Below are 70,342 nucleotides of genomic sequence, written 5' to 3' on the forward strand. Positions count from 1 at the left end.
TCGCCGAAGTACAGCAAAAACCCGCAGTCAAGAACAACTATTTTCGGGGCTCAGGCTGATTTGGCTCTTATATATCGGGTATTTCAGGTGAGATCCGCCTGAAAGTGTTCTCAAGTGTTCCTAATTGTTTACTTCTAAACAAATGTAAGGGATTTACTATGATGAAACACATAATTTTGTACAATTTGTTGTACATTTGCTATACACAGCAAGTGAAATTACTAGCATTTATACAGAGATCTTAGTGCAATACCACAGTAAAGCTACAGACACTGTTTGTTCTATTAAACTGAAAAGGAAATAATTTTTATATATAAGATCAATTTTCAATTTTCAGGCTGAATGTGTTTTTATATATATGCGCCTTTTTTACCAAATTTCAGCCTGGGTGTTCTTAATCCACATGTTTTTGTATGCGGGTTTTTACTATATATCTTTTTGCAATAACTGCAAGTTATGCAATAGATTACGTTGGCGGAGGCGCACGAGAAGACGGTGATCAGAGATCTTAATGGATCGTTTGGGTCCCGATATTTTCTCAGCGTTGTGAATGAAAGGACAAGTTTTGTATCATGCGCGAGCGCATTTGAAGGTTCCGGGTTGATCATTAGTTTGGAATGAACTTCTGACCAAAAAATTGCTTAAGTTTTTGTCGCGTTTAAATGAAATGAGTGGAGGTTGCGAAAAGATAGTACCAGTGTCTGGATCCTTTTGAAGTAATTTAAAGTTTTTGAGAATAATGGACTTAACTGAGTGGTTGTTAGGGTGAAGCGTGGCCGGGGTTACCTAGTCGTAAAACGGCTAAACTAATTAGGGGTTAGGCGTAAAACATTGAAGAATTTTAACCATTAGCTGTCCAAGAAATTAACCCTAAAAAAGTTTGGTGACAACAATGGAAAGCTGTTCAAGTTATCCGTGAATAGGCCAAAATTTGTAACCGTTAGCCGTAAGAGCGAGCACACCATTAAAGCCATCATTACTATATTGATTTGGGTAATTCTTGAATGAGACACTTATTGAAAAATATTGCAACTAAGCGAAAATGCATGACTTTTTTTTTTCTGAAATGCCAAGTAGTTACAAGTAGCAAGGTGGTAGAAGAAGAAGCTCCTGATCCCGATTCAAGCACGAATTTAAGAAAGAGCCTCGCGTCACGTGTTCTTTGAACAGCTTTTCACAAGTCACAAGAAGAGAACTTCAAATCTCGCCTTAACTTGTCTTTCTGTAAAACTCACTCGTCTTGCACTAATATTGGTCTAAATCACGCGTTAAAACTATATCTCTTTTTTAGTCAAAAAAAAAAAATGATCGGAAAATTAAAATATGACTAGATTGTCTGGGTGTATAAATTTGAAAAACTCATTCATACTCTTACTTTATTTTTAAATATTTCAGATCACAGCCAATATTATTTTCGAAATTTTCCACAAGGAGGGTACCATGTTTTTCTGCCTTAAAGCGTTTGCCAGAGGTCATACATCCTAACTGCAATACCTTGTCACGTGAGGCTGTCTCCGTTAATTAGGACGCGGACATTTTAAATTTCGTACACTCGAGGATGCCTTCCCTTACCGCAGGACACTCTTAGGTTCGTGGCTGTATTTGAAAAACCCAATAATAACTGAAAGAAAAACCTAATAATAACTTGGATTTTCTCCAAGTTTTCATTTGCTTATTGGAGATTGTTCCATTTCTGATTCAGTCTTATTCTAAAAGGGTAAATTCATGAATTTAATGTGAATAAGCCTATGAGAAAATTAAAACAAGGCTATAAAGCGAAGACAGGCAAAGAAATCTGTTCTGTGTATCTGGATGTATCAGGATGAATAGCAAGAACTGATGATTTGTTAGAGGATACAAGACACCTTTTAGATTTCAATCAAGCACTTAGATTAGCTTACTGACAACTTGATTACGGACAATAGGGTTTGTATTCAATTAAATCATCTTCCGAATTTTTGAACCCTGAATACTCTTTATTTTTTGCAAATTTCAAATTTTGTTCCGGTTTCCCCAAAAGACTTTGGAGTATATTTATCTCTCCCATCTCTCCACCCTCTCCCCCTATCATTCTTTCTTTCTTTCCTTTTTTCTTGTTTTTTTCGTTTTTTTTTTTAAGGATCCAATTAACCAGACCGATTGTTAAACGTGCTAGTTTGTATTTCTGATAGGAAGCTGAAAAACTACAATCAAATTTTCGAATGCATCTTTCTCGCGAAATTAAGTTCCACGATTATAGGTACGGTAAATAAACGTTCTTTATCATGAAAACTCACATAATTCGTGTTCGCAATTATGTGATTTAACAATCACTTCTTTCAAGAGTTAAACGTTCTCTATAACACACTTGAAAATACCCTGAGAGTCTGGCCGCGCCGTACATCCTTTGACTTAAAGAATGAGAAGACAAAACATTTCCTGTCACTGTGATTAAATTTAGGAGCCATCATTCGTGAAGAAACAGATCGAAAGCAGATTCCCCAGCTGCATGTATTTGGTGCATTTTTAATTTTTTCGTTACAGATATAACACGTTTAACCCCATTAAGCTTTTTATAAAGAATTTTTGAGTAATATGCGAGGTCATGTTTGCTGGTGTTTGCAAATGGGCATGGTTGATGGGTGTCAGCTTTGGCCGTGTGACGGTTGACTTTGAAACTATTAACAGCATTTTTCTGTTGATAAAGCAGGGTGCGGGAATTTTGTCGTCTGGATCATTCCTGGCATATAAATAACAATGGAGTTTCGAAACTTATTTTCAAAAACTGTTTAGTGTGTTTGCATTTAAATTTCCTTAAGCATTCTTCACTCGGAGGAAGTGGGCTCACCCCGGAGAAAGAAGTTTCCCTTGCTTGGCTCAGCCCACTTCAGAATACATTCTTAGCATTCTCGTTGTGAAATATTCCCAGATTTCATTTTCGTTCTGTTACCATGTCAACAAGAGCTGATCGTCCTCAAGAGATCACATATCCTTTATCCAGCGTTTGATCGTGACCATAGCTAATCTAGATCATAGTCAATCTTGACTTAGGTATTGTGCCAATCGTTTCATCATGGCTTCATCAAGGAAAAATAATCTGTTAACTGATGTTCAAAGATCCATTTTGTCTCGGTATTTTGACCAAGGCATGACTGGAAAGGGTCAAGCCCACAACGATCTAATTGAACAGGCTAGTGCAGAAGCTAAAGGGGCTAACGAAACTGTAAAGGTAAGACTTCCATTGGTTAAAGTGCTTTTATAGATTCCATATATTTATATTAGATAGTAGCGTAAATATGGAATGTTGCTCGGATCCTTTTCTGTCATCTCGCTGGTAAGGCGTGTGTTTCGGACCCTTTTACTGGTGGTTGCCGCGAATGTCACGCACCGTAGTGAAATCTTCCAAGCGCTTTTACTATTAAATAAATTAGTTATACACTTTTAAATTCAATAAAAACCGATTCGATTTACAATTAGTTCTTTATTTGTTATTGAATATTTAGAATTGAAGCGAACGAAAGAAGAGAAATGCAGCGGCAAGTTCGACTTTAAGTGATCAAGATACCGCACCGTCAGCAAAAAGCGTATAAAGCATCCCCTACGTACGAGCTCTTACGTCATAGAATAACTTTTGTAAGGAGCTGTTCAACAAAGGTAAAAGTTTATGAAATATTCTTCTATGCTACATCTAATATTACGAACAAACAACAGAAGTTAAACACCCGTTTTGAACTTGATGTTTCTTTTCAAAGTGAACTTAATCCAAGCTATGCTTGATCGAGTAGGGTTGTTTGTCGTTCTTTAGTAATTGGATAATAGTTAAGAGCTAAACAAGAGCGTAATTAAACTAAACGCTCATGCGCACTTTGTATTTAAATTCTAGATCAGTGTCGAAACCTTTCTATGGTAGAAAGAAACTCGTTTGCTGCCAAAGAGTGGGAGAAACGCACTGATGAAGAAAAAAATTATATAAGAGTTCGCAGAATATAGCGGGCGAATTGAATCCCGAAGATATTGAAAGGACCGTCAAAAAGATAAGAGATCAAATAATTAAGCTGGTGAGTCATATTATTTTATTTTCAATTCCTCGGTGTTTGACGAGAATCAAAACATTATATTCCACATTGATTCCGTTGATTTATTTCAATCAGTTCTCAAAATACTTCAACAACACGGGTCGGGGGAAATGTGAAAAGTTAAATCTTCAAATCTCCACCTTAATAGATCCTGTAAGTAATTGAGTATATAAATTTTGCATAAAAAACGAACAAAGAGAAAAAAAACATTTTAATATGGTAAAAAACAAAGATTGAGTATAGAAAGTTGGAGAAGAGGAAGAAAGAAGAAGAAAAGAATAAAATAGTCGCAGAATTAAATCCTTAATCATTGAGTTGTAAAATTCTTTCCTGTCAGCTTAAATAAGCTTCTTGTTAACTCCATCATTTCATAATGCTAAAATATATTGGCCTGTTCATTTAAAAACTGTTGAACTGTCTCTTATAGGTAAACATTCTTGATGGATATAGCTGTTGCACTGCGGTACTACAAAAAGATCCTGATGGACAGTTGTTTGGTTTTGGATCTCCTGCAGGCCAGGAATTTTTGTCAAGGAATCCCGAGTTGATGTTTAAATTCAAAAGCCATTTTGGTGGTAAGCTTTTCACTATTTTTTTCGCAGTGTATTTCTACAAAATCTAACACCTCCATGTAAGTCACATGTAATAAAGTTTCACGAGTAAAGTGTAAGATGCTGAGGGTTGTCTCATATACTGGCTTCTGGAATATGGGAATGATCTGCTGAACAGGGTAGAGTTTTTCAAGCTTAAGCTTTGTGTCAAAAATAGTGTATCCTTTTGAACTCCATTTCCAACTTTTTCTACAGTTCCTGTCAAATAATTCAGGGTATACATATACCATTATAATGCTAAATAACCAACTATCCTCAATGACAGTGACCAACACCTAAGAATTAAACTCTTTCTGATCTTATAGGTTATTATCAAAAAATATTTTTCTTTCTCACAAGGGTAATTAATAGTTTAGGGATCCTGTGGAACACCCATATTCCCTAAACCAGTTGGAATACCCCCTCGGAGTAGTTAGTAACATCTAAATTATGTTTATTTACAGGTGCAGACAACAAATATGTTACATATGATGACATAACAGCATTATTCAACCAAAATACAGTAAGATTGCAATGATTATTGTATACATGCATTTGTGTGATTCCATGCACGTTTTTGTGATTACAACTTTTTGGATTCCAGCACACATCTCTTCACTAATAATTGTTACTTAAATCTCTGGGAGTGTGTAATCCCATATATTGGATATCGTAGAAAATATATGAGAGTACACACTCCCATATAATTAACTAATAATTATTAATTAAAAGGTGCGTGCTGGAATCCAAAAAGTTGTAATGGTTTCAAGCTCTATGTCAAATAACAGGGTATCGACTATTCAAATCCATTTCCAATTTTTTTCTGTCACATTCAGAGTATAGCTTTATATACTAATTAAGCACTTTTAAATCTCAGCCTTTACCAAAAAGATAATATGTGGCCTCCACCCTACAATTGTTAAATTATAAAAAATATTTCTATTCTGGCAGTTATTTAGCAATAACTCTTTTTATTTGTCATAAATACGATATATGAATTTGAGAATTTCAGGTTGACCATTTTGGGGTTCTGGCTGAACACCCGAACCCAAGTCCACATGGTGTATAGCCCGAAAGTTGATTATTATAAAGGCTACATTATTATTCACAGATGTTATAAAAGATATTGCTCTTAGGGTCTTGGGACCAACATCATTAAATACCACCTATATACTCAATGTTGTTATGGTTTCAGAATGTTTATATTAGCTTTTACATTATCACTAATATCATAATTCCCTTGCGAACTGAATTCCCAGTTTTCTGGGAATTCCTTGGAATTCCTAGGAATTCCTAGGAATTCTCAAAAATTCCCAACTATGGAAATAAGCTCTAATTTGAAAAGCTTGGAATTACTGGGAATTTCTGGGAAAGGAAGGTTTCAGTTTTGTGAGGACTTGGAATTCCTAGGAATTCTCAAACATTCCTAACTATGCAAATAAGCTCTGGTTTCAAAAGCTTGGAATTACTGGGAACTTCTGGGAAAGGAATGTTCCAGTTTTGTGAGGACTTGGAATTCTTAGGAATTCCTAGGAATTCTCAGCTATGCAAACTACCTTTAAGTTAACAAGAGTGGAATTCTTGGGAATTTCTGGGTATTGAATTTGAGGCAAATTAAATAACCCTGAAATCCAAATAATTCCAAGAACTTCTAAATACCTTGAATGTGAAGGTTTTAAGATAAGAAGTAATTTTAGAGGCTTAAAAATTTGGTTCAATAAAAGATGTGCTAAACAGAATGTACCAAGAGATGTAAATACCTGAACAATTTGTTTATCAAGGAATTTATTATTTAAAGTAAGTTTTAGTAAATCCTAACATTAACATGCATTTTTTCATAAAGCAGCAGTCAGTTATGTTAAGTACAAATTGTCAATTTAAATCCAATGCACTCATACCACAGATTTGCTTTCTAACCTCAATAGCTTCTTGGATTCCATAATCATAAAAAGTTTTCATTGCGATGCAAAATGACTCTCAATTGTCCGCAGATGTGCCAAAATCATAAAACATAAACATAATCATAAGCAGGGGTCAATGCTTCGGAATGCGCACATTCGTTTGTTGGCAAGAATTTTAACATACTCTAATCGCTTCCTTCTCTTGTACAAATGTTTCTTCGTTATGAGACGCACTCGACTGTTGGCAACGCTTTTAAGCTCAGTGGATTAATAAGCGTCAAAGATCTAGACTTAAAGGAATCGAGATGGCCGCGTTGGACGCTGTCGATGAATGCTTGTTATGGTCCAACTTCGTTGATTTGGGTATTGGTACATTATGATCATCTAGGTAGCTCTTATACTTCATAAGGTGGTATCCATCGGGTTATAATAATGAGGGTAAAACACGTTTGTAATCACATTCAAAGAACTTGCGATTGCCTTGTGTTGTTTCTCACCTTTGCCGTGAACACAACTCAAGTCAGGGTTTCGAGTCTTTGTTTCCTCGACATCTTTCGGCCACAAATCGTGCATTTGTAGTACGTTCGATTCTTCTCGATTATTTCTACATTGAGTGAGTTCATATCATTATTTGTATCATCTTCAAACCATTGATCTATTAATTGAAACCATCGTCAAGAAGCCGAACCCTGCGCATTCTCTTTAGACTGCAATCGGGCAAGCCAGCAGATTCTCTTTACAAGCCAATAACAATTCCCAAAATATCCACGTGATCATTCCCGTGGGTTGTCGACAAAGAAACCTTCAGTTGGCGCTCATCTTTGAATGCGCTTTTCATCCGTTGATCGCTCGTGCGTAAGTTATGTCTTTTCTCGACTGTTTTGCAAATACGACATCTCTAAAGATGGGTTTTACCGTCGTTCAATGGGAAAACGAGAATAACGCGAGTGTTAAATTGATGAAAAGCAAGTTGTCGGCGCCGTGAAGCTAAAAGAAGGGACAACAGTTATCGACTGGTCGGTAAAAGGGTCGAGCGGCTATTTATAAAGCTACTATGATTCTGAAAGTTTGTGGTGAGTACAAATTGCGATATTTGGTACGTGATAAAAACTGAGAATCGAATCGGTCACTTGTATGCCACAGCTTCTTCAGCTTACGCTTTACAATTAAATAAATCTATCAGTGCGCTAAAGGTTTCAGGATTATTTGAGTCGCGTTTTAAGCATACTGCGAGCCCAGCAGAAAAAGACAATTACAGCTGCTTAGTCTGCAGTTTGGGATAACTTCATTGCAATTAATCATTACAATTACAACAAGAATTTGATTAAAAAATCAATTATTTGACTGTAATTAAGCCTTTCACCCCGAAGAGTGTTCAGTCAAAATTGAGAAATCTCTCAATTTCAACTTGCAGAATCAGCAAAAACAAACAGCAGAGCAAGAAGATGCTGCTTGACAGCTTACATTTTAATTTTAACACACAAGACTTTTATTCAAAGAAGTTACAACAACATTAAATTAAGTCAAAGCTGACTGATACTATTTATTGCAATAAAAATAACCCAAGTTATTGCATTTCATGAAAAAGAATCAACAGATTTTATTCACAAGTTTTGTCAAACCAAATTTAATAATTCACTTGGACTATTTTAAATGAATAGCTGTAATTAAGGACAATTTTTACGAAGTTTTCAAGAAAAGAAAAAGAAATTTCTTCCTAATATTACTACATGTTCATGTTAATATATAATAGCAAATTTTTAACCGCCACCCAGTTAGCTCAATGGATAGTGCGCTGGACTGTTGTGTGGTAGGTCGAGGGTTTGAGCCCCGGCCGGACCAACACTCAAGGTTTTAAAATAATTGAGAAGAATTTTCTACCTTTCTAGAACATCAACAAATGGTTAGATATTCTAGTCTTCTCGGATAGGGACGAATATATGGAGGTCCCGTCTCCTGCAGGGTTTAGGGGAAGGAGACGTTAATTTCCCACATATGAGATAACTGTACGTGATGGATGTCCTATCCCCTGGGTTGGCCCGCAGTAATTGGCACAAGCTGTTGCGGTGTCCCTGCTGGTCGGCGAAGCTAATAAACTAAATAATTAACATGTAAACCTGACTTCAACATGTAAATAAATTTCATTGATAATGCATGTATTTATTTGATATTAGTTGGCTTGAAGTTTTCCTAAAATTCCCAGTAATTCTTAAACATTCCTGAAATTACTAAAAATTCCTCGGAATTTCCAGCAAGTTTTTAGATTCACAGTATTCCAGGGAAGTCATTCAGGTGCTCTGAGTTGGAATACCTAAGAATTCCTAGAAATTCTCAAGAATTCCTAGGAATTCCCAGGAATTCCTTGGAATTCCAAGTCCTGTTGGCTATAAACAAGGAATTTTTAGGAATTTCTAGGTTTTTTAGGGAATTCCTAAGAATTCCCAGGAATTACGCACCCACACCAAGCAAGATTAGAAAACCTTGGAATTCCTAGGAAATCCTAGGAATTCCATGTTCCAATTACCATGAAAATTCACACCTTAGTTCCTAGGAATTCCTAGGAATTCTTTAGAATTCCTAGGAATAGATTCTTAGGAATTCTTAGGAATAGATTCTTAGGAATTCCTAGGAATTCCTCCCTTTAATTCGCAAGGGTTGTTTAAGCTTGAGGCAAGCAAGAACTTCTTTGTACAAAGAACTTGCCACAGCCCACTTCCTTTGAATTCCTTGTTGCCTCTCAATAGATGCTTGCAACTTCTCAAGCCTAAATAACATATTGCAAACAAGGGCATCAGAAAGAAACATCACAACTGGCACTGAGTTCAAAATACTGAAGCATGCAATTACTTTTTAAGACACTTTTCCTTGACACAAAATTTGATTCCTTAAAAGAACCTTAAAAAGATTAAATACCATACACGAGTATGCAGTTGAAGAATTTAATGAATCTATATTAAATAATAATTTGTTTATACATCAGTGTCAAATGTTTTTGCATTTTACTGTTTTGATTTTGATTCACACTTAGTTCCTACCTATAAACATTTTTTGTTACATAAAGGTTTAGTGGATGAATGAGTTTTAGAGATTTTTTGTGAGATTTACAGTGCAAACCTCTGTAAGTGTTTTTTTATTGATTCAACTTCCTGAGCAGTAGTCTCAGAATTGGACTGCAAGTTAAGCCTAGAAATAATAGTGTCAAGTTTTATCATTGTTTATACTTTATCATAAGTACTTGTAACACAACACTAATGAGCTACAACATAATTTTATTGCAGTGATCACTTCTCTGAATAGGAGATAATTATTACTGATTGTTAAGCCTCCCATGGAAACTCAAACATGCCATGCACCATTCGACTTCAGTCATTTGTTTGAGTTTAGTACTGTATAGATTATCCTTGATTATCCAATGCGTAACTTGAATGATTTCAATTTCATTTGTGGGCTCTGGTATAAATGTGCCATATTTTACTGCTAAAATGTACTATGTTTTGTATTAAATAAGGGAAGTAAGGGAGAATGACTAACTTTATATTTATTAAAGTTGATAATTGAAACAATATTGGAAAATGTAATAATAATAGTGACAAAAATAATAACAATCATTATCATCATTATCAACATGAAAATTCCTTGTAACTTACATAAGATCGTTTGCAGTGCTAAGGCTTTCAACATACTTCTCATCCCATTCCAGTTCTATAGAAAATACAATAACTTTAGTAAATTATTATAGCTGCAACAATTTCATGCTGATTTGATGCACTAACATACAGTATATCTAGTTACTACAATTCAGATCTTTGTAGTAATGACTGTACCTATTTAACACAAACAATCTAAATTTTAGTAAAAAACCCATTTCAAAACACATGCCAATTTGAGATCAAATGGTTAAACTTAATGGCCACAGCTATATCACATGATAAAACATTTAAAAGATTGATAAAAGAATGAAATGTCCATAACAGTCGTGATCAAGAAGCCCAGAGAAAGAATTTTCAGTTTTGGGCTCAGCCCACTTCAAATTTCTTTCTCCGGGGTGAGCCCATTTCCTCCGATGTTTGGTTTTGAGTCTTTGTGTTCTGACTGAAATGATACACGGGCGATACGCTTTGATTACGAAAAGACAAAGAACCATAAAAGAGGCCAAAAACTGAACGCAATCAAACCTACGCAATTTTATTGGGGAAAAATGGATCTTTAAGAGAGTGTCTCTGTAAAAGCGGTCCGATCGATTTTGCTTGAGACACATGTTTTCCCTCATTTCTTGTGTGTTGTAAGACATTCATGTGCCTATAATAAAACCACAATCCGTTTGATCGGATCTCTTTATTTTTCAAAGTTTTACGGAAATGAAATTTCACTCGAGCGAAGGCCTGTCGTGACACTTTTCAAGACTTTAATTTGAGACAACTTTGGAGGACAATTAAAAAAAAAAACTACGGAACTCAGCAAAAAACAAATACCAGAGCCATGTATATTCACTCTATCTTATCCATCGAGGCGACTTTCGTGAACATCACATTTCAATCAAACAAACAGGAACACTTGAATGACACCTTATCGGGTTCGCTTAAGTCACACACGCAAAAACCAATAAAATTTAAGGTAAATTTATTGAAAAAGTGAGGCGTTATTAACTGATCCAATTAACATGGCTAGGAAGAACACGCCATAGAAAAGGTAACTACCGAATAAAACTTTGCGGCACGACCTTTGGGACAACTTTATAACTCCACGAACTTACCTGATTTTTGGCAATCTCCGAGTTTGGCCGCCATTTTGAAGGACTTGTCAACATGAAGCGTAACAGATATAAACCGAGCAGGTAGATCTAAAACAGTCTGAAATACATACGGAAGCAATTCGAATGAACTTTTCTTTCAATTCAAGCGGTAAAATTTGCAATTGTTTGTTAAACTTACCATTGCTACATTTCCAAGCGACCATTTCTTCCAACAATTCAAACACTACAACTAGCGTTCGAATTCCCCTTGTCGATTCCACCGTAAGAAATAACCTGTGTCACCCAAGCTTCGACTCGAATGTGAAGTACGAATCACACAACACAACTGCTTAATCTTCGAGGCAATATCAGCCTGGTTTTATTACTTTCTGATCGACAAGAACGGCGATCACGAAGCGATTGCCATGTTTACCTAATAAACAAACCGCTGACCAGCCGCTAAGTGAAAACAGTACGGCTCAGTGGTGAGGGGGAGGGTGTAGGGTGGGTGCGGGCAGGTTATCAGAAGATTTTTGGGAACATTCGAATATATTCATTAAAGCATCATAATATGCATTGCGATTCTCAGTATTTGTGCAAAAGCATGCTTTGTGTTGCAGATCTAGACAACTTTTGTTTTGCTCCGGGTATTCTTCTTCTCTTTAAACACATTTCGTTCCAAAACGGATCAGCATCAGTTCATATATTTATAAACAAATCTTTACCAATGTAAATAAATGTGTTCAGATAATCGAGATAACCATTGAACCTCTTGTATCGCATCAGTGGTAAAGTTTCTTGTCTTTGCTCAACTCCGAGAGCGTGGAGCGGCAAAGACGCGACACACGAGTCACCAATCTCGCGGCTTCTCCATGCTCACAGGATACGCGTGACCTCACTATATTTAAGAAAAATAAGAAACTGCTCGCAGTCTGTATTCTGTTTAACTATTTCATAGGAGTGACGCGAGTCTCTTCAATTGAGCGAGAAAGTCACAAACCCATTCTTTGCCTAGCGAGCGTAACCACAGACCACTCATGAATTGCTCCCTTGGCGCGGAAATCAGGGAAATCGTATCGAGTATACAGAGTTAGAGCGAGTTCCTTTAGACTTTCCGAACTCTTATCTCGTTGGCAACAATAATAACTACAGGAAGAAGTCTTAAAATATGCTAGATAAATTTGTTTCATACTTTCTGAGAAGTTAAAGAAATTCGGGAGCTCTCCTACAAAGAAACTAAAATGGTAGGTAACCGACTTAGTTTTTCAGATAATTTACAATAACTGAAAATTTTGGTGTCTGTTTGTGGACCTTACGTCTTGCCCAACAATATAGTTGCAAAGATGTGTATAGTTTGCCCACACGATTAAGCTCTTTTCTTGTATCCTGTCATCGTTTCACAAACACCACGGCAACGGAAAACCTTTCCGAGCCTCCTTAAACACCGTTGTTGTCCAACCACACCTGTATTGTTTTTAACAGAGAACACTTGCTTCCCATGTATTTGCCCAGTGGTTGTTTTGATGACATTCAGGCCACACCTCAAAAACTTCGTGATCCCTCGTGGACCCCAGGTCAGAGGTTAACGGAGAAAGTTTGCTCCAAATCTCAACACGAAACATACTTATAAAGAATTGTAGAGGGTAACTGAAATGAAAAAGAAATGGTGTTCTGCATAGTTGTCTTTCAAATTTCTTTTTAGCCAGCAGGGAGTCGTGCAAAGGCATGGGGCGAAAGCAACCAAAAATTAGGAGCAGGCCGAGGGGAGGAGCTTACTAGCCGGCCTTTTCAATGTTTTTGTATACACAAGCGTGGTACACCAAACATTTGGTTTACTTACAAAACTCTTTGTCGTTGTCGTATGAAAAAAAATGGACAATAGATTTGAAAATGAAAGCGCAATAGGAATATAGAGGCAAGACTGATACAACGTAGATAAGTTTTAACACGGAGCACTATATTTCGGCTGGCCAAACCAGCCTTCCTCAGGTGCCTGAAGAAGGCCGAAGTTCTTCTGGTGCCTGAAGACGTTGTATTCGTTATTTTGGGCCGATTAGATCATGGCTGATCCAACGTACAAGAGTAGGATTATCGCTCACGGTTGCTTGCTGAACATTTCAAAAAGAATAGGGTTTGGTGGTAAAAGGTAAGATCGATTAAAGGTATGAGCTGAGACTAAAATGGTTCACTTAACAATTTTATGTCGAGCTTATAAGTGGGAAACACTAAAAATTGTACATTGCTAGTTTTATTAACGCCATACGTAAATGACATTGCTTACTGTTGCGGAAAATCATATTTTAGAGTCAGCTTTGTATATAAAGCAATGACTTTGCATGCACTCTTGGGAACAGCAGAAATGACTTAGAAAAAAACATTCTAAGAACAGTGTTCATTCCGTGCAATGGGGCATAAATAAAAGGTTCCCGTAAAATAGACACCTTATTTTATGCCACAGAAGACAAGCAAAAGGTAATATGGGTACCCCGGTTAAAAATACATCGATAACTCTATTAATTAATACCAGTTCTGATTTAAAGGAAAAAGTTATGAGAACAAAATAAAAGTAGTCCGTACCACTAAGCATGCCTTCACGGTTTAGACTGGGAGTCCCAAAATTTTTTAAGCATGTATTTTAATATCTTATGACGATAAGTCCCCACCCACCCCACCCCACAGCGTTCTGTTTTCACTCGGCGGCTGGTCAGCGGTCCGTGTATGAGGTAAACATGGCGATCCCTTACTGAACACCGTTCTTGTCGACCAGAAAATCAAAATACCAGCATGATATTGCCTCGAAGAAGAAGCAGTTGTGTTATTTGATTCGTACTTCACATTTGAGTCCAAGCCTGGGTGATAGAGGTTATTTCTTATGGTGGACTGACGAGGGGAGTTTGAACACTAGTTGTGTTTGAATGGTTGGAAGAAATGGTTGCGTGGTAATGTAGGAATGGTAAGTATTACCAATAATTTCACATTTTGCTTCTTGAATAGAAAGTAAAGTTTGCTTGAATTGCCTTCGCATGTATTTCTGACGGTTTTAGATCTACCTGCTCGATTTGTGTCTGCCACGCTTCATGTTGATAAGTCCCTCAAAAATGGCGGCCAAACTTGGAGATTGCCGAAAATTAGGTAAGTTCGTGGAGTTATAAAGTTTTCGTAAAGGTCGGGCCGCAAAGTTTTTTTTCTGTAGTGACCTTTTCTATGGCATCTACTTTCTAGCTATGTTAGTTTGATCAGTTAAGAACGCCTCACTTTTTCAAAAATTTACCTTAAATTTGATCGGTTTTCGCGAATAATGCATTGGAGCCTTTGTAGATCTCCATTTACGCTCCGCTTTCCTCCTTTCTCTGATAGCGGCCTATTGACCACAGTTTTACTCTTCAAAGGAGAGCGAGATTCGATGAGCGATGAAAGGGTTGCGTTATAGCAGCTAACAAGATCACCCAGGCTTAAATTGACAATGTTATCAGTCCACAGTGCTGAATTAGCAAGATCATTAACTGATTTGAAATTCCTGTAGGTGACAGTTTTAAGACTTGCTTCAGGATTTATGGAATTGAGATCACAAAGAATAGCTGCGTGATCAGAGAAAAATTGACCGATAGTGGGATTGTTCTTTATGATCGAGTCTGATCGACGAGTGATTGTCAGATCCAAGGTATGACCAAGGTTGTGAGTAGGTCCAGTTACATGCTGTTCTAAGCCCATGGATTCCAAAGTGCATCGCCGTCTACATCGACGTAAAGATTAAAATCGCCGACGCTCAGAATTGGTTGCATAGATAAAATAATCGATTCTAAATATGACGTGGAGTCGCTGAGAAATGAATTGGTGGAGGGCGGTCGGTAAACAATCACTAGTCTCACAACGAATGAGCCAGACATCACTAAAAGCTCAGAGAATTCGAATGATGAAGATGAGGAATTATTATCGCTTTGTTTAGTCGTAACCACTGAAATGGAACGAACATTGATCAGGCACAACGAAAGCGGCAGTCGTGATAAGGTTTTCGGAGAATAAACTGGGTTGGATGTTACATTTGTAAGACTGTTGATATTTCTTGATCGAAGAATTGATCGAGACCATGAAGTACTCACATGCTGCCTGTAATTGCTATTTAAGCAAGGTCCAGGATTACGATTAATATCTCCGCATAAGGCCAGTCTATTTAGTTGAAACGTAGCTGCGGTGACAGAATAATAGACAGTTCTTGTAGCCAGGTATGCATTCCTCCTTGGTCGATGAACAAGATGGCGGAGGTGATAATAATGCAATCCAAATATATTGAAGCGGATTAAGCAGGCTGAATCTGTTATTAGGTTTGTTTTATCGTCGATAAATGGATGCTTGGTAACATTGCTGAGCCGTACGTGGTAGTGAGAGCCGTGAAAATAGTGAAAATCTGTGTTAGGGTTGAGTAAGACCAGCAGAAGGAGAAAGGCACGTAGAAGAGGTTCATGCATTTTTCAAGTCATTTTGCAACCAATTATTTTGCAATAAGAAGATTACAAACGGTTGAAATTTAAGGGCAGCCTGAATGAAAGTTTATTTTTAAATAAATAGGCACGTCTACAGTGCTCTCCATCCAATTTGTGTATCTCTGCTTTGCTATACATGAACATTTTCGACTTATCGATGCCGCACAATGGAAAAGATTACTATTGATAGACGCCTGTAATTAAAAACCCAGTTTTAATAATTACAAAGTATTCACAAGAGTTAATATGCTTTTAAATTGATACACCCTTCGAGGAATGAATCGTATAAACGCCTTACACCCTGACGATTTCTACGTGCGATGGATACAGATAAGATGTCGAGATGTGTAATTGATTTGAATAAAGATCATTTTGTTTTAACTGATAAATGATTACCAGTTTTATTCAATTCGTTACGATTTTTTTTAAGTTGAGACACGTTAACAAGGCATAGTTTGGGCTTCTAATTTCTTTTTTAGAGAGTGAAAAAACTAACTTTACCACGAGGAAGAAAATAGAACAAAAATGGGAACTACCCGAATAATATTTTATCCCTTGTTTGAAACGGACTAATGGCATCTAACTTAGGACGATATTATCATATCAAGTAAAATGATAAAATGATGGTATGACTGTTGGTCGTACTATCGCCTGTTCTTAGTCAGCCTAAATATGTTAATTGATGCCGTGATACATAGACCTATCAATAAAATTTTTTTTTTTTTTTTTTTTTTTTTTTTTTCGCATGTGTTTCTTTCATCAACCTTGTAGCCTCTGAGGATCAATGCAGGATAGAAATTAACATTCGTTTTCACGGAAATGACTATAGCAGCTCTTAATATCTGTAATATATGCTCAGACCCTGCGTGGTTTTATAAGCGCCGTTTGAACGGACAAGGTAATAATAAGCGAACAACCTTTAAAAATGATTATCTTCATTATACATTAAACTTGCTATTAACAGTACTAATATACTATGACAACAGAGGCGTTGAGAAAAAGAGCCAAGTCCTAGGAGAGCGCTCCTCAGGAGCCTCAGAAAATGCTTGGAATATCGCAGTCACAAGCTGTAGGCCGTCACAATTTTAACTTATAAACACGATGATGAATATTATTTGTCATTTGTTTCTGTTTGTTTCGATGGTCTTTGTTAAGTTTCTACGCCAACACGGAAGGATCCTCGCAAAATGTGAAAAGGAAATTTTGCCCTCGATTTTTTTGAGCAAGTGATACTTCTAAAATATGTACTAAGGTTTCGGAAATCTTCTAGGAATTTTAAAGCCGGAAGAAATCACAGGGAGAGTTATTTTTCTTGCACGGCTGTGTGCTGTGTGTTTTGCAAATTTGATCATTCTTAGGTCTTCGTTTCGAGTTTGACACACACAAAGCTCTTCTCGTACAAAGCAGCGAAATAAATCCATTGACGACGTAAGAGGAAACCATTAAGAGAGAAACAGAGGCCTGTAAAGGAGAAATTTAATGGATGATTAGGTGGATTATTGATAAAGTCGAGCACGGAGCCCGCCAAAATGCCTTTAAAGTGCGCTAAAATGCGAGTAAAGATCCCGCTTCTGTCTTCGAATCTACACCCATTTAAGAATACAGCCATCGAATAATATTTTTGCTAATAGTCTATCATCGAAGTGGCCATTATTCGTCACCGAAAGGTAAAAAGCAAAAAAGTGGTCTGAAATCGTCACCTCGATGGACGTTATTTATGCGGTGAGTTGTTAGTTGAATTTCATAAACTATGCCTGTATGTATATAATTTTTTATTCAAAGAAACTCGCGAAGTAGTCAACACAAAATGGATACGGGGAGTGTTGGATGGAAATCTATGTGCTTTAATAAATATCTCGGATCGGTCTAGTTTTGCTAAGATAGGAATTTACAGGATGGCGCACTGTTTAGCATAAAGTACTTGGTAACATGAGTGACTCATAGAGTCTTTGAATGAGATCATGCCAATTGTAGAAGCACAGTAAAACATCATGAAGTTTAAATCTTTGGTAATGATAGTTTGTATTGCTGGGAACGGTAAGGAACAAAACAATGACATGGATGAAATTTATGGTGCTATCAAAGGCTTTATTGATAACTCCATCAGATTGATACAGAAATCAATAGTTCAACCTACTCAATTTTCAGATTCTTAAGCAGTTGTCGAGGGAAGCTTTTAAAAGACTGGTTGTATGTAAAACACCTTCCAAAAATTTTCAAGGATACCTGTGTTGGGATACATGTATTTTCTTTGAAATTTATTTGCTATGATTTTATAGGTGTGTATGAGCAAGTTTTATCGATAGTGCCAGGTGCACTTTTCAAGATGAAAAATGGAAAAAAAAGTAACAACACTGAGTAGTATCTGCCATTCCACATTTACTCCAGTACTTGGATGACTCATTCTTTTATGAAAAATCGGTTTTTTACCCTACTTCTGCCTTGAGGTAAAACAACAAAGCTTGGTCTTTATTGTGGAAACGCAATGAGAAAAACAAAATTCTCCCTAGTTTGCAAGAATAAAAAAATGCATCAATAGATTTGTCAATGATTATTTAAGTAACTCCAAACTATTTTAAAATTCAAGCTAAGTGCTCTTTCTAGAAGAATCGTAACAACAATATAAAATTGACCGCCAGTAAATTGCGAATGAAAGTGGATCATAGAATGTGTCAAAGGTAATCGGGTGACAGGTGTGGGGACAGGGGAATTTTATCGATACACAGTAAAAAACCCTCCGACTCTGCCTTCATATTCGAAATGTGAAACATTCGAAAGGTTTGTTTTAATCATATAGGACGGGATAGACTTGCTCGCGCGGGAAAACCACAAAAAAAGATTGTGTAATTTCGACGTAAAAGTGCAGAGGACCAGACGGCTTCTTACATCAGCTTTCACTCTGGTTTTCAATGGGATAGCGCAAGCGGGGCCTGACGGGTCATGTATATGATAGTGCCTACTTAGTACGTAGCTTGTAATTTAACCATGAATAAAATGGTTTCAGCTATGTTTCTAAAGATGCTGTGGTGCTGCATCGATGGGGGGTGTTATAGCATAGTTCGCTTTTTTTCAACTACATTGATAATGTGAAATTGCCACCGTTAAGAGCTTCTAAAGTTGAAGTTTCAACCGTTAGCCTTTCGTTAGAGGAAGTGCTGATTTCGAACCGAAAACCATAGAAAATATTTTATTTTTTAACAAATATTCATAATCATTTACATTCTCATTATCTCAGTTTTTTAATCATTTTAGCCAGAGATCTTTTTTAAATTTCAACCTTATGATATAGTCTCTCCTAGGGAAGGATTGTATCGTCTCTTGTCTAGCCGTAATACAATACATTGACTCGGTGCTTATTGCCTTCTCTGCACATATGTGAGGTTAGCGTCGGCCAGTGATAACGCAGCGCTTTTCTCAAGTTTTCATTACTGCCTCTAAGTGAAAAATAGATATTTTCTACTTGAAAGTCAGGGGATTTTCTTGTTATGAATATTGAGAATTCCTGCCTCCCTTTTAGTTAAGCCCCGTGCTCCAGATTGCACACCGTCGAAAGATAGAGGAATGATAAGGCCGTAGGACATCAAGGACAGAACAGATTGCCTCCTATGATTAACGCAAAGCTGTTCATCCAAAAGGAGCTCATATGCACGACTAGTGTTTACTTAATTTGTGCTTTAGCCAGTTCCTGCGTGCTTTACAACAGAACAGAGCACAGTCAATGCTTCTATATTTGTTAATTTGCGCTCGTGCGCTAGTGGTTAAAAGGTTAATCAGAGTTGATTCAAGCGCAGTGCAAATTTTAAGATATTTCTTCATGCTACTAAGCAGATTTTTTCCCTCTGAGAAATTCACAAATTTGAAGCGCAAAAATGCTACATCGTACTGAGCAAACCAAAAAAACCTTGATTATGAGTAAAAATATTCGTTTTCAAACCCCACGTAACTTAGTTAAAGGATATTTTTAATTAACCAAAACGCGATGAGTACTTAAATAAAATTTAACTTTTAATTTTGACTCAGATAGTCTTGCTCAATTGTCAAGACAACAAAAATTATTTAAAAAAAAATCTTCGATGGAATCTAAACTGATAAAAAATTATACATAGTCGCTGTATACCTCGCTAGTTACGGAAAGTGTTATATCTCTTTGTAAAAAGAATAACATAAGCATTTTTTTTTGTACTAGAGAAATAGTTCCTCGAATCTCTTTAAACAAAAGCGTCATCCCGATAGCCTAAAGTTCCTCAGTCAGTAGTTTTCAGACCTGTTCTTCCCTAGAATATACGGTGACAAACGAGTTTCCTATTCAGTGGAGGAAAGGAAGGTAATACGTCTCAAGATTCATTCTGAAGCGCGCGATAACACTCTATCAAGTGTTTTTCATAGGTAAAACTAAGCTATCCCTGGAGGATTAAAAACTAAAAGCAAGTAATCATTGAATACGTTTATCATTACAAAATGTTACGATATAGCAGTAACAACTGAAGCGTTTAGTCATTGATAACTAAGAAACGTTCCTCTGCCAGCGGTTGGGTGAGCATTAAGTTTTTCCGTCTGCTCTCTTGACCTCCAAGGAATCTATGACACACCACGCACAAACATCGCACTGGGCAGATGGAAATACTCCTCCATGCATACTTCAGATGGACGAGGCCTTTCACTGTTAAAGCAGAAATATACCGTAAAAATTATTACAATAATGATGGATAATTTCCTGGTCAGTATTTCATAGTTTCTATCTTTTTTGGCTTCCCGAATGCACCAAGTATCAATTAGAAAGTAAAACAAGGAAAAATTAAAGAGCTGTTCAAGATGACTGGGCTGAAATTGAAAGCTGCTATGCTAGCGAACATATATGTCGTATTAAAAAAAAAAGTTAAAAATAAAAAAAAAAAATTGAGAATACTAATAATAGTATTCTAACCTCTCGGTTAGCTCAATGGATAGAGTGCTGGACTGTTGTGCGGGAGGTCGAGGGTTCGAGCCCCGGCTGGACCAACACTCAGGGTCTTAAAATAATTGAGAAGAATATGCTCCCTTTCTATTACATCAAGAAATGGTTAGATATTCTAGTCTTCGCGGATAGGGACGAATAAATGGAGGCCCCGTCTCCTGCAGAGTTAGGGGCAGGAGATGTTAATTTCCCACGCCCGAGATTACTGTGTGATGGATGTCCTCCCCTGGGGTGGGATGGGTGGTTAACAAGACCCCCGTTGATACCAGTGTTTACTACACTGAAGGAGCTATCCTGTATAAATATAGAAGTCTAATCTAAAGTAAATTAAAAAACAAACAAACAAACAAAAAAACAACGAAAACAAAAACAAACAACAAAAAACCGAAAAAACACTCGAGCACACATTAGGCCTATGATGGCTACGTTAAAACCCGATTACTCATTGAAAATAAAATCATAATTACGGAGCAAAGTAATAAAAAGTTAAGAGCTGTTAGGAAATAAAATCTTACCTAGGACTATGAACAACACGGCGCTGTTCAGAACCACGAACACGGCATTCACAAAAATGGAATCGTTTCCTCCTTGACTCTGCTTGATGGTGGGCTGGGAATAAACTGCACCGAGGCAAACATTGAAGAATATTATCCAAAGCACAAAGGTTTGAAGTCCATCTTCAAATTTGCCTTTTATTGGTCGGACAATGGTGTAAGCAATTCCTGATGCACTTGCTGCAATTACGGCAAAGCCAATTTGAGAATGGCTTTCAGAACCAAATAACAGGACGACTGAGATGAGGGTCAGTTTGCGGTACATCTCAACTATCTCCCAGTACCAATATTTTTCTTTATAATTTTCAAAGAACACTTTAAAACCAAATCCAATTTCTTTCTCAGTGCCACACTTGCGGTATTTGTAAATGGGAAACAGAAGCAAGAGAGGAAAAATGACAGGGTATAATGCAAATGCTGCTGCAATATGCCAAAACACGTTATGTCGAGTGGTTAAGCACCGGATGGAATAATCAGCTTTTAGGAGAGATATGCAATCGTTTCCGTTATAGGTAAAGCACAAGTTCACACAGACTCCAGGCAGGGGTAGGATGTTTATGATTTTCTTACTTGTCATGGGGTAAGACAACAGAAGAAATAGGAAGATGTTCCGATAACAGGACTTCTTTATGGCTGAGATTTTCTGCAGCTTTTGGCTCATCAAGACATCCATACTTTTGATATGAAGTTTCTTTAAGAATAGATACAGCAGAATCAAACAAACAAACGTAACGTTAATGACAATGGCTACAACAAATTGGCTGAATGGGTCCAATCGAAGTCTGGGATGTATGCAGCTTAATGGTGCAAACTGCAATATGTTTCCTTCAAAGAACTTCAATACTTTTTCCATGGAGACAAGTGCAACAGGCCACTGGACCCGTGTCAATGACGAATAAATACCGGCAACGACCTGATAAAATCCAATCACGATCTTGGCACAAGACATGATAACATCCGCAACGGTACGATCGTGTTGGGCACGTTTTGAGTCTCCCCATTGAACCGAGGCAAAGAGAAGGACGAAGACGACAGCTATTATCATACACGAGATGATTGTGACTAACATATTGGGACATTGCAAGCAGCTGTTAAATCGGAAATAGTGGCTGTTAGAGCACGTTGCACAAAGAGTACCTTGATATCCTGCGTTACAAGATGAGTTGATTCCGCCTTTGCACGAGTCTGGATAGGGGCACTTGAGGGGCTTTGGCAACAGTCCTTCAAATATAGTGAGGTTCTTGTCGTATTCAGCTGTAGCGATGCGAGTGTTGGTCACAAAATCCGAGTATTTTGCCATTATATCCGTGTTGTTCCACTTCCAAAAGTAGCCCGTAGCCAATATCGCTGTGTCGTTTCTACAGTTCACTCCATGATCTGGGCATAGCATACAAGGGCCGAAACGATCCAAGCGGAAGAAATTATGAAGACATCTACAAGCACGGTAACCAGCCGTCTGATTAGTTTGGGTTCCTGTTGGGAAGAAGAAAAATGCATCCATGAATCAAATTACCGAGTATTAGGGTTCTCGGTAGTATAGCCAGAAGAAGACGATCCGCTGCATCGCATAGACGGTCCACACTTTGAGTATAACTAATTCAAGCAGCCAAAGGATTTAGCACTAGGTTTCACCTTTTTTTTTCGAAAAGCTCTAGCTATTTACACGTTGTCGAAGCAATTAAAAGATACTCCAAAAAAAAATTAATTAAAACAATGAAAAGGAAGAAAAGTTAATTTACAGCGCGAAAAGTGACTCTCATAAATGAAGTGTACATCCTAACATCAATATGCGTTTTCTCCATACTATTCTCTATACGTTTCCTAAGGTGTTGACCAGGAGAATTTGCTTAATAATAATTTCTTTATTTGGTGATTATTTCCTTTATTCTTGTGACCTGGATTTGTGATTCAGGGCTTATATTGTGGGCTAAACTGCCGGGTCATCAGTTAGTGGCCGGCACTTAGTGGGACACCTGTTAAAGTTGATTTTCTACATCACAGGAAACGCAATTCCGTTTTGGTGCGCATTGCCTGTTGTTATGCACTATGCGCAGGAATTAATGTATTAATGTCTTGAACGGAATCCTAATGAAGTTTGTGTATCAAGAGCTCTAAAGAAACCAATGCCTTTGATTTTGTTGAATTGGAAGTACAGAAATGCACTATCTACTTAAAGTTTTGTAACGACGTGTGTTTCAGAAGCATTCGCAATATTACTGATTGCCCATTTGTAAACCTTGGTATGATCCTCACCATATGGACATGCGAGACAATCAGTGGGAGATTTTCCTGGATGACGCGATTCTGGAACATATGTACCCGTGCTACAATTCTTACAACTTACTTGACCCATTTCATCTTGATAAAAGCCACCTGAAGTTAAATAAAGAAACTTTATAATGAGAATGTCCTTTTGGATTTGAATACCTTCCTAAACTAGATTTGGACTGGTAGTTAATTGATGAAATGTAGTACTGAAGGTCTACTGGTTACATATAAAACCATTAGGGGTCAAACGCAATATCTACCGCCTCGTGGAACTTCCCAAATTACGCAAAGCAACTTTTGAAGCAGGAAATGTCGCGTACTTTATCTCCTGTTTAGGAATGAAAAAATTTAACTTAAATCAAATTAATTCCATTTCAAATTCACGAATCGGGGATTGAAAATTTCCAGTAATAAGTGGTTTGCACGTTACGTCATCGCCACCATGTTGGTGGACGTAAACAATAGATATCTCATTAGCTTCTTTTGTTCGTCCACCAGCATTGGTTCCTTTCACCGTTGTTACCTGTGTCTCTAGAGATTGGTTGCAAACATACATATGTTATGTTAATTGGCCACTCCCCACGGAGGCTTTTCAGGGCCAATTCCCACCCAGTAACGACCCCAGGGGAGGACATCCATTACATAGTAACCTCGTGCGTGTGAAATTAACGTCTCCTACCCCTAATCCTGCAGGAGACGGGACCTCAATTTATTCGTCCCTATCCGAGAAGACAAGAGTATCTAACCATATCTTGATATAGATGGGCAGCATATTCTTCTCACTTGTTTTAAGACCTTGAGCGTTGGTCCGGCCGGGGCTCGAACCCTCGACCTCCCGCACAACAGTCCAGCGATCTATTCATTGAGCTAATTGAATGCAAACCACCAATAGTACTTGCTCTCACTAGGCAGGTTATAGAGAAACTTGTTAGACCGGTTTGTGCATAGAATCGTTGATTGCCCCCTAGAACGTCTACGTCGTATTATAAAAAAATAGTTATTGCGTTACGCTGTTTCACCATTTTCCATTAATTCCACTAATTTTTATATCTACAGAGGAAATTAAAGAAAAATAATAATAAATAAATGAATAACTAAGATAAAAAAGCATTACCTGCGGGACATGTTTTGCACATGCCATTGCTATAGGTACCAGCCGCGCAAAAGGAGCAGTTGTTACATTTGAACCACCCTTTATTAGGATGACAATCCTCACATGTGAAGCTCGAATGTTCAAGAGACTTTAAAACTTGGCCATTCGCTGCGGCTTCGTCGGTCAGAATTATAAAGAACGATTCAGAAGGAGCACAAATGCTAAAAAAAAAAAAATATATATATATATATATATATATAGTAGGGTTTCGTATGGGGTTATTGGCTTCCCCTACCCTGTCACCTTGAGAATTAAGTTTACCGGGAGACCACGTCTCCGATCACGCAAATCACATCTTTGATTGCCGTGTTGCCAGCATGGTTGTCCTGATAGTGTAGTGGTCATCACACCTGACTAATAACAGGGGGATGTGGGTTCAGATCCCGCTCAGGGAAAATTTTCTTTTGAAACATCTATTCTATTTAAGTATGATTACTTTGATTACTTAGGGTGTACATGGCCAGGGTTTCCCTTGTATAAAGAATTTATATATATATATATATAAATGTGCGCATGCTCGCTAGTGTACTCTAGTTTGAGCACTCTGGCATGGCTTAGACGATACCACAAAGGTTGGATCGTTTGGGGTGACCATATTGGTTCTCCTCTATCCTAGCATTAGCACTGCACAAGTCAGCTGATTGTCCTCTCAAAGGAAAATGCTTCCGGTGTCATCAAGATGGGCACTTGGCTCGGAATTGTAAGGTGACCGTGGCTGCTCCAGCTGAGGCTGACGCCCCTGTTACAGAGAACGGTGTGGCTGTTCCTCCGGTGAAGAGCACTCCCGCCGAAGAAGAGACCCCCGACACTGCTATTGAAGACTCTGAAGATGAAGTTGGTTCACCTCCAGACTCTGATGCAAGCGAAGACCGGTTCGCCTCTTGTGAAACGACTGGAAATGAGAATATTATATCAGCAACCGAGGGTTTTGCTAACCCTGCTGACTCTGACATGGCTGGTGAAGGTGGTCCCTGGACCACTGTTTCCCGGAAACGCCCCGCTTCCTCTGTTCCCGTTTCAGTTAAGAGGACTCAACAGGCCCCATCTAAAAGTCCTGTGGTTTCACCCATGAGTGATATCCGCAATGGCCCTGATGTTTTCCTTGAAGTTCCGGAATTGGCAGCCTGTTCTGCAGACCACCGTGCAATCCTGTGGGAGATTGCGGTTGATTATCGTAAACCGCCTGATCAGCGAAAACGTTTTTGCCGTTGGACTTCAGATCCCCGCTTTATTGGTTTGAAAGATGAGGACTTTAAGACTGCTATAAAATTTTTCAACAAAAAGTTCCCAAAGTAATTAATTAAGGTCATAAAAAGAAAAACAAAAGAAAATAATTAGTTAAGTAATGAGCGGGTGTGTTTAATTTTTGGGTGTGAGTGTGTTAATTTTTAAGTGAGGTGGGGTTCGATTCCCCAGCGAGTTTGGCGTCTGGTGGCCCTCGTTTCTGGTGGTCCCCTTCCCTAAGGCATTGCACGTAAGCCAATGGGTTGGGATTAGACATGTAGGTCGGCGGGATTGCACCTCCCTTCATCGGGGCCCGGCCGTTCACCTTAAACATAAAAAAAAAACTGCACTGATGAGGCCCAGAAGGCCGAAACAGTACTGTCTGCAGTTAGATATAGCTCTTTGGCATACAAAGCTTTGCTTTCATGTCCAAATTGAGCACTCTAACTAGGATGAGTCATTGCTCTGCAATTGCGCATGCTCGCTAGTGTACTCTAGTTTGAGCACTCTGGCATGGCTTAGACGATACCACAAAGGTTGGATCGTTTGGGGTGACCATATTGGTTCTCCCCCATCCTAGCATTAGCACTGCACTGATGAGGCCCAGAAGGCCGAAACAGTACTGTCTGCAGTTAGTTATATATATATATATATATATATATATATAATCTATATATATATATGTAACATTTTTGGATCCATAATAATTTTAATGTAATGAAAGTCGGTCGCAAGCCTTAAGGGAACCGAATAGACCAACGAGAAACACATAAATAATGAGCCTTTTTCAAGAAGTTTACACAGACTTAGAAACTCCAGGAGCATAAATTTCCTTATTTATACAAAATACAAATAAAAAAAATAATAGAACCCGAGCCGCCTGCACGTCAAAAAGGGTCCCAATGGGAATAACTGTCAACCGTCGAATGGCCAAAATAATATATAGATTTAGCCAAGCCTGAAAGCGGGGCTCCCAATTTCGTAATAACGTAAAAGATGTGCATTTTCCAAGACTCGTCTGAGACACCTCTCCCTTCGTTTTGATAGTCTCCCCAACCCTACCCGTGCAATCTGAAGGCGCGTTCATACATACGTACGCTCGGTCAGTCACGTGAAAACCAAACCAAATGAGGTTGGCCATATTCCATGGGTATGGGGCTCTGCCCCACGCGCGCGAAGCGGAGACCTGCTATTAACCGTCAACCGTCAAGAACGCAATATTTTTCCCGCCAGCCGTCAAATAAACAAGTCAATGTTAGCCGTCAAATGTCTCAGATATCCTTACTTAATAAATAACGATTGTCTTAATTGAGGTCAAGTTCTCTTCTGATATACCACAATAATATATTTATTTAAGTGTTCTAACTTCTAGTCGCGAGTAAAACTGGCCAGAGACGTAACCGACTGCCGGTGTGGAAATTTATCCGGTGTCCTAAAACGTTAGTCATTCATTAATAAAAAGAGTTATGAATCAAAAGTTTTTTACAAATACGTCGTTATGAAAAATTATTTCCAAATTCGCGTGTTTAGTTCCTTTTGCGAACCACATTCCAAAAAAATTTACCGTCAACCGTCAAAGGAGCTATAATTTAATCGTCAACCGTCCAAAGGGCTGAATCGGTTAATCAGCATCAACTTGACATCCCCCTGCCCATTGAGATCCCCCTTAAAGAATATTTGATATTTGTTTTGTCTTTTAACTGTTGTGTTGTCCATAAAATCCCTCGTAGAGACTAAATAAGCGCAATGTCTTCGATTGCCCTACCTTTCAGGACTCGAGATAATCAGAGCGTGCGTTACATTAGCTACAAACATAACTAGGGAAATGGTATAGAAGACCGTCACCATTTCATTTCTTTAATCAGACCAGACCATTTTTAGTATAACTAAAGCATATCAGTTACTTACATACGAGCAGTGTAGTTTCCTGGAATAAATCCCTCGAGAATTTTGCAAGAAACTGCGCTGGAAACGAAATGTACATTGTTTTCAAAGTTAGGTTAGATAAAATTTTGAGAAAGATAAGTTTTATTCAGTCACTGACCTAGGTATTTTCAGAGGAAAGAGTGGTTGTGGTTAAAGTCGAGTCTATGACCACCATAACACTAGTTCAATGTTTTTTTCACCACGTTGCGGGACTTACGCTTTACAAAGCCCTAACACAAGCCTCAATACCTGTCTATAATATTCATCTGAAATGAAATAAGACGTGGGAAACTGAAAGCCTTCCCAAAGAAACATACTGGGAAAGCCATAATTTTTTTTAATTCTTGAAAAGTTAAAAGAGAAATTCATAGAATAAACAACTGAAAACTCAGTGCCACAGAGAGAGAGAGAGAGAGAAGAGAGAGAGAGAGAGAGAGAGAGAGAGAGAGAGAGAGAGAGAGAGAGAGAGAGAGAGAGAGAGAGAGAGAGAGAGAGAGAGAGAGAGAGAGAGACACACACACACACACACACACACACACAAATCATTGTAACAAATCTATCGTAAGAGTATAAATTTTTATTCCTCACATTTTCATGTCCGATGTCATATCGGCAAACATTTCAAGTGGCAGCATTGTCAATGGGTTGTCAAAAATCGTCCTGAAACAGAAAGAAGAGTTTGACATATATCAATTACACCAAGAAGTTCCTATATAAGAGAAAAAGAGCAAGATAATGAAGAGTTTGTTTTTAATTTCGCGATTATAATGTATTATAATAGCTAACCAACTGAGGGCTAGATTTCTATATCAATAATTAAATAACTGATTTGTCGGTCGACGGAATCCTATCCTGTCTGCGTTGCAAGTTTTATTAGATTCAGCTAAGGGGGTTTGATTTGGGATAGGTAATACCAGTGCAATGGAACAAATATTTTTAAAATAGTAGAACGTCGATTTAACAACTTACAATGTTTGAAGGTGAGATAATCCATAAAAGGGGTTACCATTTATTTGCTTGATCTTGTTGCTGTGAAGAAACCTGGGAATGGTAAAGCATACAACAAGTTGAATCACTAACACTCTATTTAGTTTCGTGTTCACTTTTTCTGCATATATCTCAGCAGTTTTTAAATAATCTATCAAACTGGAAGATTCTTATCAATTGGAAAATGTTTTTCATCAGTTAAAGAAGGCAACATTTACTAAGCTGACAGTCCTTGTCCATCGTTATTATGTCACTTTTAAACATGAATGGGAAGATAAATATTTACGTCAATTAACGTGGATTTTGTACACTAAGTACTTTCCTGTGATTTATTGCCCCTTTAAAAAATTGCTTCCTTCGCACAATTTTAAAAATTCCCTCATAAGATGGGGTAAAAGAATATATCTAACGATTATAAGGATCCTTTTGACGAAAGTAAAATTCGAATTACTCTTGGAATGAGATTTAAGTAGAAAGTAACCGTTAAAAACTGTTACATAACAAGGATATAAACATAAAAGTTTGAGAAGAAAAAGCATATCAAATTATCGTATCCTTTTAAATCAAAGGAACGGAACTTTTCTCTAATGGCAGAGTTCATCGGGTATAGCCTCAGTACATAAAAGAGGAGCTCATTTCCCACGGCCATGGACCACAAATAATAAAATACCCTTCCTAATTCTAGGCTACTCACAAGATTCTTAAAGTAGTAGCATTAGCAAACGCATTATCAGGGATTACTCTCAGGTTGTTGCCCATCAATCCTCTGTTATGGATAAAAGAAGAAATACATGGCTGCTCTTAGGCTCATAAGTTTTAACCAGCTTGTAGTATGGCAGTATCAAGTTTACGAAGTGAATTCTCCTTTTACTTTCCAAGATTATTTGTGCCACTAGCTGAAGAGGTTCAGATCTCACTAGTTGTGAAATAAGCTGTATATATTTGCTATATAGCTCAGAACTTTTTTCCTATGATTAACATATACCTTTGTGCGATACATGTACAAGATATTTGTACCATGAACCTAGTGCAATGTTCGAGCTCTCACGAACCCTTCCAAAACTTCCTTTATTAGACACATTTTAAGAGAGCACAAGAAATCACCTTCTCAGCATGCCTGAGACTGTTTAAGAACTTACTGAATTAAATCTATAAAATCTAAATGTAAATGATATATATATATATATATATATATTTATATATATATATATATATATATATATATATATATATAGGAGTAGTGTGGCACACGAAGATGGACAACTTCGAGCGAAGGAAGACATATACTCAATAAAAAGTCTAAAAAGTTTAATAAAAAACGTTTCGGTCCGAGACCTTCATCAGTTGTAATATAATGACTTCAAAATTTTTAAGTCATTGTATTATATATATATATATATATTTAAGTTGGGCTTAGTTGGGTTTCATATGGGATTATAGGCTTCCCCTACCCGGTCACCTTGAAAAGTTAAATTTCCCGGGAGACCACGTCCCCGATCACGTAAATCACATCTTTCATTGAAGAGTTGCCAGCATGGTTGTCCTGATAGTGTAGTGGTCATCACAGCTGACTAGTAACAGGAGGGACGTGGGTTCAAATCCCGCTCAGGGCAAATTTTATTTTCAATCATTTATTCTATTTTTAAGTATGATTACTTGGGGTGTACAGGGTCAGGGATTCCCTCGCATACAAAATATATGTATATATATATATGCAATAAAAATATCACCCATGGACGGTAATGAAAGATAAAATATAAGATTTAAGACCATAAACAACTCCGTGCGTAAGTATTATTTTTATGAAAATTTTAAAACTTACAGGACTTGTAGATTTGACAGTCCAGTAAATGTGCTAGAGGTGATGTCTGTGATGTTGTTAAAATTTAAAAGCCTTTCAGAAAAGCAAGAAGAAAAAGAAAAAGGGAAGAAACATTAATTCCTTACAAATTCATCTGAGCACGTGCCTATTCCCACTACTAAGCGTCAGAAATATCGTTGAGTTGCGATTCTCATAGAACAACGACGATTAGATCTCATTTGATGTGTGTCTTCGAATTCTTCCAAGCTTTAGCCATAGACTTATTCTACCTTCCCACTGTATACGTTGTTCTATAAGAATACATTCTCCTATGTTCGCTTCATGAAACAATCACTGGTGAAATATAGACCCCTGTGGTCTGACCTCTAGTAAACGACAAATTCCCTAAAGCGACTACTTAGACGTAACATTTCGGGAGGTCGTTTACGGGAGGTTTGACTGTAGTTTTATTCAGTAACTACTAACTCATCGACCACCTGCAGAATGCTGCATTATTTTTAAACAACCCTGCTTAATCCATCTTACCAAAGCAATTCCTTATAATTAAAGGTTACCTCTTAATCAGATTAGACTAGAGATCTTGGATAGGCGTACGGTATTTCATTATCCTAGAGTCATTGTATTACAGTAAGAATAAATAACTGTTTAAACTTACAAGACTAATAAGTTCTTGCATCCAGTGAAAACCCCATCTGCTATGTGTTGTAGTTTGTTGAAGGAAAAAGACCTGAAGCGAACATTTCAAAGCTTTTTTCTCTTTCGAAAGTGAATAATGATGACAATGATAATATTAGTACTAAAAGGGATAATGATATCTATGGTAATATTAAGAATATAAGTTGTAACGATGCCGACGACTTTATCAAAGCATTTCCACTTGAATACAACATCGGCTTTAAGTTGTCTGTGATTTAGGTATTAAGAGTACCTATTTCAAGCATGGAAAAAAAAATTCAGGTAAGTAATAGGTAAGTAAGAGCAAAGACAAACACTTATCACATGTACTGTAAGGACTCTCGACCGATATTTCAGGCAATACATCGATCGAGAGTCAGTGGATTCTCTACCGGTATATTGGTTGATACTCAGTCGACACTCGGTGGACAGTCGGTGGACAGTCGGTGGACAGTCGGTTGACATTTGGTGGATAGTCGGTCGACACTCTGTCGATATTCGGTCGACATTCGGTCGATTGTCGGCCGATACTCTATCGAGACTTGATCAATAGTCAATAGGCGATAGGCGATAATCTCAACTGATCTATCGACCGACTATCGACCGACTATCGACCGACCATCGACCGACCATCGACCGACTATCAACCGACTATCGACCGACTATCGACCGACTATCGACCGACTTTCGACCGACTATCGACCGCCTATCGACCCACTATTGAACGACTATCGAAAAACTATCGACCGACTATCGACTGACTATCGAGCGACTATTGACCAAGGGTCGACCGCCTATCGCTGAGGGTCGACTGATGTATCGAATAGATAATTGCAGAAGATTTCATTGTAAATCTCTCAGAAATTTACTTACATCAGTTTCAAAATAGATTAGAACTATAATTCCTTAGTCATATGAGTAAAACATTAGGGAGGTTTGATGCACTCATGAGATTATCTTGGAAAATGCTCTCACAATAGGTGTATTGGAAGATGGCCTAAACCACGAGTCTTGATTCGTTTCAGTGAGATTCTTTCGCCATTCCGCGTCAAATTTCTTCTTGGAACGTTCTTCCAAGAGATATAATACAGGCTGAAAGCCTTCATAATTTTAAAAACAAGCTTTATCATCATCAACTTAATAAATTTTAAACTAGAACCATCTTTTGATTAACGCCTAGATTTTTGAAGGATGGAATTGTATTTTATGTTTTTATTTAGCATTTTCTATTTCTGTTTGGTAGTTTCAATATAGGACTAAAGTCTTATCTCCCTTTTCAAGATGTTTTTCAATAGTTCTTTAACTTATTCTTAATTATTAATTAATTATTAGTAATTAATTGTGCTAGCCTCTTAACTCCCTTTTCAAGATTTGTTCCTGTAATAAGCTTTTTTACATCTTGAATAAAGTTAGTATCTATGTATGTATATATTTATGTTTTCTTTTTTTCTTTTTCCCCAATGGAATTTTCTGCCTTTTATTTTTCTCCATTCACATCCTATTGTTAAAAGCAGAGAGTTAGCAAAGATTTCCATGTTGAAACCAAGATCAGGGCAAGTTCACGCGAATGAAATTCAAGGACTAGGATGTTTAACTACAAGAAACCCATCGAGAGTCATATATGCTGACATGTTATAACTGGTGATTCACATTTTGGCAGGCCAAAGAATTCCGTTCGAAGATGCGTTTTTTATATATAACTCGCATGCATTTCAATATATTTTTACGAAAGCTTTTCTTGGAAACTTTCGTTCAAATTATAAGATCGGCCCTTGAGGGTTTATTTTATCCTCAAGTGCAAATATGATTCGAGTTTTGAGGGCCAAAACCTCAGCAATTCTTGGATTAAAAACCCCAAACACTCAATTGAGAGTGATTCTTTTCGTCTATATTTTAAGAAAAGGAGCTTTGTTGAGCTTACAGACCAAGCAGCATTGGTGAGCATTGGAGGTCGTCCTTATGAAGCTTTTCGATTTGATTCTTGGAGAGCAACCTGAAACACAATAAAAGTATTTTTCACAGCGAGATTGAATGTTTGCTTAAGTAATATCTGTACACTCCTTACCTTAATATGCATTCAGTTAAACCAACGGTTTTAATTTAGCTGTCCAACCTTGCGATTACGAGGCTCCCATATTGAGGAACTCCATGCGTGTGACATGCTTTGGATTCCTCTCATCGTATAATTTAGATTTGTGCTTTTTTTCTCTAGCTAATAACGTAACGAGTCACGTCAAATTGATTTAGCACACAGTGCCTTTTGTAAACTTTGAAGGAATATTGGAATTTTAATTCTGGTTGGTCAACTCTATCTCACCCTCAAATTCACCCTCTTCCCTTTTCTCGTGAGGTGGGGAGACTTTCCTTGGAACAGAAAAAGGCTGCAGGTTTGGAGTTGAATGAAAGAGTCAAATCCATATGACACTCCGGTGTTTAGTGCAGCACTAAACCCGAGAACAATCCCAACTTACACAAATCCCAGCGCTTTAAGTCGAGGTAGATCGGGCACAGATCTCAGCTGATTGTCATCTAAGTGGCTAAAACGTAAATCAAAATAACATACTAGTGAAAGCTGGAATATAATATCAATCAATTTTCTACAATACAAGAAGAAGATAAAATACAAGTGTCTTCATTGGACATTCGAAACAATGATATCGTGAAATATCTGGTTTAGCAGTCAAATTTCCTTTTAAGTAACTTCAAAGCAATGGATGATGAAATAGGCAAACACATCTACAACAAAGCAACCAATAGAAGATTTAAAATAAAATTGGGGTTGAGACTTATCTCAACGCGAGTGATTCAAATTGAGTGCGGCGCCACTTGTCTTAGCCATGCGGCACCTAAGAATTAGCTAGTCATATGGTTCAAGACATTTAGCCATGGCTCTTGTTCTAATTCACTATGCATACGTAAGCATTGTTATTTCAATGAACATGTCATTTCTTACTTACAATTCAAGAAGGCTCGTGAAGCGCTTGAATGTTCCATCCTCTATTGTTCTAATTTGATTTCCATCTAGGCGCCTGTGTTAAATAAGTGAAACTTGTGTAAACGATATCTATCAAGGGAATTTTACAAAGCGCGTAAGAAACTAGCTCATCAAAAATATATACGAAGACTGCAGGTTCTTAGAAGAGGCTTATTTTGTGAAACGTTGCGTTGATGGACTATACTGAGGATTTTGTTAGTCCGACTACAACGCAAGATAATTTGATGGAGCAACCGTAAAATTTTAGTCCTATACTCGATTACGAATCCGTACAAAACAGTTACAACTGTGGATATTGATAAATGCATTAAAATAGATATAGATTTTGACTTAATGGTGTTCATGGAGGCGAGGAATACTGGAGCGCGCATTCGTGGTAAGCGAGTCCCATATTATGTATGCAGTAGCAGATACCAAAATCACGTTCCGGCCGCGCTATGAAAGTATACGAAGATGAAAAGCAACGTAGATCAAGGGCTGTAACGAAACCTATCTACAATTAAACAAGCTGAAGAAGCAGGAGTTTTGGAGAAAAATGATGATGAATAGACCAATTCATTTGACCATAAAATGACGTTACAGAAGGCAAATAAAATCACAAGTAATTGGCAAGTTTGAAGGATTTTTAATTATTCTCAATAAAATCAAAGGATCTTAAGTGACTTACAGAGTTTGAAGCCCATCAGATGGTCCTTCAAGGGTGGCTATTGATAGGTGCGATAGGAAGTTAACATTCAGGAAACTGCAAGATAACAACAAGTTTTGGCATTGCCAAAAGTAGTCTTTCCTGCACTGAAATGTAGATTTGATTAAGAAATGTTGATTGTTTTTTAACATAAGCTGAGCTATAAAAGAAACAACTGTAAGGCGTACAGTTTTTGCTGTAAAGAGTCAAACTTACAGTTTTTTGAGCTTTTTCATGGCTTCGAAAGTTCCTCCCTCAATGTTTGTAAGACCACAAGAGGCCAAAAATCTTACAGAATAGAAAATTTGCATGAGCAAGAAGAATTTTATCTGTGGGACACCACAGAAGTATGCAAACGTAAATTCATGTCGCACGAACAAGAGCAGATAACAATTAATTGTCATCGTCCAGCCCCGCTTGCAAAACGCAACGGAAAACCAAATTAAGTAAAAACTGACTAGTGCAGGGCCGAACGGGTTGAAGTGAGCCGGTCTTGAAAAAGTATTCAGGCCCTGCCGTCCTTACAACGCTCTGCTCCAAAAAACTTAAAGAAAAAAGTTTGAATTAGAAGAGTCGTGTCTTTTAAGGTATATAGTCCATGGACCAAACCCCTAAAATAGGGTTTCTTGTACCAATTTGAGGGTCCAGTGCTATCGTGGATTTTTTAAATCTAAATTTATTGAAGTTTATGAAAATCCACGATATCAACGCTGAATAGATAACTTTTATGGTGAAATGAGCTGAAATTTAAAGGGGATGGGTATCCAGTAGGATAAAAAATCTGGGTATTTTTGCATAATGCTCGACATTAAAAAATTGATATTTTTGTCCCATGATATCCGCACGAAGTGGTTCTTGGATATGTTATGTACATCTATTATACCTTTCTTTCCAGCAAGTGACGTGTGTTTACTTCGTTGCCATGGTAACGAATACCGTATAAACGGTATTTTTCGCCTTTGAGTGCTTGTTTTTACGCTTAGCGAAATCATAAAGTTTGCTTTGTAACTTTGATGTACTCATAATGCCCCAAATTCTGTGTTTCAATTTAATAAGAATTCAAATCATAACATATTACAAGATAAAGTGTTATCCGTGAAATATCGCTTGACAAAAACTGCTATTATATTTAGAAATAGGGAAAAACATCGAAAAATTCGTATCTTTTTACCATTTAGCAGAAGTCAAACTATACTTGGACATTTTATGGTACGCGATTGATTGTTCATTTAAAAAATTATTTAACTGATTTTCTTATCACGGAAATGGTTTCCAAGGAAACAGAATACTTTTCTTGTTTAACCCCATTGCGATATTCGCCGAATATTTTGTATTTCGTTTTTACGAAATAGAATATTATCAGTTATTAAGAGCGTTTACATCAGTCCTCAATTACATCAGATGTAATCTGATTAGCTATAGGCTGTAATGATCTCCCTTAAGTCATTAAGGCAGTCCGCCCTTTATGTACCCATCGCAGAACACCATTCATACTAGTTTCGTACGATTCAAGCATCAGCCTTACCAGAGGATAAAAACATTCTGTTACTTCCAAAAATTAAACCAGCTTACTTCCACCACTTATAGCAAATATCAGGTCTTGTCCTAACGATAGCATAAGGCGATGAGTTCTTGGCGAACAAGATTCCATACCTGAAAAGTTAGTGCTACCCGTCAAGAGTATATAAGAACTTTTTCACTACCTCTGGAATGTTCACGGCATTTTCGGTCAAGTCAGATGGTTTTAGAGGCCATGCAGCTTTGGTATCTTGGGCTTGGATCGCTTCTCTTGGGCTAAAGGCGGTTAATGATATATCGCTAGAGCTGGACGAAATAATATTACTCTTCTCTGTCACTTGCTTGGCCAAATCCAGTCTTGAAAGATCTCTTGGAATAGCAAAAATTCGATTGTTCCCATATAGATCTTCAAAATCAATAGCATCTCTAAATTCTTTCTCGAGACTTCTTTTGAAATGGGTTCTTGTGGATTCTGGTATTTCCAATTCTCCTTGAGAGTTAACAAAAGTGGTAAACAGGGCATATAAGTCGCTCAATCTCACAATCCTAGGATTTTGTAGCAAATGGGTTCTAATGTAGTTGACCAATTTCTCCTACCCCTGCAACTCGGTACGGGGATATTAGATATACTCCTTGTCTTCCTTCTTATCGCCACCTAAAGGGATATTCTGGGTGTAATTGCGATAGCATGACTTATGGTAACATGCTTCAGCAGCCACAAGCTTTCTAGAGACAACAGCCAAGATTCTGTGATCATTTTTCCTACAGCAGCCTTCCTGATTTTTTCATCGACGCGCATATCCACACACTGAATCAGTTTCTCCCTCGTGCGAGAATTCCTGGTGTATTTATCTTTTTCGCAAAAGATACAAACCCACTGATAAATTCTACTAGGATTTTGCCCTGGGTTAATTTATTTTATTTTATTAGCTTTGCCAACAATACATACAACCTCTAACATGACTGGATAAAATAAAATAGAAATAACAACAATAACGGGCAGTCATCCACAACAGCGATAGCTAATTACTGTGGTCCCAAAAGTATTAAAATGGTAAAACGATCACATCAGTAATTAATAATTAAGAGCAACATAGAGTTAGAGTTGTTTTCAGGCTGCGACAAGAATTGCATTTTGTACAAATAGTTTTATAATTCCTGGGAATGTCAATGTCATAGATCTCTCGAAGTGCGGTCGAATAATAACTCATCAAAACACGTTGAAAGTCACTCACATTTTTCATACTTAAGTTAAGCTCGTCAGAAAATGGGTTCCAGATTCTTATTGTTCGTATAAGAAATGACCGATGAAAGGTTGAGGTCCTGCATTTATGTACAAAGTATTTAGTAACAGTTTTACTGGCCGACGATCGTGTGTTTCTTGTAGAACAAGGAATAGGAGCAATTGCGGGGTCTATATCCACCAAACCAAGGGAAATCTTAAAAAACAGTAACATATCTAAGTATTCATGCCAGTAGCTAATAGGTAGTAACGATAGAGTTTATAGTCGTTCTTCAGAACTTTGAATGCACGAGAATAGTAATTTCAAGATGTATTTTGTAGCCCTTCTCTGTATATTCTCTAGATTTGAGATAAGATGAATAGATTGTGGTGCCCAAACTTGTGTAGCATAGCTTAGATGAGGTCTAACGAATGTTAGATAGAATAATCTTTTTACACTGATACTTTATATGTAACGCATGTTTCGTTTAGCAAACCCAAAGAGCCTGTCTGCGCGTGAGCATTGCTCTAAGACTTGGCGGTTCCACGTTAGGTGAGTGGAGACCCAGACACTAAGATCGCGTTCGTGACTTGCTTTCTCCAACATAGCTCCATTCATATCGTAGGGAGTGTTCAGTGGCTTGATTTTACGTGTGATGGACTGGTGTTGGCTTTTCTTCTCATTAAATTCTAAGCCCGATTCTATGCACCAAGATCCGATATTATTTAAGCTCATCTGGAGAGCAATTTTATCATCAGTAGATCTTATTTCTTTGTAGAATTTGGTGTCATCTGCGAACATTGCAGTTTCGCTCTCGGAGACCATGTTCGGAAGGTCGTTTACGTAGAGCAAAAACAGAGCGGGTCCCAAGATGGACCCCTGGGGGACTCCTGATGTAACAGGTAATGCATCAGATGTGGTGCCAAGAACAGTAAGGCGTTGGAGACGACCTGTTGTGAGTTTCTACAGGAACCATTCGTTTAGTTTCTCCCCCAAACCAGAGATATTAATTTTAGACAAGAGTTGGGCGTGGTTCTTTTTGTCAAAGGCCTTTGACATGTCCAAATAGATGACGTCAACCTGACTTCCCCTATCAAGTAGGCGGCCGATACGATCCAATGTTTCGATGAGGTTGGTGGTACAAGATTTTCCTTTTAAGAGGCCGTGTTGATGTTTACCCACGTGGTTGTATAGATTAGTTTGGATGTTATTCAGAATGCATCCTTCCAATACTTCAGAAACTATGGGTAGTAGAGATATTGGTCGATAATTCTATACTTGTTGACGATCGCCTTTTTTGAAAACAGGTACTGTGTTGGCCAGTTTCCATTCCATTGGTATGGTGCCAGAGCTGCGTGATTGATTAAATAAAAGGCAAAGTGAACGTGTAATGACGTCAGCAGTTTTCGGTTGTCGGATGGAAGATCTTCGACTGTCGGTAGAGTCACAATTTGCTCTCTCTTTCGCATCCAATTGAGATAACTTGTCGAGGTTTCTCTTCAGCGTAAATATGCCACGACATTGCCTATGGTAAGTAACTTTAGGTAGTTCTCCCTCCAAGATTTTTGGCGATCTCGAGAATCGGCTCGTAGTTACGAATAGTTATAGCATTTAAAAGTGTTTTCCAGGATTCGAGGTCCTTTAAGGTTTCCAATTCTCCCGTGTAGTTGCAACAGTGAATCGTCCATTCTTCCTCTCTCCGTTGTCGTTTATCCTGTTCTCTATCATCTATAACTTTTCGTTTGGCTCCTTTGGTTCAAAAGTAGAAATATATAGTGCGAAGATATAGTCCCCGATGTAAAGAAACACTGCCGAAAGTATTTATCAACTACATCAGGGGGTTATAAAATAAAATGATTGGTCTGGCTGCCTTACAGTTCTCGACTTTCTGGCTATTAGCGAGCTCGAATGGCTGACTATTTCATTATCTCCTTTTTGAAATGTGAAAACGACTTAAGAAACAAGAAAATTCGAGCGCGGTATCCTTCATTAGCCCACACTGGGTGCCATAGGCTCCATTATTCAAAGTCCGGAGGGATAGTTTAAAAATGCTCTGACTAGTGAGAGTAAGTTTATTTAATGATCAAACCTCCATTTACCTCTTGAATGATTGTAAGTTTTGGAAATATGTTAACCCTTTATTGCCAAACCTAAAAGCAGCCTTAAGATATTGATAGTCATTTATCAATGTGCAATAATACTTGTTCCTCCTAGTTTCGATTTCTTTGTTAAAAAAGATAAAATAGCGAGAAACAAACACTTGCCTGCCTCAGTTGCAGTCGCCATCTTGAATTTTACCCTTGATGCATTGCAATTATAGGCTCATAATAAATTATTTCTTATGTTGTCGTTTCTTGAAAAATATCCAAATCTAACACAATAAGCTATGAAAAACGCTTCCTTGTTAAATTTTGATACCATAAATAAAGTTTTAACTTCGAAAAATAAGTTCTATAGCACTCTTAAAATTCAACATAGTTTTCATGCAAAACTGATATTTCAAAGCTTCAAAAATACAAAATAGCTACCGATTTTAGATTGATATCATGACTTTTTGGAATGACCTTCGGACAAGCTTCAAATCGGTACCACTCTCGACTGGTCCTTCGAATTGGTACATTCGAGTGGCTCTAGCTCATGGACTTATAAGGGTTTTCATGTTCTGTGGCTGCGTGTGCCCGTCTATCGCGTCCTATTTACTTTGAAATTTTCAAAAATTATTAGTCTTATGATAAAATGCTTATTGACAGGGTTTAGACGGGCTGAACAGGAAAATATTTGGCTCTTAACTATATTCTCGTTCGGCCCTCCCATTCAATCAAAAAGTACATAATCCATTTTTGTGCATGAACAAATTTCAACACATTCGAGACTCGTCCCCTTCAGAAATCTGTCGAGTCTTTTTACTGCTACCTTCCGCATTAGTTCTATAAAGATTGCTGTGGAATTAATTGTGGTAAGATGCGTTCATCAGTTTATTTTTACTGTTGAGATTTTCACTGCGAAGTGCCATCGTTTTTGCTTTTGATTAGACGAACGATGTATTTAGACAGTCATTCGCTTTCAATGTATATGACTTGTGTCAGCCAGTATGAAAAAAACTTAAGGATGTATGAAATAAAATGGACTGTGCTTGACCGATTTGTTATTCCCTTGTTGCAGCCGATGCATCGTTCGTTTTTCTTTTCTGATGCATCGCAACTCGTGAATAAAAATCGTTCCTGAAATAATCTCTATTCGTTAACTTACAATTGCTCCATATTGTTAAAACCAGAGAAAGTGTCCGAAGTTAAGTTAGATCCGATCGGATTTCCATCGAGATCTCTGGAGAGATGATAGAAAGTCACTTTTAGTATATAGATAACAATGTTGTTTTAGCTAAGATCGCAACGTTCTGACTGCATACTGCTGTTCCTCATCAAGGGAAGGCAGCATTGTCGAGTGGTCTTCGTGTCGGACCTGTAATCTGCCGCTCCCGGGTTCGAGTCCCGCCCTGGCCACTACTCGGATTTGTTTTACGGTAGCCCCGAGTTTCAAATCCTCAACCATGCTTGTAATATAGCCAACTGATTTGCCTTCGGCCAGTTCGGGTTTCTTAACACTGTTATTTTCTATTTGAATTATCTGTTTAGGTTGTTTCGTTGAAAACCTGTAAACTAGCTTCTAGATAAGTGTTTCTCCGCTTTAAAACTGTTAATTTTTTTCCATTTTATTTTATCTAAGCGATGGAATAGGATATTAATTGTTATAAGGCATGAAGTTCGTTGTGATAAAGCGATTTTTATTCGCATGGCACAATCCTTTGTTATCTCGGGTGAAAGCAATGCATTCATCTTCTATCAATTATCTTCCTGCTCATTTTTGTAGAATACAACAACAATATCGAGAACGTTAACGATAACTATAATAGGCCTATTTTGGGACCTTAAATCGCCTAAAGTCGCCTTAAATCGACTTAACTTGTCTTAAGTCGACTTAACTTGTCTTAAGTCGCTACTGGTTACGCAATGTTTTAAGCGCTCCATTCTTCTTAATTAACCCTATTCACCCCACTCTAATCATGACTATTGAGTTTATTGCAAGGGGGTTGTGTAAATATTTGTAAGGTTTACGGAAAGACTTATACTAACTTTGCTTTTATCACTTCAGTTAAATAAAATTGCATTAAGTCGCCTTAAATCGCACAAAGTCGCCCAAAGTTACGGCAACTAAAGAATGAGCAAGGGAAGTTGCTTTATCTTGAATTCAGTTTCGATGGACATACTTACAAGTACACGGCGCTTTTTATTTCTTTTGAGAACACTTTGAAGGCACTCTGCGAAATATAGTTGCCCCATAGAAATCTGGGAATTAAAAGTGCTAAATAAGCTACATCAAACTACACGTAGTTAATTAGTTTATTATGAAATAAACACTGACAGTAACGTCTATGTTCTGATTGCTCGTCCTTCTTCTACTCTTTGCCCATGGATGCATGTTGCTGTCGCATGAGCTCATGTTTACAAAATATGGTATCGCCATTATTTTTGTCCTTTCCATGATTAAGAAAGGTTTCTGTATTCCGTGAAATATACCACAGTTTAGCTCATCTTCTATACATAAGGAGAGAGGAGGGGGAGGGAAGAGGGACGCTATATTAATGTTGTACCCAAAATTACTGTTCGGAAGCCTTATGAAACCACAATTTCTCATGGCGTACCCTGAATAGATTTGTCACATTTCTTATTTTCCTCAATTCCTTTTCTAGTTTATAATGCTCTGGCTGATATTGTTCATAGTATCTATCGCAAATTAAAATCGCTATACGCACATTCTTGTTAGATTCTTCAAATTCTGGAGTGCGCTCGGAGGAATATGCTCCAAAAGGTTCCCTCCAAGGTCTCTGACGAGAAAGCAATGCACTATTACGTCCATGAGTTAAAAAATCATGCAACGTTACGTCTATAAGTCAAAACAGAATTAGGAGTAAAAATTTAATCAGAACATGGTTCTAGCAGAGTTCATAGTCTGAGGTAGCGAAGAGGTCAGGGATAGATGGAATTCTACGACAAGGGACATTTTTTGGATGCTTCTCAAATTCAAATGCCTTTCCATCCCGAGGCTAAAAACATGTTTAATTCTGATACAATGAAATATATGAAGTTCATATATTTCATTGTATCTGATTTATTACTTTCACGGGTTTATTACGAATCAACTTAACGGCCTGCTCCCAGTTGGCTTGTTAGCTCAATTGGTAGAGCGCTGCACTGGTATCGCAGAGGTCAGTGGTTTGAGTCCCGTACAGGCCTGATTTTTTTCAGGTCTGATCTTCGCTATTGCTTAAATAGCGCTATCTTCTGTGAGGATCGTGCATCATACGTATGTTTAATTCTATAGCTTATTTCCTTAAAGCGGCTCGCCGAAAACAATATTCTACAGTTCACCATTGATGTGTGCAAATCATATTGAGGGCTTCTCTCATCCTTGGGATCCTCCTAAAGGTTTCCCCATATCCATTGGCTCATGGAGCCTTACAAAGGCGAATCCAATGAGTAGTTTGACATTCTTGGGTGAGATTTTTTCAGATGCTTATACATAATTTTTCAATTACCTGTTTCCGATTAGGTTTTTTACTATGATGAAAGCTTCAGCTCAAGCTATCAATTCAGTCCAGTTTTCGAGCGTAAAATCACGCTAGTCATCAAAACATTACAACTTAAACTCCTCCCCTTCAGCCATCCAACCAAATGATTACTATCATACATTACTGTGTGATGTGTGATCGAAAATATTCTATGCCGCAGAATCTAAAGATCCTTATTCCCTTCTCTCGTTATAATTACCCTTGAATACATGTTATCTACTTACAAGTAGGTTAATTTCGTCAAATTCTGGAATGCGTTCACTGGTATAGATTTCAACATGTTCCGTGACAAATCTCTGGGGAGAAAAAAATTGTTTCAGGGAATAGGGGCTAAATTCAACGAACGGAAGGAGGCGCGAAGGCTGTCGGGATCTCTGTTCCGTGCTGATATTGTACAGTGTAAGATACATATTACATTATACTATTGGTATTTATATATTTACAAATACAAGTTATATACATTGTTCCCGGTGAGATTGCTTCAAGTAAAACAAAGAAAACAATAAGAATAGCTTTCACAATTTTTAGATCAAATGACAAGTGAATAAATAATTAAAAAAGGTATTTAGGAATAAATATAACTAAATAAGTAAATAGATAAAGGAATAAAACTAGGCAATGTCATCTTAAAAGCCATAAAGAACGAAGCAGTCCTGTTCAATGGTAGGTATCTTAATTTGAAGTTTAACCAAATAAACACTGCGCTTGGCATTTGATTTATTGTCCAAAAAAGCTTATCGCTCCAACAGAAGCAAAGAAATAGGCTATAGATAAGGGAATGGTTAAAGGTTACTCGATGCTGCGCCGGAGCTTCGTTGGTTCTTCAAACACCAAACGATATGCGGCGGCGCTGCTGACAAAACTCACGTTGAATCGTAAAGTCGCAACTATCTTATTCAACTCGCTTATGGAACGATTATTGAACATTGATACATGAACGAGCTTCTTTCGCTCACTTACATTTTCTTGAGCATTCTCAGATTTCTGAAGGTATGTTCCTGGATCGAGCTCAGTTGATTGCTTGACAAATCCCTTAAGAGGAAAAAAATTGATAAGGAATTGGTGAGGTAGAAAATGACTGATAAGAGAGGAAGACTATTAATTGTTTTTGTCTTTCAGTTTCATAATAAGATCCTATAAAAAAACGTAGTTGCATAAAGGTACTCACAGTATTGCCGTATTGGGTGGAAGGTCACGTGGTATGTGTGTAATTCCGCGGCACTTAATACTGATTCGATGGTGGCCAAAAGGTTTGCATTGACAACTTCCTGGATGAAAGTCTGTTAGACAACAGAACCCGAAGGCCACGAGCCAGAGCACCGAAACTAAAGGTGCCAAAGTATTGCATATCAATGATCGGATTGAATGTGCTTTGCCCATCTGCTCAAACGAAACAAAAATACATATATCCCGTGAAAATTAACAAATGAATGATCCTCTATCTGCATAATATATGATTTTGGTGCTAAGCTAAGGCAAGTTTGAAACACTTGGAGTGAGTCTAGATTATTAGAACGTTTATTTATAGAAATGTAAACACGATTTAAGAATCTATTTTATCTCAAACCATCCAGTAAAATATGCCTTAGATCATATGATTGTAATCTTTATCATTGATCTAAATGTAAGACCCCATATCCTTCAGAGAATTTGCATATCTAGTTAAGTTGAAAGTTTTATCATCAATGTGTGTTAAACAAGACGGCTGTGTTATGTATGTTATGGTATCGCGCGAGTCGATTGTAAAAACCGTGCTTGAAGGTTAGCGCTGCTTATGAATGGAAATATATGATTAAGCTAGTTCTGGGTCTTTCTTATAAAGTGGGTCTTTATTCAAATATGTGAATAAAGGAAAATTTGCAGCATAAGGTTATTCCACGCTTTGACTAAATTTCCCATCACTGTATGTTTGAAAACGATATTCAGAATTTGAAAGAAAAGAACAATGTTACCTCAACAAAGCTTTAAGTGGCTCTGCTTGCAGGCGATGTCAAAGTTGCAAACAATCACTATTTTGACGAATTATTTTGAAATCGTCAGACGGTCTGAAAAATGAAAATTGAATTTTAGAAGAGTTAATGAACCTGGCTTCGGTCAATTAACTTGTTTTGCTTCAATCCATGCTTTTACCAAGATAGAAGACAAAGTTCCAAGTTGCTCAGCCTCAATTGTTGATTTTCCCCAAGCCTACTTCATTCCTGGCTGCGATATTCAAATGAAAGAAGGAAGGGTTATCCGAAGGAACAGTATCAGGACTCTTTCCTCTCGCTCGAAACCGGTCTATTTGACCAGATTAATTAAGTAATTCATATGCATTCATGACATTTCATTTACATTTACATTTTGCTTGAAAAGTACTTAATCAGCACAAATACATGGTTTGATGGGTGCCATTTCTTTCGGAATATAGAGTGAATCTGAAAAAATTCACTATTAATTTAATACATTGCTGAAAGTTTGGCGAATGCACAACTGTAATGATTAGTCATGAAAAATCCATCGAAGAACTGTTACCCTTGAGGAGGCACGGGTGCTTTCGAATGTTCGAGCTTTTCGTGATCAGGGTTTACCGGAGTGCACTCGTATAACCCGGTCGCTGCACGCATACGTGTAGTGCTTATGAAAATACTTGCCTTTATGGGGATTTTTGTGACTTACAGGCACCATTACCAGTCGATAATCCTTACCCTTTGTAGCGTTGGTTGACTGAATAAAAGTTCTTAATTGCGCTTGTGTGTTCTTCTTATTTGTGGGCTGTACGAATTTGCAGTTTTGGAAACTGAAAATTACTGAAATCTTGAAACAAAATTAACGAGTCGATCAGAAAGTTTATACTCTTAGTTTATCTATGGGGGTTTTTGACAGCCGCTAATTTTCATGATAATATCAAATAAGAAAAGATAGCAGTTTACAGCTTTTGTTTAGTTGGAGATAAAAAAAAAAAAAAAGGAAGACAAACATTTTGAACGAGAGTTCATTCCAAATGACCTGGCCCTCGTAAAAACAAAGAAATCAATTAATCGAAAGTGAGTGCAGGTATACAAGCAAACGAAAGTGTGACTCCTGGCATTTTTCCCTTTAAGCTGAAAGCAAGGACAAAGGCATTAGCGTTTCAGCTGTTTCATGGTTTAAACGAGGGTTCATTCTGCATGACCTGGCCCTTGTAAGAAGATAATAATGGGAAGTGATTGTTAGTACACAAACAGACGAAACTGAAAGAAAGAAAACAAAACAAAAAAACTAAAAAAAAAAAGCAAAAAAAAATCAGGCTCCTGGAGTTTTCCCTTTAAGCTGAAAGCAAGGACAAAGGCAAAGGTGTTTCAGATGTTTCATCGTATAATATGGTGCGCAAAGTGAATTAGAAATCACTGGAGATGGTTTATTATTATTATTCACCAATACCCTCCAGGCTATACACTACGTCACCCTCCTTTTAAATCAGTTCGCAAAGTGCAAATGGAAGTGAACCGAGGATTTCACATCCATTTACACTTGACCACGATTCACTCACCATATTTCGCCGAGCGAGTTTCTTTTACGCCAGGTAGGTAATCCGCCATTATACTAGGTCACCTGGTAAATGTGAGCAGTGTTCCAAGATACAAGGGAAAAAAGTTCAAAGTATCTCACAGGATAGTTTTAAAAATTCGGATGAACCATGAAGTAAGAGAGCTTTGAATGCCATAGGAGACCATACTTCACTGTCGAATTCAGCAGGCACTCTGACCTACCACAACTTATGATTTCGTGTTACTTACGAAATGTTATGTTTTTATGACATTAACGGGAAAAAAGATATAAAGCCACCCTTGGCGATATTTAGTTAATTAAAAACAGGAGACTAGTTCGCATAGACGACACCACAGCTGTCATGCTTTCTATGCGATCATCAACGACAGTTCCTTTTGACGCATGACGCGTAACGTCACTTTTAATCTCTACAAATTCTGTAATTGTCATGAGCTTAAAATAAATGTGATACTAAATAATGATTTACCATGTAAGCGTCATGGAAATCGTAGGAGCTGTTAAGTTTGCTCTATTAAAGTGTCAATACTTATTTTCATCGCTTCAGAAAATAGTGAGGTGATCAAGTCAGCTGGTAAAGTCGGAAAATATTCGATAACATCATTCTTTTCATGCCCACATATGCGAGGTTAACAAGATGGTACGAGTTTGTATACGTAATTGCCCAAATCTTCAAATATGACATCGATTCAAGATAAAAGAACAAAGTCAAAAACGTCACACGATATGCAGGTTTTTCAACTCAGTGAAGCGAAGAAGAAAGTTGAGTCGAGATAATATGAAATTATCACAAGAGAACCACTGACCAACTATTCAACTAACAGATAAAGGGGAGAAGAGAAACGGAAAAATGAAAAAGATGACCGATCATTGAGATAAATTTTCATCCATTTAGAGAGGTCAGGCACTGTGGTTCAGAAAAAAAGTTTTGCAAGAGAACAAATCATAAAATGAGAACTGGAAAGAAAATTCAATGACCAGTTCGCGAAAAGATCGCTATTTCGAAAGGCTATCAAAAGACTTTTTTCAGTCTAAACGTCAAGATTTATATAAAACAGAACGGTTGATTAATCATTCATTAATCATATTTTTTTCGTTTCAGTTCATGATTTGTTTTTGACGTCAAGCTTAATATACTTGATCAGCAGGGATTTGCTAAAGCAAAGGCATAGAAAAAACCAGGAAAGATTTATTACTCGACGTTTCGGGGTCATCGTGACTCCATTATCAAGAGACTAGTTTAAAAACATGCAAATAAGGAAAGGTACAAGAATAGCATAAATTAGACTCGTGGTCACTTACACGAGCGCGTAGAAGGGCACAAAAGGAAATCATCTTCTATCTACAAACACTACCACCTCCAGCACAATAGTGAAATGCCTGAACGCTTGATCGAGCAATTCAACGTCATCACGAAATGTAACGGCAAATTTGATTGCCTTGTTAATGAAATGTTGTATATTCGCATGCGTAAGCCAACACTGAACGTGCAAACGGATTCCATCCGCGCCAAGGTGTTTGTTTAAGCCGTTCAGTCTAATTTATGCTATTCTTGTACCTTTCCTTATTTGCATGTTTTTAAACTAGTCTCTTGATAATGGAGTCACGATGACCCCGAAACGTCGAGTAATAAATCTTTCCTGGTTTTTTCTAAGCTTAATATAAAACAGAAAAATTAATTAATCACTCATTAATCATATTTTTCCCTTTTGGTTCATGATTTGTTTTGTTTACCTATTTTGATGGTGGACTTGTTTTTTTTAGGTATCGAAAGCACTCCTCTGTTGTTATGGCTTCCTCTTGTCTGCATCTGATCATCACCTTCCTCCTATTCTGTATGACGTTCGCTAATAAGATGGAAGTCAAAAATTTAAAGTACTGCGGTAAGTAAAAAATTCTAAACACGGAAAGAGCAGCGACGAATTATAATTCAACACTGTTAGTGTTAAATATGAAAATCTAAGATGCAAAAATTGTTCTGGTGCGCTATGCCTAATGTGTCTAAATACGGTTTCTGATTATTAGAAATTAATTATATTTTCATATATCTTACTTTCTTTCCATACACACCTTACTTTCTTACCACACACACGTGAATGGTATCTGCGAGTCAATAAAGCAATTCTTTACACCAAAAAGGCAAATAAAGAGAACCTTGATAAAGGCTCAGAACAGTCCCTTATCGTGTACACACATTTCCGCAGAAAGACCTTGATCTAGGTAGTTACGGATCCCAAAGATTTTTTTTTTGTTTTGTTTTGCTCGATTGCATCGACGATCGACACACTGACAGTTTCGATATTCAAACAATAACAATCTCAGCAATAAGAACAGAATGAATTGATTTCTTCAAATTTCAAAGTTCGATTGGTGTAAATAAAAATTCGTTCATAACAATTTGGGACGTTATCTGAGCTCAATCCGCTCATGATCAACAACTCACTCAGCCCTAAGTAAATCCGATGGTCCTATGCGCGTTTGAAATTCGAACCACATCCCCTTTCATGTGAAATGTTTAGAACACTTTATACTTTCGTAAATTTTAACAAAATCGCCAATAAGATCAGCGAAAAACAAGCCACTGGTTACTCAACTAAAAGAGAGCTACGAGCGCCTGTCAATCCACGTCGAAAATTTTTGCACAAAAATAACCGTTCCACAAGTTTATATCTGTGTTTACTGTTTCTACGCAGTCCGTGGGGATTTTTATTGTAAGCTAATAAATGCTGTGGTGTATCGACTATCGATTGCCTTAACAGGCTCGTGGACAATAAGAAACTGCATTGTTACCATTTTCTTAAATTACATTCCAGCATCTTTTTAATTTTTTTATTTAGTTTGATTCTATTGCACCGATCATAAAGTCGAATAATTTGAATCTAGGCCTTGTCGGACAAATACTAGCTCTGTGACAGCTATTGCATTGGCATAGGTGAAGAAATGGTGATTTTTTGTGGTTGCTCTGTTTCAGGTCCACCAGATAAGACCTTAAAGTTCCACGTGACTCCCTTTCCAGTGATATCCCTGGATGAACCAGTGAATGTCACATTTACTTTTACTGCAGGTTAGTAAGTGATACGGAAAGCTGCCGTGACCAAGCTACATTATTCGACATATTTATCGAGTTACCATTTTCCCAAGAATAAATATAATTGAAATAATTTTGTCAACAGGGAATCAAATTTACATTTCTTTAAAAAAGTGTCAAACATATGAAATATTGAGAGCGAATGTGAATTGACTGAGTGAAAATCGAAAAATGTGGCACATGACATTACGAAATCGCTCCCATTGAAAAACGTCGCACGGGAAAATGCAACTGAGCTAGAACAGAGAAAGAGAGCATGCGTAACTTTATGCAGGCCTGTCAATCTGACTGTCAGTCATGTAATCCCCCGTGTACGCCGTGTTCGCAAGTATTGTTTCTTGCTCAGACAACCGCAACATAGCGCTATTCATCGAAGAAAAATAGCCGTAATCTTGATAAGACGATATTGTTTAAAAATCGATCACATATTCAAGCCGAGCGATGTTTTCATAAAACATTACCAAAATCTCGAAAATTCGAGCTTGAGAAGGGTTCTCTGCTTATAGCTGATTGTTTTTCCGTACATAACTTTTTTTTCCAAACAGCAAATTGAAAAGAAACAGATATATTCGTGTATAAGCCGAGATATTGCATGCAGAAATAAATTAACAAAACAAGTTGAAGTTGGTGATTGACTTTATTTATGTGGTGGCTTAGTAAATACCGCTTACTGTTCGTCCTTGGTGTCGGCGTCGAATTCGTCGTCCATCTCCTCCTTATCCGCTAGTTCTGCTGTTTCTTCCGAGTAGATTGCTTCATCTTCAGTGCGTCTAGAGTGTTAGAAATTCTGCAGGTATAGATCTCGCGAAAGTGTTTTAAGAATTTCGAAACTGAGCAACCGGAACTGCCCATTCCCACGATTGGTAAACAAACTCGTCACATATTACGGTGTTGAAATCTGCGAGAAGTAGCAAGAAAACTTACCTTGGCTTCCCTAACCTGTAAACTAGTCAAGTAATCTCTCATCCAGCCGCGGATATTTCGGAGTGTAACGGCCCATCGTTATGCGTTTCGCTGACATCTTGAGCTCTCCATTAAAGAGGTTCTCTTGATCTTTCCTCCAAAGGCGGACCATAGACTTAGTGATGACGTACTCTCTGGTTATCTCGTAATTGTTTTCGACGGCAATACTGCACTGAAACACTTTTCTGTTTCGAAACTTCTGCGTTGATTTCAGTTTTTTCGAGAATGGAATTCTCTGAATATGGTCTCGGCTTATAGCCGAGTATTTTCAATTCACATGTTTTAAGAACCCAAATAAAACAGACCGAAGTTTAGGGTCTCGGCTTATAGGTGAGTTCGGCTCATAGACAAATCAGAATATGTTACGACTGAAATGCGGCAGATTTACGAGGTTCGACCATCGATTTCGCTATGAAATATTCCTTTTTCGCTCGTTTCACTTAATACGTCGGGAAAGTCTGTATACTTTTCGAAAAGCTAAAGTATACGTTGTAAATTCCTGCTCCACGTACGTACACGCTCAGTTCCAACTCAGCTTTACCATAACAACAGTTCGTTTCATCACCTTCAAACAATACTAATTGCTTCAATTGTATCTCCATTGTCTCTGAACGGACGCAAGCGAAATTCATAGCTCCCGTTTGGGAATTCGTCAATTCAGATCTTAAGAGACCGAAGCTGGCGGTGAGCTTTTGCAACCTCATTCCGCCTGCAAAGCATCATGGATACCTCACTTTTCCCAGGCGACGCTTTTCAATGGGCGCGATTCTGTAATGTCGAAAATCGAAGACCTTCATATATTTTCCCAGAGATACCTTATAGTAAACTTAGCAACGTGTTAAGGTTTTTTTCCCCAGACTTGCTTCTTTACCATAGAAAATTCACCAAAACTGAAACGAGCGTCTGTAGCCGTCAAATTGTCTTTCACCGTGGGTTAGCGTGCTACTGTAAGGCGCAATCCTGTTTAAGACAGGCTATTTTCTATTTGTAGAGACACGATCACACTGCTTCAATAACAGAATTCTCTACTTTTTGATTTCTCCCCGATCACCTAGCTAAAAGGCTAGCTCTCATCTCATTGGCCCAGCGCTAATTGGTTTAAAGGATTATATTCGATGACAAAGGAAAACAGACGTGCGTGTGCTGTCTTAGCCACAAGTATCTAAAATTAAGCATTTGTCAACGGCGTGCAAAACAAAATGGCAAAAATCAGTGCCCCGAGTAGAGGCAAATCAACTTTGCTCATGAAAAGCGCAAAAGAAAGCAAGCTCGTATAAATTTGACAAATTTGTGTCGGAGGGATTGAGGTATGGCTTAAGTCTAAAACGGGACCGTTTAATTTAATTTTGATATCACGGAACGCTATAAAAATCACCAATATTCAAAATCCAAAAATCGCATTTCGTAAGCAGATTTGCAATTATCATTTTCCCCATGCGGTATAACTCAGAATCGGTTCAGGTTACGCTCATGATAAGTAGAAATAGTGTTGTTCTCGACGATATAAAAATTAGTTTGGGGCTCTTCATTTCCGCACGGATAAACCAGGCTTAACTTTGTGAAAATCGCAACATCGTCATTTAAGTCACCCCTTGGTTACATCCGGAACTCCGAGCACATTTCAGAAGTAAGCGATACAGTAAACTAGCCTTGCATAGCTAACCTTGGCGAATTTGTTAACCGTAAAACGGCAAAAATAGCCGTTAGGCGTAAAAATTGACAAATTTGAATCGTGATTATTAAAGATAATGTAACCGTAAAAAAAAATTAGCATTAGAAGTATAAAATGGCCAAAAATGTAATCGTTAGCCGTGAAAGCCGTCTTTCCATTGAGACCCTCATTTCATTGTCACATCTTTTGCGAAAGGCACGGCCAGCCATTCATTTGACTATTCAAGTTCCAAAACCTAGACCTTATAGCCTCTATATTCCGAACCATCTGCTTGAAGTACCTCTATGTTAAAAGGTAAACCACCAGTATTCCACGGGAAAGACTTGACACTTCCGGATCAAATTCCCTACCCCACCCTGGTAAGGTTCAAAGGACTACAATCAAAAGTCTGGGGGTTTCTCAGGATGTTGAAGCTGCGATTATCGTTTAATCGGTGGATAACGTTCCTAACACCAATTCAATATTTTTGAGGATCAAAATCTAAAAGAAGGAAACCAATTAGTGCGGTAGCTGAGCAAAACTAACTCGATTGAGTTGACGACCACACCTTTAACAATACAACCAACCTGTGATCATGTGTGACCTGTGATCATGAATTTCTAGAAGAAAAAGGCAAGCACGAGATAAAACGTTTCAAGGACATGTATTTTTAAATAAAAAAGCTCAGTGAGAACATGAACTATCTACGAAAATATCTCGAGCCTGAAGGTTATAACAAGTTACTATATGGCAGGACAGTCTTGAGACAAATCTGAGCATTCTGATAAGTTCTTGCTCGGCCTGGATTTCGCCATACGGACCATTTCTACGGAAGCGCTCATAAGCAGTATATTTTTGATAGCGTGGCCAAAAAATTAAGATTAAGAAGTTTTCCCGAAAGCCATGATAATATACTTAGTAACATCACTTGCATGAACTTTATTGGGAAATATTGACCCTCGGTTATTTTTGTACGGACCTCGCTGCGGTCGCTCCGTACTACAACGATTTGGGCCAATAATCCTCGTTACGGCCCTCGCGCTTAGTTAGTAACTGAGTTATTCTTTGCGGCAACTGCTCATTTGTCTTCTTTTGTACAGCCGCTGTAATTAAGAAGGCTGACACAAGAAAAAAAATACCTTTATTTTGTTAAACCCGGGTGTTTGTAGTGTTAATCAGAGGCCTTCTCAAAGTAATTGTAAGCTATGGGTCGAGGTATTTCTTGATAATAACATTGGTTTGGCTTTAATGTTTCATTTTCACTCACAAAATATAAAGGCTTTATCTAAAGACTCTGGTCTGTTTAGAGCATGAATCATGCTCAAAAGTCTATCTTATTTCGCCTTAGAGGGGCACGGAGAGTTTGCGCCAAAAACGTAACAAACCTTAATAAGCCAAATTTTTCTCAACTGATTTTGATAAATTAGTCAATTAAGTACATATAGGATTTGGTATGAAAGTTATGCAAGAAGGCGATGATTTTTACCTCAAATTTGACCTAACTTTAGCCCCAGGCCTCTCTCTGTCTAATCGGTCGAGAACAAAGTTACATTTAATGGAGTCAAAGCTCCACTATAGTAGAGTCCATGGTAAAATTTATTTGGTAGCACAATTTACCAATGGAGTTTTAGAGCATTTTCAAAATGCCACCTAGAAGGATGAGTTTTTGGTGCACCATAAGCCACAAATAGACCTCCTCCCCCCAGTTGAAACTCAAGAACAAACAGTCAGAGAAGATAGCCAAAGCGGCTATTGAAATATCTTATCACTCTCAACTTTTGGGTTAAGTTTCAGCCAAATCAGTCGATCACAACTTTTGGTCCCTGGAACACTTTCTCAGACAGGGGCACTTAAGCCATACCTCAATCCCTCCTACACAAATTTGTCAAATTGATGGGAGCTTGCTTTCTTTCGCGCTTAATGTAATAAAGAAGCAAGTCTGGGAGAAAAAAAAAAAAAAACTTGATCACTTTTCTAAGTTGACTATAAGGCATCTCTTACTGAAATATGAGGAGAGTCAATTTTTAGTCGATTAGCCACCTCTCACGCAGTATTGAAAAAAAGTCGCTCTTAAGTACTTTTCTATTCTTCACTAGAGGGAAAAAACTTTACAGATGCATTAATCGTTAAAAATTCTTAAGCCTTTTTATTTAATTTGAGAATCATCGGCAAGTGATACCCTACATTCTTGCTCTCCTCGTTATTTACTCCGAGAATCTCTCACAAAAAAACCTTTCAATCGTTTCGTAAATGTTGTACACACTAATATAGCCTAAAAGAGCGTCAGCTCTTTCCACTGTAAATCCGACCTTTCTATCACCACTTTTCCACAGCTGTGGACGTATTAGATTACACACTGCGTTTTATTGTGACCCATCAAGATGGAAAACCCTTTTGGAAAGGGTCTGACATGGTCAACTGCACACCAAAGAAAATCTTTTGCAATTTGGCGGCTGGTGGTAGGTATCTCCTAATCAGAATGGAAGAAAAGTACCGAGGGTAAAGCCAAATCGTAGCATTATGGGCACCCCTTGATATGTATTTGGCTTTCAGATCTCCATTGCGTTATTCGCTCTCAACAAAAGGGCGTTTCTCATTTAACTGGAGATCAAAGATACTTGGCTGTAAATGAAATCATAAGACTTACTCTAATTTTAATAGCTGTCCAACGTTTTAGGGTAGAGAGAACTTTAATTTTTTTTCAAATTTGCTCGTTTGCTTGGTCTTTTTTCCTAGGGGGGGTTGTGTGTTAATCTTAACTTGTTATGAATCATTTTCAATTTGAGTCCAATAGCGGCTAATTAGATCGCGAAAAGAGGATGTGATTCTATCAAAAAATATGGTAATAAATATATCTTACCAGACGTTTTGTTATGTAGAATCGCTGAGTATTTTTACGAGTTTTGCCGTAAAAATAACGAGTAGAAATACTCAGCAATACTAAACAACAAAATGTCTAACATTTTAGCGTGATAATAAATAAACACAGACGGGCGTGCATCAAAGGTAAGAGCTAAAATTTAACAAACAAAGAGGCTATTGCGCGACAGGATAGGTGTTGAAATTTTTTTGGAGGAATTTTTTAGCGTGTCTACATGAGGTTATCAGTTCATTTCATTTGTTAAGAGAGGCTAAGTCGGGTTTGCAATTATAAAGCACTTCTCCCCTGAGGCAGAAGTTACAGCGGTTTGAGACGGGGTTGTATGGAGCGGCTAGCTTTAGAATCTTCCAAGAAATCGTGTAATTTATGTTCATGCCTTTTAAGTTCCAGACGTGTTTACTTAGTTAAGTGCTGTGTCTTTTGTTAGGGTTGTTGAATGAAGCTTTGTGGTTGGTATATCGTATCTTGAAGGAGTTTTCTATCAGGGCTTTATAGGCTTTGGAGGGTTTGTCGTGTTCGGTTGTTACGGTCGCTTGATAGACAATGATTCCTTGAGGCAGTTTCTACCCATGGGAGACTCGGCTGGGTTTCTACAGTTGCATGCTTTGGTTGGTTTGGCTTTATTGTCTAAGACCGATTTGTCATAGATTTCATACGATGAAGAATCCTTCAACAAGGCAGCGCCGCTCTACCAGAATGCCCTCAACAACAGCGAATACAAGCATAAACTTACATTTTCTCCTCAAACCTCTACCCACCCTCCGAAATGAAAACGAAAGAGAGAAATTATTTGGTACAATCCACCGTAAAGTAGAAATGTAGAAACCAACATCGGACGTGTATTTCTAAAGATACTTGACGAGGAATTCCCCAAGGACAATGTGTTACACAAGATCTTCAACCGCAACACACTAAAGATCAGCTATAGTTATATTCCCAACCTCAAACAAACCCCAAACAGCCACAGCAAATCGCTCTTAGACAATAAAACCAAACCAACCAAAGAATGCAACTGTAGAGACCCAGACTGGCAGAGATTCCCTTACCAAGTCATTGGCGAATCTTGTGTTTTATTCTCCTAGAAATGTATACAGAGAGTTTTGATGGCTACATTCCATTTTTATCAACTGGCTTTTTGAAGGTAAATTGTGAAGAACATTTTCAATAGAAAAAAATAGATCTTTTCAATTTTATTTTTCTATGATTTTCATGATGATTGTTTTGGCTGACGTAAAACTTTCTCTAGACCAGTAAAGTTTTAGCTTCGCGTTATCAAAAAAATTGCGCTGTGTTGTTGCTTTTCTAATTCAATCTCTTTACTTTCTTACTCTGAACTCATAGGGAACCTTCAAATTTAAAGCTGAAGCGTACAACGATGACGAATTCGTGTGGTTTTGCTTCGAGGGAGAAGCAACTTTCTACTAATCGTAACAAGACATCCTTCGTTCTCATCCTTTTGCCTCTTTTTCACTGAGAACAGAAAGTGGTTGATTTATAATTCAGTTATTTTTCAGCTTTTATTTTATTCAAGAACAACTTCAAATCTCATGGCTAGGTCAAATGGATCAATGCATAATATCGAGATGAAAGCACATGAGGTAGCAGGTGATATTAAACAATTTGAGTGATCATCATCATTGATAAATTTTCATGGGCATATCTTTGAATTTTAGACCACTACTGGCTTTAGCTTAGCTTTAACCTGCTGTGCAGGCGTCCTATCAGTGCGAGTTAACGTTAAGAAGCTGAGTTAGCGTTATTTAATCGGCTAAATTTCAATTGGAATTCGAGTCCACGGCAGGGGGAGGGGGTGGGAAGGACAAAACTTTATTATTTACTTGTTCGATTATTATATGTCTGTCAACATTTATAAAAGAGTTTTCAGGAGGCTCTTGGGCCCTTTCACTCTAAGTGGAGAAAAATACTATCATTGGCACGTCGGTGGAAAGAAAATTGGTGATAAATTGATTGAAATATCCAAATAATTTTTTTTCAATAAGTGCGTGAAGAGATCTCTCAGCCTCCTTGAATCGCCGCTCTAAATCGTAAGTTTCAGCAATTATTTTGACGAAGATTAATGAATTCCTCGCTGTCATTATTTACTTTTTGATTGTTAAATGGACATAAGTATAAATTTAAAGTCACTTGTAAAATGAGTTCAAGGTTAATTATAATTTGTAAAAGAACGAGGAAACATTTTTCATCGGAGATCTAACTGTATGCTATTTGATTTAAAGCTATACTAAGGCCCATTCCAAGACTCACGAATGACTCATATACTTGACCATTAAATAAATGGCCTCTTAAGAGCAGGTCTCCGGATGGTGAACACCAGTTTCAACAGGCAAATCGTGTCTGTATTAATCATCTGTTACATTACCAATAAGAAGAGAAAGCTTGGATGTGCCCTGGGAATTTAATTACAATTCTCCTGATATTGTATTTGATTTCCCTAATCTAACTGTACTAAACTGCTTAGAAACTAGTCACGTTCTACCTAGTTAGCATCGTGAAAATGAGTAATTTCTGTTAGTTCATGTACAAAACTAAAACCTTAGACGTTGTGTTCTCTGGAAATAACAGCATTAGCATTAGGTGAATATTGTTTTAAATTGTTCGTTTCACTCTTCCCAATCTCTCATTTCCTCGACGGGTGATCGTGTTTAAAAAACAATTTGAAAAACATCCAAGGCTTTTACCCACTAGAGTTTTTATTTGACATTTACGTAGTTAAATAGCCATTGAATACCAATATATTTGTTTGATTACGCGTCAAGAAGCGCTGTTGAGTTGTTAAAAAAAAAAAAAAAAAAAAAAAAAAAAAAAAAAAAACCTATATGTCAGCGTATAGATTGGTGTATTGGCGTAGTGTAATCTGACCAATGTGTGCGAGACCCCAATAGTTTAAGTATCTTACAGAATAGGAAATTTATAAAAGCAAGAAGTGTATCTGTAAGACATCATAGGACTATATAGATGTAAATATATTTCACCAATCATTAAAGAGCAGATAAAAAAATAATTATCATCTTCTGGCCCTGCTCGCGCAATCCCATAGAAAACCACACTGAGTAAAGGCTGACGAGTGCAGGGCTGGACAGGTTGACATGAGCCTCTCCTGAAAAAATCATCCATCCCTACTGCCTTCGCGTCCCTTTGCTGCAAAAGGGTAGAGGAAAACAACAATGAAGAAAAAGAGTGGTGTTTTTCAAGGAATTAAAGGTTTCTTGTCAAAGCTCTGATTGCATAATTTGTTCTTGCTCTTGTAGCTTGTGTCGGTCCGTTACGTCATTACCTCGAGCCAAATATTTTCCCGTTCGGCCCTCCCACTCAGTCAGTAAGTACATAATCCATTTTTGTGCATGAACACATTTCAACGCAATTGAGAATCGTCCCCTTCAAAATCCACTAAAGCCTGTTTTTCCCGCTACCTTTCCTACTGGTCATAAAAACATTGTTCTACAACTAATTGTAGTAAGATGCGTTTATCCGTATATTTCACTACTGAGATTTGCTCTGTGAGGTGCTATCGTTTGGGTCGCTGATTAGACGAACGACGTATTTTGACAGTCGTTCGCTCACAATCTATGAAATGTGTGCGCCAATAAGAAAAAGATTAAGGATCTATGAAATAAAATGAGAATTGCTTGAACGATTTTCTATTCACTTGCTCCCGCCGATGCATCAAAAAACTCACTCGCAACTTGTGAATAAAAATCGTTCCTGGGCACTTTCCTTGGAGTAATATCTATTTATTAACCTACAATTCCTTCATACCACTAAAACCAGAAAAAGTGCCCGAAGTTAAGTTCCAATTGGATTTACACTGTGATCTCTGCAGAGATGATGGAAAGTCACTCTTAGTGATTAGGTATCGAATGGATATCTGTTTCAGCTAAGATCGTAACGTTCTGAATGCATGCTACTCTTTCTCGTCAGGTGATGAGATGGAAATATTATAAGGCATGATGCTCCGTTGCGATAAAGCAATTTCTTTTCACATAGCACGAGCCTTTGTCATCTCGGGTGAAAGTAATGCATCCATCTTCCGTCGGTTATCTTCCTTCTTTTTTTTTTTGTTTCTTTTGCAAAAAACAACGACGACATTGAGAAGATTAAAGATAATTAAAATGAGGAAAGGAAGCGGCTTCAACTTGAATTCAGTTTCAGTGGATATACTTACAAGTGCTCGATGCTTCTTAGTCCGCTTGAGAAGACCTTGAACGCACTTAGCGAAATTTTGTTTCCCGCTGAAAAATCTGGCAATTAAAAGTACTAAGGAAGTAACATCAAAGTAAACGAAGTTAATTAGTTCATTGTGACATAATCAGAGTAATGCATATGTTGCGATTACTCGTCCTTCTTGTACTCTTCACCCATGGATGCATGCTGCTGAGGAATGAGCTGATGTTTACAAAATACGGTATCGTCATGATTTTTGTCCTTTTCAGGATTAAGAAGGATTTTAGCATTCCGCGAAGTACATCATGGTTTAGCTCAGTCTGCTATTAACTATTAAAAGGGAGAGAGGAGGGGGAGGGGCACTACATTAACGTTTTATCGAAAATTACTGTTCGGAAACCTTCTGCACATTTGAAACCATTCTACATGATGTACCCTGAATAGAATTATCATATTTATTATTTTTCTCTATTTGTTTTCTGGATTATAATGTTCTGGCTGTTATTGTCCATAATCTCTGTCTCAAATTAAAGACACTATACCCACATTCTGTTTAGCTTCTTCAAATTCTGGAATGTGCTATGAGTCAAAATGTCACGTAACGTTACCTCTATGAGTCAAACCAGAATTACGAGTGAAACTTTATTCAGAACATGATTATAGTAGAGTTTACAGTTTGAGGAAGAGAAGGAGTTAAAACATGAGGCCCTTTAAATTTATAGTGCATTTTCTCAAAGCGGTTCGTAGAGAACAACATTCCATAATTAACCCTTCAAGTGTACGTTTTGCACTAAAAAAATAATGGATCATCCCTGCCCATAATTTGCATTGTAACTTAGAGCCAGAAAAAATTACGCGTACCTACAAAGCAATTTAACCAGAACGGAGGGCCTCTTGGATTGATGCAGCGGAATTTGGAAGCTTTTGCCACTGGTTAGGTAGTAGCTAAACGCTCTCGCGGGTGGAAATTTGAGCCAGATCGGTTGCCTTATGAGAATTCGAAATTTATCGACCTTCGAGTGGTGACGGTTGCTGTTCGAGACTGGTTGAAGTTGCCAGCCTCGAGTTTTTTTTTTTTTTTTTTTTTTTTTTTTTTTTTTTTTTTAATACATAGTTGACCGGTAACACCACACGCGTTACAAAGAAAGTCGCCAAAACAGCGTTAAATGGATCGTAAACTACAAAGCAGCTACGGATAAAAGGGAAAGGAGACTTCATACGATATATTCCTCGCTTTTATTTTCCTTTTTGATTTTTCTATAGTTTTTTCCTATTTTACGGCTGATTGGCGACACCGCACGCGCTACAAAGCAAGTCGCCAAAACCGCTTTAATTTTAATCGACCGTTGGCAGCAAAGCGGCTACGGAAAAAAAAAGTAAGGAGACTTCGCATGTTTTATTCCTTGCTTTCATTATCCTTCTAAATTTTTTCTTATTTTTATTCTTTTTCAATTTGTCCTTTTTTAACAGCCCACACATAAGCTTGAAATTCGATCTTCCTGTGTTAGTTACTGCCGTTAATGAACTTTACACCCTAAAGTCATACACAGAACGCTTGGGCCGCCTTTACTGAAATTGGACAATAATGTACAATCGAGTTCGCTGTTTTACGGATGTTACAGCCCGTTATACCCGCACGGGTAGACTAAGTAAGAAATCTGACAGACTTGACATATAGGGGTACCCTGCGATAGTGTTTGTAGGGTCACGTGACTTGTTCGATATAGTTTCTTTGCAAGAGTTGTAGAACTTTGCATGTCGAAAGCTGTGAAAATAAAATGCTGTGTAAAGCTGTGAAGCCGCGAATAAATACATTGTGTTACCAGAACAACGGATTTGAAGTTTAAAGCACTTTTAATAAAGCAACGCTGGTTTCGATCGAAAATCTCTTCAAATGGAAAGCTAGAGATCCTTATTCATTTTCCTAAATATAGTTACCCTTGATTATATAATGTCTACTTACAAGACTGTTAGTTTTGTCAAATTCTGGAATGCGCTCTCAGAAAGAAACTTCAACATGTTCCGTGACAAATCACTGGGAAGAAAAAATTTTTCTCAGGGAATGGGGCTAAATTAAACAAACGGAGGGAGGAGCGAAGACTGTCGGGATCTTCCTAACTTGTTGAAATTCTAGAAGATAAGATAAATACAACATAATAGTATTGGAATTTATATATTTACAAATCCAAACTATACGTACATCTTTTTTAAGTTTGGAATATGGAAGGTGTTTTGAGCAAAGGTCTTCAACTTGTTCCCTGAGAGATTGCTACAAGTGATGAAATAAGAATAACTTCCTCAATTCTTGATTCCAAATATTAAGTGGACAGATAGTTAAAAAGGGCTGGTGCTTAGGAATAAAAAAAGAAAAAGTAATTAATTAACAAAAACTAGGCAATGTCATCTCAACAACAAAAGCGATTCAAAAGTCACAAAGAACGACGTTTTTAAATGGTTCGTGTCTTTAAAGTTTAACCAAATGAACTCTGCGGTTGAATTTCATTATTTGTCCAAAAAAGCTTATCGCTGCCACAAAAGCAAATAAACAGGCTAAGGATATGGGATTTACGAAAGCTAACTCGATGCTACGCCGGAGCCTAGTTGGTTCCTAAAACAGCAAATGATATGCAACAACACTGCTGAAAACACTCACATCGCCGTTGCAAAGATTTCTGGATCCTAAAGTCGCTACTATTCCATATCTAGCGTGCGCTTATGGAACAATGATTCATAAGGAGCTTTGCGCCTGATAAATAATTTATGCAAATGAGCTGGCTGCACACTCAATGTGCAGCCAGCTCATTTGCATAAGTAATTCAAACCAAGGTTTGACACCCCTCAGCAGCATGAGGTGTGCGCCGAACAATCCAGGACACTCGATATTTGGAGTCTAACTTTTGGCCGAACCATCGAGGGTCAAGGGTATTATGTCGAGGTCGAGGGTCTTATGTCGAGGTCGAGGGTCTTATGTCGAGGTCGAGGGTCTTATGTCGAGGTCGAGGGTCTTATGTCGAGGTCGAGGGTCTTATGTTGAGGTCGAGGTTATTTAGTCGAGGGTCCCTTATATTATGTCGAGGGTCCCTTTTTATGTTTGTTTGTTTGTTTGTTTTTTTTTTTGCAGCCCATGTTCCCATGGTCCCTTTCTTCTTTTTCTTGGACTTAGAAAATACGAGTCATCGCATTTCGTGAGACCGGATGTCGATGTTGCTACGAAATCAAGGCAGATTTTATACGTGACGTCCACTGTCCGCGTCCCGGTTCTTTGGCTGACAATATCGACCTGTCGTGCTTTATGAGCCAAGAAAGGCTGTAAAACTATATTACACGGCCAATTTCTTTTTGTCTTAAGAGAGAGAATATGTGAGTTTCTTTATAACACTGCCGTTGGTGCAATACTCATTTAAAGAAGGAGGCGGAGACAAAGCTGCAAAAGGAGATTAGCAAGATACAATTGACTTACACAACCATTATTCTTTCCAAATTCCCAAATCTTGGTATCAAGCTAGGCTATACTTGAATAAATTTTTGGAATTCCCCGCGATCATTCGACTGTTGGCATTTCCCGCCAAATCTGTCTGGTATTTTACCGTCAAAAGAGATTTGATTTTCCGCATCAACAACAGGAATAATAATGCAGTTGTGTACTCACAAATGACATCTGCTGGAAATTCTCGTCGTTTAATTAGTGCGACTCAGAGACCAAATGAAGATGTATGTTAGTTGCCTGGCGTTGAACGAACAGCCTTGTTGGCGGGCTTGAGACCGCTGGCGTGACACTACGTATTGGATCGGGGAATCGACGAAACGTTTCGTTATTTGAAGAAGCATTCGGCCCGATTCCACATTGATTTTTCGTTTGCACCTCTAGAACCTTTTTGGGTCGAGCCTGGATCCTGTAACTCTTGAAAGTTCAGCCCATCGATCGGAGACCTCGGCTTTCATGATGAGATCGCTTTAAGTGATTCCGATCCAAAATTAAAATATTCATTGTGAATTGTCAATTAATATGTGACTACAACAGACATGGATAACTGAAACTTTATATTCTCAGTAATTCCTTGATTCTTATGAGGTAAGGTTACAAAATGCCAAGAAATGTATTTTTGAAAATGCAGCAATGTTTTGCCACAAATTCTAAATCACAGCTGATGAGACTACACGCATTTGTATCTTTTTTCGGCATTCTTCGTCCCCTCAGTTTTTTCTCCAGTTTTTTTTTGTTTTAATTCTTGGGTTTCAGGTGACGTCACAAGCTTTGCTGAAGTTAGTGTGCGCCATGTTAATGTCCCTCGGGTGTCAAATTTATGAATAATTAGTCGATTTCTATAGTGAAGCCCTCTCTCTTATCGCCGTATTATTTCGTCAACTACATGAATATCCAGAAAGAAAAGAGCGATAAAAGTACTTGGCATTCATCTTAAGGTATCCCAGTGCTCTCTGAGTATGCCGAAAGCTTAGAGAGTTGGAAGGAAAGATGTTTGCAAAAGATCTCGGTCATCTGGGGTTGACCCTGCAAGCATACCAGCCGAGAAGTTCAGTCCAAAATTCTTGCCTCCTGTGGAAGTGTCGGACTTGCTGAGTTACCTCGTTCTTGAGACCAGCTTCTACACCAAGAAGCAGTTCAAGGCGTTCAAGAGTCTAGAGGCGTTTAATCAATGGTGTCGGGATTTGTAACCTCAGTTGTAGGCAAAGTAATCGCCGGCAAGTATATCGTGAGAGCGCGAGTTTGGCATTCGCAGCATATGAATGATCCTTTAGTGAACATTTGGGTCATTTCCGAAAACGATGGGTCTATTTTGTCAGCCCATTGCTAGGGATACAAAGCTGGACTGGCTGAGTCATGCTCACATATCGCGAGTGTTTCATTTTATGTTAGAGGCAACTACTCGAATTCATGGCAAGCGCGCTGGGTGTCACGAAAACTCAGACCCCTCGAAGTGTTCTCCAAGCTTCCGAAGTGCTCCATAATTTTATAGTGCATAGCATAAAGCATGAACCAATTGTTTTACAACATAACCGGTGGAATAATGCAACAAATCCGACGCGCAAGACGGAAAACAATATCAAGACTGATTGTTCAGTGAAGCATATCATGACGGCGCTGATGCCGAGTCTTCTTTCCCGTTGTTTTTCTCTTTCTGCCTTATTTAAGAACCCTAGCCCAAGGGTCACAAAATTGTCTTCGTTTTGGGACTGGTGGGCCGAGTCTCTGTTTGTATCCATTATCATGGCGAAATATTTAAGAATTTTAACAGAGCTACAACATGGATTCTGTGCGACGAAGTACAAAAAAGTAAACAAACGTCCCTTTCGGCTTGTCAAAATCACGCCACATTTTAATACCAGTTAACTGTGAATGAAAAGCTCAAAATTAACGGGAAAAATAGAGGAAATCTAAGCTAAATGAAGTCTTGTATCACTGTAAAATGTTTCCATATCAAACTCACGGGGCACAAATACTCTCTTACTGAATTTCGTGACCACGCCCACTTCATCGGCCCACTCAAATCTAGTGCGATCTTTGGATGTTATATCATCTTGCCGACTTTCTGTATAAAAAGTTAACAATGTACCACCGAAATATTGAACTATAATATCATGGCTTTCCATTTTGTGTATTTTCGTACTACAAAGTAAAGTTTTTCCCTCGTCATTTTCACCTTTTGCCGAGCGGGTCCGTCAAAATTAAGAAGGCGTTCGTGGTCAAAACAAGACCGAGCAAGGAGTCTTGGGCGATCTGTTTTACGCAAGCACAAATTGAAATTGCACCGCCAAAATCAAAGGGAGGAAAAAATTTCCTTTGTTTTGATATGTAAAGTGTCGACCAAGGAGCAGATTGAACCTCGTCAAATGGCTAGTCAAAACAGCCACACCTTCCTCCCTTTGCTCGTTTCCTGTTTTATAAGCGTGAAAGCAGTGGGAGAAGAATCGGGTAGCTCGTAAAGCGCTTCACCATCGTTTACTTACGAGATAAACAGGTAAGATTTGTAAAGTTATTTTCCGAAAGAGTCGGAATGAATACATTTTTTCAGGTTAGATTACTGTTTTTACCCTAAACGTCGTCCAATAAATTTTTGTTGCAGCCTACTAATCTATACAATTTCGAAGGAAAATATTCAGATGCCTCACCGTCCCCGAAGGGGGTTCTGTCCTGGTGTACCAGTTCATAAGGGAATTACCATTGTTCTTTCTTTGTTTAAGAGTTATCGGTTAGCTATTGTGTATTGTTTGGTCTTTTGTATTGACTATTGTGAACCGGTACATGAGGACAGAACCCCGAAGGGTCTCCACTCATCGAAGCGTGTACTGTAGCCAATGTGGTGAGTTTTCAGTCTCTTGTTGGGTTTGTCAACCTCCGTGACTTCAGTATCATACAATTTTGTATCTTTTCTCTGTGAAATGGCCTTTTTAACTGGGGTGTATGCTGAGTATTCGTTGCAGAATCGCTTTGGTTCTCTTATCTCTCTCTTTGGCTTGTCCGCCATTTTGAAAATTTGCTCAGGAGGGCATCTGGGTTAGCAGCCGCGCCAGGCTGGAACCACAAAAACAAATGTCCATCGCAGTGGAGAAACAGTTTGATATGATACTCAACGATCGGACGATTTTGCGAAACGTGCAACTTGCGGCCTTGTTTTTGCTGCTTCAGTTGGATCAAGACCCAAAAGGTCAAAATACACGCGGCATTACCAGGAGTGATCGTGAGTCGAATTTATCTCTTGAATTCTCGAGGGGTCTGAGTTTTCGGGGTCTGAGGTCTGAGGTCTGAGTTTTCGGGGTGTGAGTTTTCGTGACACCCCAAGCTCGCTTGCACTTAGGTAAAATGCTCATGGATTTTGCCGACATATGTCAATGAAGTGCCGTATGCGAGGGCTAAAGACATCGATTTCTCGTCGGCTAAGAAGCTCAAAGAAAAGCTCGACCAAACAATCGAGGATCTAAAACAGCCGCAAGCCTCGAGCCATACAACAACTTCTAGTTCCTCCTGTTCTTCCCCTTGATTTGTAATGATCTTAGTTATAGCGCATTAGATCATATATCTAATGAATTTTGCGCTATAGAAATAATAAAATTATTAAATTATTATACGAAAAAGTCCTTAGTCTCTCTGCTTTCTACTTTTGCTCGAACACCCAACAACAATGCATAAAATCATCCCTTCTTTCTCACATGAACTCTTCGTGAGATACGGTTTGCTTACGCTCAAGGGACACCAAGATGGCGGATAGTAACCGTTGCTAAGCTATTGGTCACGTGGGTGAAACCCAAGAATATACTATTCATATAATTCAAGGGCTCGTTTAATTCGTCGTGAGCTGTTGGTTTATCTTCATAGCATGCCCAGTTTTGATTAACCGCACAGACACCTACCGACTGCAAGTGTTAATCGGTTCTCGACGTTGATGACAGAAATGATAGCGCCTATTTAGAATACACGCTGCGAATTTTTTTTCGGGGCCAAAGTTCGTCATGACATACGTGAGAGAGGTTCTCTCGTTCACGTTTCCGTAAGCATTGTCATTTTTAATGAAGGCGTATTCTTGGATTTAGCTCAGTTGATTATTTGTCAAATTCCTAAAGAGACAGAAAATTGAAAAGGGGGCGGTGGAATACAACAGGATTGACTTGATAGGAAAGTTATCGATTAACTTTGTCTTTAGGGGAAAAGCTCTTACAATTTTATTTTAGTTTCATAATATAATGTTTTTGGGATCCGGAATCGAGCTTATATAGAGTCCGGAATCCAGGAATGTACAGTAAGAAGGCAGCAAGGTGCGGGATTCTTTTATGAACGGGAAGCGGAAATCGGCGATATCTGGGAACGGGACACGGGAAATAAACAATTAAACGAACCGAGAACCGGGAAATCCGTTGACGAGAATTTATCAAGAAATTGATCTACGTGAAAATAAATAAAAAAAGAGCCTATCCTTCCACGTTTCCTTTTTTGGGGGATCTCGTTTCACTTCTCCCCACAAACGCGAACGTGAAACGCGATCCTCTAAAATTGCCGGCGTGTGAGGCTAAAGAAAACTGCACAAAAGTTAGTTATGTTTTTTACATTCCAGGTACACGGCCTTTGCTATGGACTGTTGTTTTCATTACGACCCACTGGTGATATCTAAACATTCTGAGCCTTGACTTTTTCTGTATTAGTGACCTTTGATTTCTTGGTAATGGACTAAGAAAAAACTTCATGATCAGGATCGAGATTGGCCGGTATAAACTTGTCGAAAACGCACCAACACGTTTCCTAGTTAATCAGCATCTTTATTCTAAGAATCACTGCGCTTAAACTCCGGGCTTAACTTCAGCATCAACCGTCACGAGAGCGTACAGGATCGCTGTATTTAACTAAGGCTACGTGATACCTAGGAGTACAAAGTACATTCTGGGAAATTGAGTGAACTCATTTCCGGTCATACACAAGAAAAACGAAATACGGCATTGTTCACGGTTTCCAACATAAACTATCGGGATTACGGGATTGAAGAAATTTTTAGTCGGGATCAAGGGCTTGAAGACTCTTATTGGGAACCTTCCATAAAGGTACTCACAATATTGCCATATTGGGTGGAAGATCATGTGGTACGTGTGTAATTCCGCTACAATAGACAATGACTCGATCGGGGCCAAAAGGTTCGCATTGACAACTTCCTGGATGAAACTGTTTTGGACAACAGAGCCCAGAGGCCATGAGCCACAGTACCAAAACTACGAGTGCCAAAGTATTGCATGTCAATGATCGGATTGCAGATGCCTTCGATTCCTCATCTGCCAAGACATGAAAAAATATATATCCCGTGAAAATTAACAAATGAATTATCCACCATCTGCATAATGTATGATTTTCAAGATATGCAATGCCAAGTTCGAAATACCTGGAGTGAATCTACATTGTTCAAACGTCTGTTTCTGCACATGTGCATATAATTTAAGTATCAATTTTACTTCGAACCATCCGCTAGAACATGGAATATATCACACGATTGTAATCTTCATCATTGATCCAAATGCAAGAACTTTAATTTATCATGATGTAGCTAATACCTGAGGAAATGTTGCGTGCCATAAAGTTCATAGTTCTTAGTAACATGAGATGTTAAACGAGACGGGTGTGTCATGTATGACATGGTATTATACGAATCGAGGGAAAAGGCTGTTTTTCAAGGTCGCTGATGAATGGAAATATAGGATTAAGCTCTTTCTAGTCTTCTTTAATAAACTGGCTCTTTATTCAAACCTTTAAATGAAGGAAAATAATTCAGCATAGAGCAATACCAAGCGTGGACCAAATTTCCTACCACTGTACGTTTGAATATAATAGTCAGAAATAAAAGATCTTACCTCAGTAAGGCTTTAAGCGGGTCCGCTTGAAGGCGATGTCAAATTGTATATCAAATACTATTCTGCCTAATTGTTTTGAAATCATCAAACGGTCTGAAAAATGAGAATTGAATTTCAAAAGAGTCAATGAACCCGGCTTCGATAGATTAACTTGTTTTGCTTTAATAGATGCCTTTAACAAGAAAAAAGATATAAAAGTTCCAAGCTGCTCAACCTTAAGTTTATCCCAAGCCTACTTCATTCCTAGTCGTGGCATAGAAGTGAAACAAAAGAAGGGTTATCTTAATAAAGGAGGCAGAAGCGGAAGGAACAGTATTGTTCTTAATGAACAGACGCTAATTTTCATGATAATACCAAATAAGATTAGATAGTAATTTACAGCTTCTGTCTAGTTAGAGATAAAAAAAAGGAAAGAAAAACATTTTGAAGGACAGTTATTCTACATGACCTGGCCCTCGTAAGAAAACAATTAACCGAAAGTGAGTGCAGGTGTACAAAGAAAGAAAATGTAAATAAAATAAATAATGTATATGTGCACGATCCTTCGCAGTAAAGCACTATTTAAGCAATAGTGAAAATCAGACCTGAAAAAAATTCAGGCCTGTACGGGACTCGAACCACTGACTTCTACGATACTAGTGCAGCGCTCTACCAATTGAGCTAACAAGCCAACTGGGAGCAGGCCATCAAATTAATTCGACTTAAACCCGTAGATGATAAATCAAACAACAAACATATGAAATACATATATATGAACTGCGGTTATGAAACGTATCTGTGCACGATCCTTCGCAGTAAAGCACTATTTAAGCAATAGTGAAAATCAGACCTGAAAAAAATTCAGGCCTGTACGGGATTCGAACCACTGACCTCTGCGATACTAGTGTAGCGCTCTACCAATTGAGCTAACAATCTTATGTTTTTTTCTTCTAGAAACGTATAGAAACAATTTTGATGGCTACATTCCAGCTCTTGGCTTTTTAAAGGTAAATTGTGAAGAATCTTTTCAATGGAAGATAGTAGATCTTTTCATCCTTTTTTTTTTTATTTTTTTTTTTTATCTTCATAGTAATTGTTTTGGCTAACGTTAAAATCTCGCCAGACCAGTACAGTTTTACCTTCGCGTTATCACAAAAATTGCGCCGTGTTGTTACTTTTCTGATTAATTCACTTTATTTTCTCATTCTGAACTCACAGGGAACCTTCAAATTTAAAGGTGAAGCGTACAACGATGACGGATTCATGTGGTTTTGCGCCGAGGGAGAAGTAGCTTTTTACTCATCTTAACAGGACCTCTTTGCTCTCATCCCCTAGCCTCTTTTTCACTGAGAACGA

The 70,342-nt window shown here is 37.9% G+C and overlaps 2 protein-coding genes and 1 long non-coding RNA gene across 15 annotated transcripts; 1 reads left to right on the forward strand and 2 right to left on the reverse strand.

The window, feature by feature from the left end:
• Positions 1–9,171: 9,171 nt before the first annotated feature.
• LOC148733785 (uncharacterized) lies at positions 9,172–11,712 on the reverse strand. The gene is made up of 4 exons (XR_016000397.1): positions 11,478–11,712; positions 11,300–11,396; positions 10,194–10,248; positions 9,172–9,310 (listed from the first exon to the last, which is right to left on the reverse strand). It is a non-coding gene; the product is annotated as an uncharacterized LOC148733785 (long non-coding RNA).
• An 8,031-nt stretch (positions 11,713–19,743) lies between these two features.
• On the reverse strand, positions 19,744–51,667 carry LOC111334130 (uncharacterized). Of its 13 annotated transcripts, XM_088757265.1 has the most exons (25): positions 50,657–51,667; positions 48,632–48,744; positions 46,881–46,942; positions 45,322–46,165; positions 44,538–44,749; positions 44,330–44,401; positions 43,594–43,665; positions 42,554–42,625; positions 42,012–42,086; positions 40,993–41,067; positions 35,219–35,290; positions 34,985–35,059; positions 34,280–34,351; positions 33,794–33,859; positions 33,244–33,315; positions 31,303–31,374; positions 30,648–30,719; positions 29,520–29,591; positions 28,808–28,879; positions 28,427–28,498; positions 27,821–27,877; positions 24,650–24,849; positions 23,521–23,640; positions 21,229–22,740; positions 19,744–20,419 (listed from the first exon to the last, which is right to left on the reverse strand). In XM_088757265.1, exons 5-25 carry the CDS (start codon positions 44,747–44,749, stop codon positions 20,250–20,252), a joined length of 3,354 nt encoding a protein of 1,117 aa, XP_088613391.1. In that variant the 5' UTR covers positions 45,322–46,165; positions 46,881–46,942; positions 48,632–48,744; positions 50,657–51,667; the 3' UTR covers positions 19,744–20,249. The 13 variants fall into 13 exon arrangements, with proteins under 13 accessions (XP_088613391.1, XP_088613392.1, XP_088613398.1 ...); XM_088757266.1 differs by lacking the exons at positions 46,881–46,942; positions 48,632–48,744; positions 50,657–51,667 and having other exon boundaries at positions 45,322–45,414; positions 46,057–46,671; XM_088757272.1 differs by lacking the exons at positions 46,881–46,942; positions 48,632–48,744; positions 50,657–51,667 and having other exon boundaries at positions 44,538–44,694; positions 45,322–45,414; positions 45,500–46,671.
• Positions 46,782–57,695, forward strand: LOC148733786 (uncharacterized). Its single transcript, XM_088757277.1, has 6 exons — positions 46,782–46,913; positions 48,662–48,780; positions 49,869–49,961; positions 54,933–55,058; positions 56,563–56,621; positions 56,822–57,695. Exons 2-6 carry the CDS (start codon positions 48,687–48,689, stop codon positions 56,903–56,905), a joined length of 456 nt encoding a protein of 151 aa, XP_088613403.1. The 5' UTR covers positions 46,782–46,913; positions 48,662–48,686; the 3' UTR covers positions 56,906–57,695.
• Positions 57,696–70,342: the final 12,647 nt, after the last annotated feature.

Source organism: Stylophora pistillata, chromosome 4, assembly GCF_964205215.1.
Source record: "Stylophora pistillata chromosome 4, jaStyPist1.2, whole genome shotgun sequence".
Lineage (NCBI taxonomy): Eukaryota > Metazoa > Cnidaria > Anthozoa > Scleractinia > Pocilloporidae > Stylophora > Stylophora pistillata.

What these genes read in the sequence shown, in the direction of transcription:
- LOC111334130 (XM_088757265.1), bottom strand. Translation starts at nt 44,749, where the DNA reads ATGGGCAAAGCACATTCAATCCGATCATTGATATGCAATACTTTGGCA. An exon ending in CCACCCAATACGGCAATACT is followed by an intron (nt 44,402 to 44,537) that starts GTGAGTACCTTT and finishes TTTCCTCTTAAG; the next exon opens with GGATTTGTCAAGCAATCAAC. An exon ending in CGTGTTGTTCATAGTCCTAG is followed by an intron (nt 20,420 to 21,228) that starts GTAAGATTTTAT and finishes CTGCTTTAACAG; the next exon opens with TGAAAGGCCTCGTCCATCTG.
- LOC148733786 (XM_088757277.1), top strand. Translation starts at nt 48,687, where the DNA reads ATGGCTTCCTCTTGTCTGCATCTGATCATCACCTTCCTCCTATTCTGT. An exon ending in CAAAAATTTAAAGTACTGCG is followed by an intron (nt 48,781 to 49,868) that starts GTAAGTAAAAAA and finishes GCTCTGTTTCAG; the next exon opens with GTCCACCAGATAAGACCTTA. An exon ending in TTGCAATTTGGCGGCTGGTG is followed by an intron (nt 55,059 to 56,562) that starts GTAGGTATCTCC and finishes TTATTCTCCTAG; the next exon opens with AAATGTATACAGAGAGTTTT.